The sequence below is a fragment of the Dromiciops gliroides genome, chromosome 5 (genome assembly GCF_019393635.1).
Source record: "Dromiciops gliroides isolate mDroGli1 chromosome 5, mDroGli1.pri, whole genome shotgun sequence".
Lineage (NCBI taxonomy): Eukaryota > Metazoa > Chordata > Mammalia > Microbiotheria > Microbiotheriidae > Dromiciops > Dromiciops gliroides.
Genome location: NC_057865.1, coordinates 93,158,744 through 93,230,832, shown reverse-complemented (window position 1 = coordinate 93,230,832; position 72,089 = coordinate 93,158,744). Strand labels below are relative to the sequence as shown.

General features: G+C 38.9%; 1 protein-coding gene across 1 annotated transcript; it reads right to left on the bottom strand.

Annotated features, from left to right (window-relative positions):
- Positions 1–28,079: 28,079 nt before the first annotated feature.
- Positions 28,080–59,073, bottom strand: LOC122730024 (GTPase IMAP family member 8-like). Its single transcript, XM_043969218.1, has 6 exons — positions 58,956–59,073; positions 48,229–48,327; positions 44,806–45,510; positions 41,169–41,873; positions 32,480–33,136; positions 28,080–29,471 (listed from the first exon to the last, which is right to left on the bottom strand). The coding sequence occupies exons 2-6, from the start codon at positions 48,284–48,286 to the stop codon at positions 28,771–28,773; spliced, it is 2,826 nt and encodes a 941-aa protein (XP_043825153.1). The 5' UTR covers positions 48,287–48,327; positions 58,956–59,073; the 3' UTR covers positions 28,080–28,770.
- Between the last annotated feature and the right edge of the window lie 13,016 nt (positions 59,074–72,089).

The following is a 72,089-nucleotide window of genomic DNA, read 5'->3' as shown; positions in this document are numbered from 1 at the left end:
GAAACATAAAAAGGTAAACAAGAAAGAGTAGTCATAAGGGACTCAATGAAGGCAAACAGTTTACATTTCTATATGTGAAGATAATACATGTAAGACAGGGGGGAGGGAGGGAGGGAGGGAGAGAGAGAGGGAGAGAGAGAGTGGGAGAGAGAGGGAGAGAGGGGGGGAGGGAGGGAGGGAGAGAGGGAGGGGGGAGAGGGAGAGGAGGGAAATGGATATTTAATGAAAAAGAGTAATTTCAAGCAGTCCTGAGTAAGCACCAAAGCTGAATAGAAAATTTGACACTCAGACACAAAATTCACAAGAAACATAAAAAGGTAAACAAGAAAGAGTAGTCATAAGGGACTCAATGAAGGCAAACAGTTTATTTTTCTATATGTGAAGATAATACATGTAAGACAGGGAGGGGGAGGGAGGGAGAGAGGGAGAGAGAGAGAGAGAGAGAGAGAGAGAGAGAGAGAGAGAGAGGGGGGGGCGGGGGGAGAGAAGAGGAAAAAAGGATGGAGGGGGAAAATACACAACTGGAAATCATAATTGTGAATGTGAATTGGAGAAGCTAGCCCATAAAATGAAAACATCAGAATGGATTAGAAACCAGAATCCAACAATATGTTGTCTACAAAAGACACACACAGAGTTGGGGGCTTGAGGCCCATCAGTTACTTTCTACCTGGTTTAGCCCTTCTGCTGAGACAGTTTACCAAGGTATGGCCCCTGTGCATTCTACAGCTTCTTGGATTTACAGTGGACAATTGAGTGTCAGGAAGATATGAGAGGTGGATGAACAGCCCTAAAAAGGGCTTGGCAACTTCTCACAACAAAGATTCTAGTCCTCTTTGAATATCTCATCTACCACATACATAAAGAAGAGCATTCATACTGTTGATTTGTGAGTCATTGCAAAAGACTTAATTCTCTAATAACTCTTATATGCCTTCTAAGTGGTAGCTATGTACAGCACTTCTTGCATTTGCCTTTTTTGTTTAAGTTTCTACTTCCCAGGAGTTTTCTTGCCTCAGTCTCTACCGTTCTGACCAAAGGTATAAATAATATGTACTACTTTCTCTGACCTCCTGATTCTCTCTCTTATTGGTAATTTGTACTAGACAGCCATGGGAGGGTTTCATCTTGAATCAGTGATAAAATCCCAAGTTCTGGGTCACAGCCTTGACGTTCCTGTTTTACTCTAGTGGAACTACCCTTGAGGGTAGAAAAATAGTTCTGTCAGTACATTTATAATTAACCCTTAAGGATATAAGAAGTTGTGCCCTGAGGGAGAGCCTTTGAATCATTCAGCGGTACCACATCCTAATGGTCAAAGTGTATGCCTAGTTAGTGTTTATCAAAAGAGCCCACAATACTCCCAGGAACCAAGAGTCTAGGGTTTGAGATGACACACAGCTGTTTGGGCTCTCTGTCAGGGGCCAACAGTGAATTGTATTCTCTGCTTATGGGTTTTCTGTTTGATCCCTATTCCTATTTCTGTTGGAATTCAACCTCCATTTACTTCGTAATTGTAAGTGATTAATATAAGTGCATCTTACACATCTTAATTCAATGCTAATTGGCTTGTCCATCAGGCAACAGTACCAAAGGTACCATGTTATGGTGAAATAAAAGTATGCATTTTTATATTTCTATTAAATAATTTCCATAGTAAAGAATTGGAAAATGAGGGGATGCTCATCCATTGGGGAATGAATGGCTGAAAAAGTTGTGGCATATGAATGTAATGGAATACTATTGTGCTGTAAGAAATGATGAGCAGGACAGTTTCAGAAGAAAACCTAGACAGATTTCTATGAACTGATGTAAAATGAAGTGAGCAGAACCAAGCAAACATTGTGCACAGTATCAGCAATATTATGTGATGAAAAACTATGAATGACTTAGCTCTTCTGAGCAATAATACAATGATCTAAGAAGACAATTCCAAAGGACTCATGGAAAATGCTGCTTGCATCTAGACAAAGAACTGATGGTGTCTGAATGCAGATCAAAGCATGCTATTTTTTTTTTGCGGGGCAATGGGGGTTAAGTGACTTGCCCAGGGTCACACAGCTAGTAAGTGTCAAGTGTCTCAGGCCGGATTTGAACTCAGGTACTCCTGAATCCAGGGCCGGTGCTTTATCCACTGCGCCACCTAGCCGCCCCCTAAAGCATGCTATTTTAACTTTAGTTTTTATGGTTTGTTTCTTTTGGCCTGTTTCTTCTTTCACAATATGACTAATATGGAAATAGTTGTTACATGATTACACATATACAACCTATATCAAATTGCTTACCATCTTAGGGAAGAAGGAGGTAAGGAAAGGAGGGAGAAAATTAGGAACTCAAAATTTTTTGTAAATGATTGTTAAAAATTGTCTTTACATGTAACTGGAAAAAATACTATTAGAAGTAATTACCATAAGGCTATCAAATTTAAGTTTTTTCAACATTGTTCAGATCTATATTTTCCTTATTATTTTTCTTTTTGTTGGATATAACAAGTCCTAAAAGAGAATGTTAAAATCACCTATAGTGATTATAGTGTCAAGATCTTTCTACATTTTGGTTAGCTTTTCCTTTAAGTACTATCAAAACTCGACATGCTGATGCCATGAATAACTTGGATCCAGTCAAGATTGATGGTCGACACACAATGTTTATTGTCAAGGCAGTTGTAAATGCTTAGAGTCAGGGATGGTGTTGGTCAAGACTTATGGAAGGTGTCTGCCAGAAGCTATCCATTCTTAGAATGAGGTGGGGGATGGAAGCATAAGTAGTAGATTGGCATTGAGAAAAAATTGTTCTGGCCTGGCTGGTCTGATTGTTTGGGTTTTCAGTTCTATAGCATGAAAGGGCCCTCTCCCCTAGTAAGGATGAGCTAAAATATGTAAACCTCTGGGTGGGGAAGGATGCAGTTAGAACCTCTGTAGCATCTTGATATCTGCTCCAAGATATAGCCTAGCCCAAGGACAGAGCTTCTGAGGCATCATGACATTCACAAGACAAAATATTCCACTGAGGTGTCATAGAGGAGGGCCTGAAGAAGGAGGGAAGATCCTTTGAATGATTTTTGTTCATTTACTCTGCCCTATAAAAGCTGGCAGGTTTTGGGTTTTTTTTTTTTGCTTCAGGGAAGTTGAGATCTTAGGATCTCTCCTCCCAGCCACTTGCTCTATTGCAATAAACTAAATCCTACTTTTATCTAAATTATGTATGTGCGAGTTTAATTCTTTAAATGAGGATATCCAAGAGCCAGCTTCCCCATAACATGATGGTGCCAAAATCTGGGACACAGGATATTCCTCTTTATCCTCACCAAAACACCCTGAGGTAAGACTCCTTCTGTGTATTTTCCCCTCACTCCCAACCCCTGTTCCTTACAGATGGCCTCCAGAGGGAAGAGAGGCTCCTGTCATTCAGACCAGAGCATTGGGGGACACTCCAGCTGGTGACTTAACTCTCAGTTTCTATATCTCCTTGGATGCCAGGGAGATATCCAGGTAGCAGCCTTGTCAGCCCTACTCCTCTTAGGCATGGGGCAGGAAGAGAGTATTCCAAGGAATTCCCTTTTGGGATGCATTCTGAACAATTGGGCTAAATTTGACCTTACAGACCTTTTAAAAAGTGCATTATCTTTTATTGTAATACTGCCTGGCCACAATATCAGTTGGAATCCCAAGCCTTTCAGGATTCCACTGATCACTTAGATGATTTATTTTTGTTGTCAGGAAGCCACAGACCTGTAGAGCCCATGGAACTGGCTGGTTTTTCTGTCATCCTCTCTGAAACTCCATCTCCCCTTTCTCTCCTCATTCCCTCTTCTCCTCTTCCCACTCCTCTGTACTCTCCCTGCTGTACCCTGCTTCAGTTTTAAAGGGAAAAAGAGATAATACATCCAGATGATTGGTAAAGGCAAGTAGATAGAATGTAAGAGAAGTGTCAGATCAGAATATGAAAGAAACAAGACTGTGCAGTCTTGCCAAAGAGCTATTGTTATGGGCTTGGGGTACCTCAGAAGTTTTCTGGGGGAAATCAAGGAACATTCTCCTTGAGAAGCTAAACCAAAAGACATACACACCTAAAGAAATAGACCTATTGGGTGTGGCTTCTGCCTTTGTGGCATGAGGGGTACTGAGATGGCTCGAGAGATCAGAGCTGCCTCTTACCCAACTCCCCCAGTCACCACCAGTGGGGGATGGTCCTCCCCTAATAAGGGAACTTTCCACAGTCAGATGATCACCCCATCAGACCACCATCAGTCCTCTATAAAAGTATCTGCCTGTCTCCTGCTCAAGGAGATAGGTATCTCAGAGAACCACACCTCTGTGCCATACCTTCTCCCCATGAGAAGTCCAAGGACTTCTCTTTTGGCTTTGTAATTGGATTTGTGTGCAAGAGAGTGTAATTCCTTAAAGAGGAATTCCTAAGAATCCCTACTCCAAATCCCCACCAATTTCTCCCATAACAGCTATAAAACCATGCATACTCTTTGACCTAGTAATACCACTACTGGGTCTGTATCCAAAAAGAGATTAAAGAACAAAAAGTTAAAGGACCTACATGTACAAAAAAATATTTATGGCCACCCCTTTCTGGTGCCAAGAATTCAAAATTGAGGAGATGCCCATCAATTGGGGAATGGCTGAACAAATTGTGGGATGACATTACAATGGAACACTACTGTGCTATAAGAAATGATGAGCAGGATGCTTGCAGAAAAACTTGTAAAGACTTAAATGAGCTGATGCAAAGTGAAATGTACTTTATAAAAAGTAACAGCAATATTGTAAGATAATCAGCTGTGAATGATTTAGCTATTCTCAGCAATAAAATAATCTAAGACAACTCTGAAGGACTTATGAAAAATGTGATCTATCTCCAGAGAAAGAACTCATGGTGTCTGAATACAGATTGAAGCAAATACTTTTTTAGTTTCTTTTTTTAAGTTTTTTTGTCTGTTTCCATTCACAACCTGACTAATGTGAAAATGTTTTGTATGACTATACATGTATAACTTATATTGAATTGCTTGCATTTGGGGGGGCAGAAGGAAGGATGAAAATTTGGAATACAAAGTTTTAAAAATGGATGTTAAAATTGTTTTTACATGTTATTGGGAAAAAATAAAATTCTAAATAAAAGGAAAAAAACAACAGTGAAAGCAAAAAAAAAGACTATAGAATTGTGGCTCTCCTTGGGGAAAGTCAGGTGGGCTCCTCCATCCCACTAGGAAGTCAGCCTTAGTGACCAAGCTGAGTAGTCTGCTGTAGCCTAGGCTGGCTGATCAGAGGACAAAACTATGGGGTTTTATATACAATTTTTAGACAGTTTTATTTATGTGGAAGGGGAGGGGTTGAAGCTTTACCTGGGGTACACTTACAGCATGAGCTCAGGCAGTGCCTTGGGGCCCTTTAAACTTATCTATATGACATTTATGTCTAAAAGGTGCAAGCAGTGGATGTGACTATGAAACTTATATGCTTCCTTATATTAAGAAAGTTGTTTTGGTAAGGAGGAGGGGAACAGATGCCTTGCAATAACAGCCACATATAATATGTGGGCTTTAGAAATTTCACAGTACTTAGATGCCATACCATTTGGTGCTTAGATATTTAATAATACTATTGCTCCATTAACTATGGTGATTTTAGGCAAAATATTATTTTCCTGTTTTCCTCACTTGAAATTTCTATGTTTATAGTAGTATTATCTGGAATCATAATTATAATGCCAGCTATTTTGGATTCATCAAATGCATAATATATTTTATTCCAGTGCTTCATTAAATTTTTTGTAAATAGCATTTAATTTTTCCAATTACATGTAAAGATAATTTTCAACATTAATTTTTTAATAAAATTTTGAGTTCCAAATTTATTGTCCTTCTCTCCCTCCTTCCCATCCACTCCTGAAAGAAGAAACAGAACAAAAATGGAAAGCCACACCAACAAAAAGTAAAAATAGTATGCTTTGCTCTACATTCAGACTCCATAGTTCTTTCTCTGGATGTGGAGAACATTTTTCATCATGAATCCTTTGGAATTGTCTTGGATTGTCATATTGCTGAGTACAGCTAAGTCAATCATAGTTGGTCTTCACACAAGGTTGCTGTTAGTGTGCTTCATTTCTAACACTATTTGTGGATTTTGTGTGTTAAATGCTTTTCTTGTATCTACCAATATGTGCAGTTCTGCTTTCCTAATACATTCAAACTCACTTTCATGTTATGATGGAGTAGTATATTAATATTCAAGGTCATTAAGTTCTTCTCTCTCCCACCCCATAAAATTTTCTTATGTTAATTTATTTTCCTTCAGTCCAACTCTAGATCCATGAAATGTGTTTTACTTCTACTAAATTTTCCATTCTGTTCATACCAGCCCAAGGCCAGCTTTCCTTTGCTCTTCTTCCACCTCACAGTACATGTCATACAAGTGCATTTCAAAGATTCATTTGTAAGAAAAAAGACAATATATAAATTCATAAATAATACACAGGATAAGGCACTTAGCAGCATGTATACAATAAAACTGACTCTGAGCCTCTAAACCAAGGCAAACAGATCACTCCCCAAAGGGGAAGAGTGGAGAATGCTAGGGCCAGTTCTCTAGAGAATACAAAGGCAAGTTCTTGAGATTTAAATCCTTTACTTCTTAAAAAGGAAGGAAAACCAGAGAAATACAATGGCTATAAAAATTAAAAGAAAGGTTTTATTAAAATCTACTGTATCATAAGCCCAAAGATCCAAGCTTTTGGAACAAAAACTCATTATTTTGCAAAAACTGCTGGGAAAACTGGAAAACAGTATGGCAGAAACTAGGTATAGACCAACATCTCACACCATATTTAAAATAAGGTCAAAACAGGTACATGATTTGCACATAAAGGATGATACCATATGCACATTAAGAGAGAATGGAATCATTTATCTGTCGGATTTATGGGCAGAGGAAGAATTTAGGACCAAAGAAGATATAGAGAGTAAAAGAAAATAGATCATTTTGATTCTATAAAATTAAAAAGGTTTTGCACAAACAAAACCAATGTAAACAAGATTACAAGAGAAGCAGAAAAATGGGAAAGTATTTTTGAAACAAATATCTCTGACAAAAGTCTCATTTCTCAGATATATAAAGAACTGAGTCAAATCTTACAAGTCATTCACCAATTGATAAATGGTCAAAGCATATGAATAGGCAGTTTTCAGACAAAAAAGTCAAAGTTATCCATAATCTTATGAAAAAATGCTCTAGATCACTATTGATCAGAGAAATGCCAATTGAAACAACTCTGAGGTATCACCACACACTTATCAGAGTGGCAAATAAAACAAAAATGGAAAATATTGATTGTTAGAGGGGATGTGGGAAAGAAGTTGTAAAAAGATCCAACAATTCTAGAAAACAATCTGGAACTATGCCCAAAGGGCTATAGAACTGTGCATACCCTTTGATCCAGCAATACCACTGCTAGGTTTATATCCCAAAGACATACCCAAAAAGAGAAAAAGACCTATTGTACAAAAATATTTACAGCAGCTCTTTTTGTGGTGGCTAAGAATTGAAAATCAAAGGAATGGCTAAACAAGCTGTGGTATTTGATGGTGATGGAATATTATTGATATCCAAGACCCACCAAGTTCCAATCACAGTCCTGGGCACCCTGGCTTCTCAGGGCTTCTGGGCTATACTGTCTTACAGTTATATCTGCTCTGGAATCCAACCTCCAAGGTCACCATGACTCAAGTCTGGATCTGATGACTCTACTGCCTGCTGCTTGAAATGAAAAAGGCCAATGAAACAGGCCCATAGCAAGCCTATTTCTCAGGGTCACAGGAAGGAATAGGGGGAGAGGAATGAGGGGAAGACAGTTCTCCTTACCAACCTCACTTCAAAGTTCTTAGATTGTAAATGAAAAGGACCTTCACACCCGTGCTTTTCCCCCAGAAAAAGAGAGAGATTGTCTCAGTCTGGTGGTTTAAAAAGACAATTTGTTCTGGCTACACAGAAGATGCAAGGGCATATTTCCATGAAAGTAACCTAAGCAATCCTACTTCACTGAGTAGGAAGTGTTTGCCAAAATCCACATTTAATGGCCCAATAACTTTCTGAGAACACATTAGTAATACTACTCTGAACTCTAAGTAAATCACAATGAGAAGTAAGACACAGGGGTTGCTAATGACTCTCCAGCTCCCATTTTGTGCCTTTCTCCGAAAAGTGACTACTATTATGCTTTGTAACTCTCCCTGGAGGAGATAAGCCCTACCACTAAGGAGGCCCACAAAATAGGCAGATCTTCCCCCTGGGCCTTGCCCTCCATTCTTCTCTGTTATCCACTTACCCATCATCTGTGCCATAGTCTCGCCTCCAAGCCAGCAGATCATCTCATCAGTTTATCAAATCTAAGGTATTAATGACTGATATTTAATGAGATTCTCCTTTTCAAAAAAATATCCTTTGCATTTTAACCATCTTTAAGTGCTTTAAACTACAGAAATTAATGAAGTGGGAGATATCTTAGGGCCTTTTGACCCCCTTTCATCCTATCCTCCCTTCAAAAAAGGAAATTGTATGATTAAGGCAACTCCTAAATGTACAATAGGATAAGGGGACAAAGGACTCAAAAAAAGGACATGTGTAAAAGGACAGTGCTGGATGTCAGTACATTTAAGTCACTGATTTGTAAACTGTTAAAACTGGAAGGAACATTGGGAATGATTGTGTCCAACCCCTCCAAGAGATGAGGAATGTGAGACCCAGAGAGCAGAAGCATGTGTACAAATAACTGTTGTATGAGGCTCGATATGACAACTTCCAGATGAGTTGTACAAAGTGACCTTGACATCACCCTTCAATGTTCCATGTCTAAGTTCATGAATTCTAAGATTTCCTTATCTCATCACAATTATCTCTCATTCCCCCTCTCCTGCCTTGCAACTCCAAACCCTATTCTTTATCTTCACTGAGATCACCATCAAACCCCAATCCCATACCCTTCAGTTCTCTCCCAGACTATCACCCCTGCACTGGATGCACTCTCCTCCTTTCCCCATCTACAACCATTGGTAAACCAGTTAAATTCTACCCTGTCCCCCTTTTTGGTGCCCTTTTTCCCCTTAGCCTATCATCCATCTTGCCTTCCCAAGCCTCAGCCTTATATTACTACCACCATCTGCTGCTTTTACTCCTGATCTTATACTGTTGAAAGAACCCAGAGAAAACCCAAAACCATTCTGACTGGATCCACTACAAGTTTATACTTTCTATTCTTAACTGATACCTCACTACAAGACAATCCTTCCATACCCTCCTAATAAATTCACCATCCTACTTCCTATAGTGGCTTTTCCAAAACTTTCCATCTTTCCCTAACTCTCCCAAGGCTCCTTCTGCATATTTAAATCTTCATATCCCTTTAAACATGGCTATCCTTCAAGGCTCTCTTCTCTCTGTATACTATTTGCCCTGATCTCATTAGCTTTCAATGCATTCAATAATCACATCTTTGCTGATGATTCCCAGATCACTTATCCTACCTTAATCTCTTTCTTGACCTCCAGTCTGACATCTCCATCTTCCCATTGGAAGTCTTGAACTTGGCATCTCATAGACATTATAAATCTACTATGTCCAAAATTGAACTCATCCTTTTCCCTTAAGCTTTCCTCTCTACCTAATTTTCCTGTTACTGTCCATAGTACTGTCACTTTTCCTGACACCCAGACTTGCACACTAGGTGTCATCCTTGACTCCTTACTCTTTCTCAGTCCCCACCATGAATCTCTTGCCAAGTCCAGTTATTCCTACTTGCATAACATCCTTGGTATCTTTGCTCCCTTCTCTCCTCTGACACTGCCATCACCCTAATGCAAGCCCTCATCACCTCACCCAGGACTATTGAAATAGCTGTCTTGTGAGTCTCCCGGTCTCATGTTTCTCCCTGTTGCAGTCCATCCTCCACTCAGAAGTCAAATTAATCTTTTTCAAATGTAGATCTGACCATGTCATCCCCCATCCAATAAAATCCAATGACTTTCTATCACTTCCAGGATCAAATATATAGGGTGGGCCAAAAGTCATAATGTTTTAATAACTTTTTGAAAATTATTTTTCTTTATATTTAACCATTTGCAATATTTTATGTTTCACACATAATGTAAATTTATTTCATATATATATGAAATGCATTTCATATATATATATGTGATACAAGATACTATGGTATTGTAAGTTAAGATTAAAATAAAGGAGTTATTAAATATTGAAACCCCTTCATGACTTTTGACCAATGCGATGAAATAATGGGATTTAGCAGATACTCAAGGACCCACCTGGAGATTAATCTAGACTGATTGAATCAAGTGAGAGTGATTGACTGCTGATTAGCCTACTTCAAGTTAACTGGATTGTAATCACACCTGGCTAGCCCTTAAAAAGGTATTGTTCTCAGAAGCTAGACTGTGAACTCAACTTGAGAACACCTTCGAAACCAATGGATTTGGATGATGCCAACCAATCAGCTTGAATCAGTGTGTAAGGACCACCTCTGTTCCAGACCTATAAAAAGCTTCCACAATCAGCTTGCTGAGAGTTCCTGATTAAAGCAGGCTCATGGAGGAGGACTTGAGGAAGACTCCAACCAGGCTGGAACTCTAGGCGAGATAGGCTTTTTCTTAACTTTCTGAACTCCTTGTGAATACCTGTATGCTTTAATAAATGTTTAATGCCCAAAGACTGGTGCTGAAGCTTCTAATTTAAGGCAACCACAATATAGATTTTAAACATCACACCCACCCTGTACAATATTCAGTTTATTGTTCAAATCCCTTTATAACCTGGTCCTTTTCCACCTTACCAGTCTTTTTCCAACTTTTTCTCTTCCACATAGTCTGTAATGCAATGATACTTGACTTCCTTTCTGTTCCTCCCACAAGACACCATCTCCAGATTCCAGGTATTTTCACTGCTTGGTTCTCTGTGTGAATTTTTTTCCATCATCATCTCTATCTTCTACTCTTGCTGGCCTCTTTCAGGTTGAAGCTAAAATCCAACATTTTACAAGGAGCCTCTTCCAGTCTATTATAATCTTAGTATTTCCCTGTGATGATTAGCTCCAATCTATGCTGTCTATAGCTTGGCTATACATAGTAGTGGTTGTTGTTATTGTTTTATTTTTATTTATTTTATTTTTTGTTTAGAGAATAAGATAAAAATTTCCATAACATAGTATAATAAAAAGATTGCACATGAAAAGGTAAATCACTATATAATTATGTATAATTTGCTATTCCTTTAAAATATAAAATAAAGTTATCATGTAATTTTTTTCTTTTTTCCATTTTTTTCTTTCTCCTTCCCTTGCCCCCACCACAGAGATGGCTATCATTAAACACAAACATGTATGTGTATGTATGTGTATGTGTGTATGTGTGTGTGTATGTAAAACCATTCTATACATACTTCTATTTATAAGTTCTTTCTCTGGATGCATATAGTGTCTTCCTTCTGTGATGTTTAAAAAATTTAACTGTGATGTCTAAAAAAATCTAATGAGTGGTCACCTTAAATTAGATACTCATAGCACCAATCTTTGGGCATTAAGTATTTATTAAAGTATATTAGGGGTTAGTAAAGAGAACACATGGAGAAAGAAAAGAGCCTAGCTGACTGCACCTCCTGCACCTATGACAACCTCCAACCAAAAAGGTCAATCCCCGCTCTCTCCAGCGGAAGCCCGCTGTGGGCCTGCCCAGGCGCAGTCCCTACACATATAGCTCCAAACTAATTGGCTAGTCTATTGATTGGCATGACTTACAGGCGATCTGTGAATAGACATAACTTCCAGACACCAGGCAGTTTCTGGAGGCTGGTCACATGCTTTCTCCTCAGGGTGGCACTACCCTGGTTCTCACAATGTCTTTCTCAGCAGGGGGGTGGCACTCTGATTTTCACACTTCATACGCCCTTTATAGTAATATTGGGCATCTATAATATTGAAAATTATTTATTCTCTCAAAGTCATTCTTAAAACAAGATTGTTATTACTGTATGCAATGTTCACTTGGTTCTGCTAATTTTCTCTCCATTATTTCATGCAAGTCTATCCATGTTTTTCTAAGATCTTTCTAGTATCTCATCATTTCTTATAGCGCAACAGTATTCCATCACAATCATATACCACAACTTGGTCAGCCATTTCCCAATTGATGATGCCACCACAAAAAGAGCTGCTATAAATATTTCGTAGATGTGGGTCCTTTTCGCCTTTCATGATTTCTTTGGGACACAGACCTAGTAGTGGTATTGCTGTATTGTTGATGGCTTGCTCAATTTCTTTTTCTTCTTCTTTTTTTTTTTGTGGGGCAATGGGAGTTAAGTGACTTGCCCAGGGTCACACAGCTAGTAAGTGTTAAGTGTCTGAGGCCGGATTTGAACTCAAGTACTCCTGAATCCAGGGCCGGTGCTTTATCAACTGTGCCACCTAGCTGCCCCCGATTTCTTTTTCTAAAATGGGATTTTTTGAAAAATTTTATTTCCTCTTCTGTTAATCTGGGCAATTTTTTCTGATATTCTGATTCCCATACAACACATTGAAAACCCCTTAAGTTCCTTGATTGGTTTAAGAAGGAATACTCAGTCCAAAAATTCATTCAAACCAACCCCTTCAGGAAGGTCTAGACAACAATGGTATCTCAGAGGGTAGAGTCAAGGGAGGTGAACTCTGGCAATCAGAACATGTGGCTTTGGTTAGAGATGATTGGGGTCACACTGTACTTGGTTTGGTTTCTAGTGAGGGTCCATTTAATCACTTCTGGACTCTGGGAAGCTAGAGGCTCAGAGTGTTGTTTATTCTCAAGGTAAGCCTAAGAGCCAGGCATCTAGCATTGGTCCCCCAGATCCTACTTTCAGCCTAATCTGCCCCCTGCCCCATGACTGTTGTCTATGGGGCAAAATGAGAGGAAAAAATCATGCATTGATATGCTCAGATTCCATACACAAATGAGCATCAGTCCCTATACATAAATAAGCATGATATTTTACAGACCCACAGGGGTACCAGTGTGGAGAAGGGAAAAAATCTGCAGAAAACCTCATGGTCTGAGGAGAGTTAGGGCCTCAGTGCCATCTACCTTGTTTCACAAAAGAAAATCTCTACAACTTGAATTCAGATGACTGCGTATTCGCAGCATAAAGTGGTTCTGATCCTGCTCCCTGTGGTCCCAGAGCTTCCTTCTTGCTGCTCAACCCTGCCTTCATCATCCACTGAAGTTCCACCCTGAGTCACGTTTTATCACCTTTACTATTGTCACCTCCTGAAACTTTGCCCCCTGCAAATGTCATCCCATGGTGCTCTCCCCGTGCAGCTGTTGTTCACTGAAGGTGCACCCTATTTTTACTCTTCTTCCACAGATGTCTTCTTCTGTTTTTCTGCTGTACTGGTACTGCTACCCATTACATACCCTCCTTTATGCCCTCTCTCTGGCTTCTTAAGGGCTACTCACTGAATCTTAGTCCTAGACCTTCTCAGTGGTGCTGCTGTGAGACAGCTTTGGAAAAGTGTCCTTTGTCCGATTGGACGATCAAAAAGAGAATTCTGTCTTGTGTACGAATTCCTCCATTGTCCTGAACAAACTTTTCTTCTGTAATTTTTTAATCCTTCTGATGTAAGTCTCATGGTCACCGTTGTCGGGATAGCCTTGGCCTCCATGACTCTGGACCAGTTTATCCACCATTTCCAAGAGCTCATTAACCTGCTTTTCCTGGGCTAGACCACTTCCTTTGTTGTTAAAAGCATACAATCTTTCTCCACACCGATTAATTAGCTTCTTAAGAGACTTATTATTTGAAGCCTTGATGTAATTCTCCAGTGTCCCAGTACCTAGATCTTCTTTCCTAGTGAAGAGCACCATCATATACTCAGTGATCTCTTCTCCAAATATGGTTTCTAGTTCCCTAATGCTCTTCTCATCTTCTTGAGTGAACCAGCCCAGCTGAATCACCAGGATGAAGACTTTGACTCCAGGGGAGAGACAAAGGCTACGAAAGGCTTCTTCCGCTGGTTTAGAAAGATCATCTTCACTAGCCAGGTTAAGGTCAAAGGCTGGAGTATCAAGAACTATAATACTCTTCCCTTTCCAGGTCCTGTCCCTGTTCTGGGAGGTCTCAGTGATTGTTTTTGCTGACATTTTGGCTTCAAATTCATGCCGCCCCAGGATGGTGTTCCCAGTTGAGCTCTTCCCAGTCCCACTTTTCCCTACAAGGATGAGGCTCAGGACATCTGTGGGAAGAAACACATGAAACATTAACAACCATGTCCTCATTGGAAATGTTCCTGTCCATGTGTTCCTTATTTCTCCTATGTTGTATTGCTGGTTTTCACCTCATTCCTCCTGGTCCAGTTTACATCTCCTTGAATCTTTTTCCTTCTCTGGATAAAGATATACTCTACTGTTTTAATGTAATGGGGATGTCATATATATATGGCATAGATAGATAGATAGATAATCTGGTGGCAAGCCCATAACTTAGAGCCCTCTGATGCTCAAAGAGTCACTGTACATGATATCTAGCAGGAAGGAAAGAGAATGGGTTTCTCCACTGGGGCCTTTTGCAAACACTCTCACTTCTGACTCAGCAGCCAGCCAAAAGGTCTTTTCCCCCCACATGCCCCCGCTAAGCAATAAGCAAACAGGAAAGAGCCCCAGCATGTAGCTGCACTCCCTCTTAAGTGGAGAGATGGACCCCTCCATTGCACTTTCCACACTTCCAGAAATGGGCTCACCAAATGGTCATGCTCCAAGGACTGGGCCTTCATTGGTCAGTTCCCTGTTATGGGAACAATAGATATTCCTTTTCATTCAGTGTAATTCCAGAACTAGAATGATCTAGACAACTCAACACTGCTATGCCCTACCTAACAAAGTCAGGCAAAGCAGCATTATAGGGGACTTTGAAATAAACAGTTGACACATTTGCCCTTTACATTAGGTTTTTGAGACATTATAGTGAGATTTGGTTATCACCTATTAATTATGTTATTGCAAAATATTTTGTTGAAGTAACAATATACAGGGTGCGCCTACATCTTGGCTACCTGAAAGTGATCATAAATATGCCATCTATTGATTTCCAATTTTCATAAAATTCAAATACACTAAGATATACTTCAATGAAAGCTATGTTAAACATAATTGAAATTTTTTGATGATTCACTTTAAAAACATTAGTAGAAGTCTTTGGCAGTTATCTGCTACCCATATAAACTATGTCTCTCAAACTTTTTATATGTCACACCTGTTTCAGATAAACTCCAAGCAATGCTCAATGATTAAAAACAAATGTATCAAAAGGCAGTGAGCTCTTGAACTCATCACACAATCACTCCAAAAAACATTGAAATAATGCCATAGAACAATGCCTATAGCAGCAAAACCCACAGAAGAATGTGCTGAAATCATCTTCTAACCAAGAACGCCTTGGAAGGTCAGAAGAAGGGAGCTGCTATGCTGAGACAGGAGTGGACCCCAACCCCACAGTCACCCTGACACAGATCAATCCCAGGAAGGCCTCACCAGAGAGGCAGACCCCCAGAGCCTCTGAATCAGCTGAAGCACCAGTGTCATCTAGAACTAAGCTCACAATATGGTAAGAGGACTGAGCCCTTGGCAGGGGGGAGACTACAGGGGTCTATGCTGGTGCTGAGGCAGAACTTGGGTTTCTCACCCCTGCTGGGAACCAGGAGGTAGGCTCGAGTAGCAGTGGCCCAGGTGGGGGAGGGGCACAGCCTCCTCAGAGCTGACAACCACAATACATAAAGCTGGTTGATTAGCAAGTTGGTCTGGGAACAGGCCAGGTGAGTGAAGAGCCTGATCCTCCTTAAATCATACCACCTGGGACTTCTAAAGTTTGAGATACTGCAGCCTAGAAACAGTGCCCCACTTTAAGGAGCTAAAAGTCAAGTAAAAGAAAGGCAAGATGAGCATATAGAGAAAGGTAAGGACCATAGAAAGTTTCTTCAGTGACAAGGAAGACTGAGGTGCACCCCCACAGGATGTCAACATCAGGGCCCCTATATCTAAAGCTTCCAAGAAAAATATTAATTGGTCTCAGTCTATATAGATGCTCAAAAAGGACTTTGAAGATAAAGTTGGAGAGGTAGAGGAAAAATGGAAAGAGAAATAAGGGTGATGCAGGAAAGACATGAGAAAACACAATAAACCAAATCCAAATGAATATAAAAATAGAGGGCAATGTGAAATATCTTCTGGGAAAAACTGCTGACCTGGAAAATAGGTACAGGAGAGATCATTTGAAAATTATTGGTCTACCTGAAAACCATGATCCAGGAAAGTGCTTAGACATCATCTTCCACGAAATTGTCAGGGAAAATTGTCCTGATATTCTAGAAGCAGAAGGTAAAATAGTAATTGAAAGAATTCACCAATCACCTCCAGAAAGAGATCCCAAAAGGAAAACTCCTAGAAATATTATTCCAGAGCTCCCAGGTCAAGGAGAAAATATTGCAAGCTGCCAAAAAGAAAGCATTCAAGTACTGTGAAGCCCCAGTCAGAATACCACAAGATCTGGCAGCTTCTACATTAAAGGACTGGAGGGCATGGAATATGATATTCCAGAGGGCAAAGCAATTGGGATTACAACCAAGAATCACCTACCCAGCAAAACTGAACATAATCTTTCAGAGGAAAAAATGGGCCTTTAATGAAAAAGAGGACTTTCAGGTATTCATGATGAAAAGACCTGAACTGACTGGCAAATTTGACTTTCAAATACAAGACCCTAGAGAACCATAAAAAACTGGAGCTGGGGGACGTACCTGGGGTTGTGCAATGGGTGACTGTCTTGTATCTGAGGCCGGGTTTTGGCTGGGATCCCCCTAGGTCCAGGGTGGATGCTTTGTCCACTGTGTCACCTAGCTGCCCCATGATGACATCTTTAGGGTTAAATTGAGGGGTAAGGGGAATGCACTGAGGGAGGGGAAAGCGCAGAGGTGAAATCCTACATAAAAGAAACAGGAAAGGGCTTATGGAGTGGGGGAAGAGATGGGAGAAGAGCAGGGCAGTAAATTTTACACTCATCAGAAAAGGCTCAAAGACCTTAAACTCATCAGAGTTTCCTCAAGGAGGGACTAACACACACACACCCAACTGGGTGGAGTAATCTATTTAATCTGGGCAGTAAATGAGCCTAATTCTCATCAGAATTGGCTCAAGGAGGGAATAATGTACACACTCAATTGGGTAGAGTAATCTCTCTAACCCTGCAGGAAAATAGGAGGGCAAGGGGATAAATAGAGAGGGGCAAAAGAAGGAAGGGCAGATTGGGGGAGGGGACAGATAGAAACAAATCCCTTTTGAAGAGGGATAGGATGAAAGAAGATGGATAATAGAATAAATATCATGGGGAAGGGAATAGGATGGAAGGGAAACAGTTAACAATAGTAATCGTGAAAAAGAGAAAAGGGGGGGGAAATTGTACAAAAAATATTTATAGCAACTCTTTGTGGAGGCTAAGAATTGAGAATCAAGGGAATGTCCATCAATTGAGGAATGATGGATGAAACCGTGCCATATGATTTTGGTGAAATGGTCTTGTGCTATATGAAATGACAAACAGGATGATCTCAGAAAAATCTGGAAAAGACTAATGAACATAGATGTATAGTGAAGTGAGCAGAGCTGAGAGGACATTGTGCATAGTGACAGCAGTATTGTTCAATGAGCAATTGTGAATGACTTAACTACTCTCAGCAATGCAATGATCCAAGACAATCCCAAGAGACTAATGAGGAAGCTTATTATCCACCCCCATAGAAAGAGCTGATAAAAAGAGCACTTGTGGATTGTACATCTATAACCTGGTTGCTGTCTTGTGGAGGGGGGAGGAAAGGGAGGGAGGGAGGGAAAAAAATTTGGAACTCTAAATTTTATGAAAATGAATATTGAAAACTACCCTTACATGTAACTGTAAAAAATAAAATAAATGTTTGTTGACAAAAAAAATTAGTAGAAATATCAGCTATCATTTTATACTAGAGAGGCTAAAAGAAAATGAAATTGTGTGAGCTACTTGTTGAAATTAAAGATAAAAAGAATTTTCTACACATACATTATTTTGTTTTTCCTTATGCCTATCTACTGGGTAGCATCTGTCTCTCATCCATTAAAGTTCTACTCAAGATACACTAATTTTGTAAAGTTTTCATGAAATCATTATAATTTACCCTGAAGGCAACTAGAGAGATTTTTTTCCCACTGTCTCCTGGTAGGAAACTGTCATGTTACAATGCCCATAGCACTCCCCTTTGGAAAGTGGGTATTATTTCCTTTTTGTTTGGGAATTCCTATAACAGTAGAGAATTACAATTGCAAATACTTTTTTATAATGCCAGATCATAGGGAAATTGGAGACCTCTGTCTCTATGGTAAGGCAATGTGATGTAACAGAAAGAAAGTAAACTTAGCAAAGGACCAAAAGTGAAGGACAGCACCCACCTCTTGCCAGATCAATTTAAAATGCAGAATGAGAAATACATTGTTGGACATGACCAATGTGACAAATGTTTTTGTTGAGCTAGGCATATTTGTAATGAGGATTTTCTTTTTCTTTTTTTAATTGTTCATTTAATTTTTTTTTAATTGGGAAGATCAGTAAAAGGGAAAGAAAATAAATGAAAAATAAAAACAAATTAACTTTTTTTAAAATGCAAGCTATTGGAGCTGGAAATATAGCAAAGGTCTTACCAAGTAAGGTGGTTTCCTTTTGAGGGATTTCATTCCCATTTATACATTTCTGAAAAATAAGGGGAGGAAACAGGCCATGGGAAATGTATAAAAGAAATTACTCTGCATTTGAAGAATGGAAATGGAAGTAAGAAGATTGGTCCAAGATCAGTGTCTGAAGATCCCGAGGAACATGAGGTTATGCTTGGATGCTAAAGATAGCAACAGCCCATCCTCATGGAACCTCATCACCCAAGGCTTTCAGATCCTAAGGAAAGCCCAGCTGGACCTTCATAAATGTTGCTGCTGGCCCCACCAGTGAAGTGAGTGGGAGTAGCAAGAGGTAGGTGCTGTGTTTTATCTTTGGTCCTTTGCTAAGTCTACATTTATTTCTGCAGTTTCTCATTGCCTCACCATAGATGCAGAGGCCTGTGAAGTCTGGCCAAATCCTCCACCCCTATAAGTTGTTTTCTGGAATTTCTTTTATATTGATTGTTCTCTTTTGATTCTCTGTGATGTGCTATCAGCTGTGGGAGGAACTACCAATTACTCCACAAAGGAATATTGAAGTTCTAAAACCTACTGTCCTCCTAAGCTTCAGTATTGTAGGGAGGGTTATCTGGAACCTAAGCATCCCACAGGACAGCCCCCTCATTTTTAAAATATGGAAACTTGAGGCCTCAAAAAGGAAAGTGATTTGATCAATTTCACATCCCCCTTTCAGTGGCAGAGCCAATATGTGCCAACTATCACAACTTCTAGGCCAGTCTAAGATCTATTTAACCACATTAGTACCCCAGAACCTCAAAAAGGTGACATAACAGGGAAATGACAATGAAAGCTCCAAGGCACAATTCTTGGAAAGGATACTGTGCCAGTCAAAAGGTCAGTCTAGTCATCAGGTAAGGTAAGGTAGGGCAAAGAAAAGTAAATCTGGAGCTGAGAAACCTGGTGCTCATCCTAACTCTACCACTTACGGCTTCTATGACTGAGGGGAGCCTTTAACTGTCTTTGATTAAGTTTCTGCATCTGACATAAAAGAAATGTAATTATCACCTTTCAGTTTCCATGGGATCCCTGTGAGGGTAATTGAAATTATGGATATGTAGAGGCAATATAATATCATGGAAGGAGCACTGAATTTAGGTTAGAAAACACTGCTACTTATGACTCTGTGACCTTGGGCAAGTCAGCTAATCTCTCTAGTGAAGGGTAGGGGCAGCTAGGTAGCCCAGTGGATAAAGCACCAGCCCTGGATTCAGGAGGACCTGAGTTCAAATCTGACCTCAGACATGTGACGCTTACTAGCTGTGTGACCCTGGGCAAGTCACTTAACCCTCATTGCCCCACAACAAAATAAAATAAAATAAAATAAAGGGCTAAAATTGATCCTTTTTATATTTTAAATCCCATTCTAAATCCTTTTTGGAGTTGAAAGAATGAGAAATTATTAGGAACAATGCAAATCTTAGATTCAAGTTCTTACCTTTCATTCTTGGGTATCTAGTAGGTTTGGTAACATTCGCTTCAGAATCTAGTATTTTTGACTTACCTCTGTTTACGGCCCATCTCAAGAAACCTCAGGCACGTGGGTGGCATAGTAGATAGAATGATGGGCCTGGAGTCAGGAGGACCTGAGTTCAAATCTGCAACTGTCCCCTTTGTCATTTCTTGTGGCACAGTAGTATTCTATCACAATCATATACTACAACAGTCATTCCCCAATTGAGAGGCATCCCCTCAATTTCCAATTCTTCACTCTCACAAAAATTGCTGCTATAAATATTTTTGCACATATAGATCCTTTTCCTTTTTCTTTAATCTCTTTGGGATACAAACCTAGTAGTGGTAGTGTTCAATCAAAGGGTATGCACTGTTTTATAGCCCTTTGGGCATAATTCCAGATCATTCTCCAGAATGGCTGGATCAGTTCACAGCTCCACCAACAATGCATTAGTGTTCCAATTTTCCCACAGCTTCTCCAACATTCATTATTTTCCTTTTTTCTCATATTAGTCAATCTGATAGGTGTCAGGTGGTATCTCAGAGTTGTTTTAATTTGTTTCTCTCTAATCAATAGTGATTTAGAGCATTTTTCATATGAGAATGAATAGATAGATAGCTTTGATTTCTTCATCAGAAAACTGCCTGTTCATATCCTTTGACCATTTCTCAATTGGGGAATGACTTGGATTCTTATAAATTTGATTTAGTTCCCTATATATTTTAGAAATGAGACCTTTATTAGAAGTACTGGCCATAAAAATTGTTTCCCAGCTTTCTGCATCCCTTATAATTTTGTATGCATTGCTTCCAACAAAACCTTTTTAATTTAATGTAATCAAAATCATCCAGGGGGCAGCTAAATGGTGCAGTGGTTAAAAGCGCTGGCCCTAGATTCAGGAGTACCTGAATTCAAATCCGGCCTCAGACACTTGACACTTACTAGCTGTGTGACCCTGGGCAAGTCACTTAACCCCAATTGCCTCACTAAAAAAAAAAAATCATCCATTTTGCATTTCATAATATTCTCTATCTCTTGTTTGGTCATAAACTCTTCTCCTTTCCAAAGATCTGAAAGGCAGACTATTCCTTTCTCTCCTAAATTACCTACGGTATCACCTCTTATGTCTAAATCATGTATCCATTTTGACCTTATTTTAGTATAAGGTGTAAGATGTTGGTCTATGCCCCATGTCTGCCATACTATCTTTCAGTTTTCCCAGCAGGTTTTGTCAAATACTGAGTTCCTATCCCAGAAGCTGGAGTCTTTGGGGTTATCAAACACTGCATTACTAATGCCATTTACTACTGCGTTTCCTGTGCCTAGCCTATTCCATTGATCCTCCAATCTATTTCTTAGCCAGTACCAGATAGTTTTGATGACTGCCACTTTATAGTAAAGCTCCAGATTTGGTACAGCTAACCCTCCTTCCTGTGCATTTTTTTCATTATTTCCCTTGATATTCTTGACTTTTTGTTTTTCCAGATGAATTTTGTTATTATTTTTTCTAGCTCTATAAAATAAATTTTAGGTAGTCTGATTGGTATGGCGCTGAATAGGTAAATTAATTTAGGTAGAATTGTCATTTTTACTTTATTAGCTCTGCCTATCCATGAGCAATTGATATCTTTCCAATCATTTAGATCTGATTTGATTTGTGTGAAAAGTGTTTGGTTCATAGAGTTCCTGGGTTTGTCTTGGCAAGTAGACTCCTAAGTATTTTATATTATCTACCATTCCTTTAAACGAAATTTCTCTTTCTCTCTCCTGCTGCTAGACTTTGTTGGTCATGTATAGAAATGCTGGTGATTTATGTGGATTTATTTTATATCCTGCTACTTTGCTAAAGTTGTTAATTGTTTCAAGGAGTTTTTGAGTTGATTCTCTAGGATTCTCTAAGTATACCATCATATCATCTGCAAAGAGTGATAGTTTTGTTTCCTCCTTGCCTATTCTGATTCCTTTAATTCCTTTTTCTTCTCTGATTGCTAATGCTAACATTTCTAGTACAATATTGAATAATAGAGGTGATAATGGACATCCCTGTTTCACTCCTGATCTTATTGGGAAGGCTTCTAACTTATCTCCATTACATATAATGCTTGTGGATGGTTTTAGGTAGATACTGTTTACTATTTTAAGGAAAGCTCCACCTATTCCTAAGCTCTCTAGTGTTTTTATTAGGAATGGGTGCTGTATTTTGTCAAAAGCTTTCTCTGCATCTATTGAGATAATCATATGATTTTGGTTAGTTTTCTTATTGATGTGGTTCATTATGTTAATAGTTTTCCTAATGTTGAACCAGCCCTGCATTCCTGGTATAAATCCCACCTGGTCATAGTGTATTATCCTGTAGTGTATTATCACTTGCTGTAATCTCCTTGCTAATATCTTGTTTAAGATTTTAGCAAAAATATTCATATATAATTTTCTTTCTCTGTTTTTGCTCTGCCTGGTTTTGGTATCGCCACCATATTTGTGTCATAAAAGAAATTTGGTAGAACTCCTTCTTCACCTATTTTTCCAAATAATTTGTATAATATTGGAATTAATTGTTCTTTAAATGTTTGGTAGAATTCACCTGTAAACCCATCTGGCCCTGGGGATTTTTTCTTAGGGAGTTCATTAAAGGCTTGTTTAATTTCTTTTTCTAATATGGGCTTATTTAAGGATTTTATTTCCTCTTCAGTTAACCTGGGCAGTTTGTATTTTTGTAAATATTTATCCATTTCATTTAGATTGTCAAATTTATTGGTATACAGTTGGGCAAAATAATTCCTAATTATTGATTTAATTTCCACTTCATTGGTGGTAACATCACCCCTTTCATTTTTGATACTAGTAATTTGGTTTTCTTCTTTCTTTTTTTAAATCAAATTAACCAATATTTGATCTATTTTATTGGTTTTTTCATAAAACCAGCTCTTAGTTTTATTAAGTCTACAGTTTTCTTGCTTTCAATTTTATTAATTTCTCCTTTAATTTTCAGGATTTCTAGTTTAGTATCTAATTGGGGATTTCTAATTTGTTCTCTTTCTAGCTTTTTACGTTGCATGCCCAATTCATTGACCTCCTCTTTCTCTTTTTTATTCATGTAAGCAGTTAGAGCTATAAATTTTCCCCTAAGCACTGCTTTGGCTGCATCCCATAGATTTTGGTATGTTGTCTCATTATTGTCATTCTCTTGGATAAAGTTATTGATTGTTTCTATGATTTGTTGTTTGACCCATTCATTCTTTAGTTTCCAATTGATTTTCAGTCTACTTTTCCATGGCTCTTTCTTACATGTAATTTTTATTGCATCATGATCTGAGAAGGATGCATTTACTATTTCTGCCTTTCTACATTTGACTATGATGTTTTTGTGCCCTAATACATGGTCAATTTTTGAAAATATGCCATGTACTGCTGAGAAGAAGGTATATTCCTTTCTATCCCCATTCAGTTTTCTCCAGACATCTATCATTTCTCTTTTACTGTTGTGATGAGTAAAACTAAATGTGTCCCAAGTGTAGGGAAAGATAGCTAGAGTTTCTTATAAATTAGTTTTAGCACCAGTCCTTGGGCATTAAGTATTTATTAAAGAGTAAAGAGAGAACAAGTGGAGTTCAGAAAGATAGGGAAGCCTATCTACCCTAGAAGGGTTCAGCCTGGCATCCTTCTTCTCCAAAGTGTTCTTCTACCACCAGGTTGTTGGAGCAACAACTGAGAAAGAGGAAACAGCACTTCCTGCATCAACCCCCTGTCCCCAAAGAAGCAGTCCTTACATGCTGCTTTAAGCTGATTTATTAGTGTCACTGAAATCCACTGGTTTGCTGGATTTGAGAGTGGTCTCATGTTGATGTCATAGCCTCTGAGAACACTCCCTCTTGGGAGTCAGCCAGGTGTGGCTTTAATTGAATTGACTTTAAGTGCGTTAATCAGCAAGGTCAATCATTGTCAATCTAATCAGTCCAAATCAATCTGGGGTCTTTGGGTGTTTAGCAAATCCCATTATTTTCTTACACTGATCATGAAAAGTATTTACTTGCATTTATAATTGAAAATAACCTTCCCAAAAATCTAATTGCAAGAGTTATAATTGATCACCTGAAGTGCCTGGAATCAGTTTCAGAAATAGTTCCCTTCAAATTTTGATTCTAAAAACCTAAGTTGGGTTCATAGACCATACTCAATTGTAATAAAAAATGTCAGTCACCTGCCATTAAAAATTCAAGAAGAATTTGCCAAGTTATCAAATGACACATTTAAAACTTGAGTTTCCTTTAAAAAAAAAAAACATTAAGTGAATTTTTCCTTGAGACTAGGACAGAATTTCCAACAATTTCTGAAATGCACCTAAACATAGTTCTGTCACTTTTTACTACATATTTATGCAAATCTGCATTCTCAGCATTGACGATTATAAAATCAAATTATCGATTAACTCTGAAAAACATTTAAGATACTTTACTTCCTGTAGTATCAAATATTCTGCCAAGATTTAATTCTTTATGTAAAAATAAACAAGCACATCCATCCCATTAGTTTGCAGATTTTCTTTCATCTTTAATAAATGATAATATTAATGAATTTAAAATAAATAAAAATAAAAATTAATTTGTATACCAAGAATTGTTTTAAAATAAATTTATGATTTTCTATCACTAAACATTTAATTTGTATGTCTATTTTATATACCTATATACCCAGGGTCATATAAAAATTTCTTGGGTGAAAAGGAGTCACAAGTGGAAAAAGTTTAAGAAGCCCTGCAATTCACTATCAATTGTGCAATCCAGCTGCCTCCCTGAAGTGGCAATCAGAAAACATAGCCTCATAGGAGTTTGATAAGTTACTGTCTTTCTCTCTTTTTGTGAACGGTTTGCAGAATATGGTGAGGTGGGTGTTTCTTCTTTAAATATTTTGTTGAATTGTGTGATGATCAACTGTGATAGACAATGATCCAAGACAATTCAAAGAACTCATGATGGAAAATGTTCTCCACATCCAGAAAAAAGAACTGTGGATTCTGAATGCAGATTGAAACATCCTGTTTCTACTTTTGTTTTTATTTTTTGAGGTTTTTCCCTTTTGTTCTGATTCTTTCACAACATAACAAATGCAGAAATATGTTTAATGTGATTGTACATATATAACCTATATCAGGTTGCTCTCTGTCTTGGGGAGGGGGGAGGGAGAGGAGAGAGGGAGAAAAATTTGGAACTAAAAATCTGATGAAAACAGATGTTGAAAACTATCTTTACATGTAACTGGAAAATAATAAAAATACTTTTATGATTAAAAAGAAAGAAAAATATATTTTGTTGAATTCATTTGTAAATCTATCTGGTCTAGGGTTTGGGGTTTTTTTAGGAATTTAGTTATGGCTTGCTTAAGCACCTTTTCTGAAGTTAAGTTCTATATTTTGTTTTGTTAATCTAGGTATCTTATATTTTTATAAATATTAATTTGATTTTTCAGTTTTGTTGGTATGTGATAAATATACTAATTTCTAAAAACTTCCTTATTTCTTCTTTATTGTAAATTTTCCCCTTGCACTATTTTGTCAATATGTCTCTCTCTCTCATAAATCATGGTTTATCTATTTTACTGGCCTATTTAGCTTTACTAATCACCTAAATAGTCCATTTTCGAATTATGTATACAAGTTAGAGGCTCATAATGTGATTTCTTCTCAGGGCAAGTCTAAGAGCCAGGAGACTAGTATTGGTCCCACAGATCCTTCTTCCAGCCTAAGCCCCATAGCAGTTATCTAGGGAAGCAAAATAAGAAGGAAAAGATCATGCATTGATTTGCTCAGATTCCATACACAAATGACCATTGGTCCCTATAAATAAATAAGCATAACCCACAGGGGTGCCAGTGTGGAGAAGGGGAAACAATCTTCAGGAAAACTCATGGTCTAAGGAGAGTTAGGGCCTCAATGCCATTTACCTTGTTTCACAAAAGAAAATCTCTACAACTAGAGTTCACATGACTCCATATTCCCAGCATCTGATGATGTCTCCCTTTTGGTGCTGATGCTGCTTCCTGTGGTCCCAGAGCATGCTTCTTCTTGCTGTTCAACTCTGCCTTTGTCATGTACTTAAGCTCCCACCCTGGGCCATTGCTTGTCACCTCTACCACTGTCACAGCTTGAAACTTTGCCCCCTGCAGACATCATCTGCTGGAGCTTTCCACCTGCAGCTGTCATTTGCTAAAGCTGCACTCTATTCTTAAATACTCTCTACCTCCACAGCTGTCTTCTTGTGATTCTCCACTCTACTGCTACCGCCATCCACCACATCCCCTCCATTCTGCCCTCTCTCTGGCTTCTTAAGTACCACTCAATGAATCTCAGTCCTAGAGATTCTCAGTGGTCCTGCTGCTATATAGCTTAGGAAAAGTGTCCTTGCTTCCATTGAGTGAGATCACCCAGACAATGTGCCTTGAGGTTGGTCAATACCCTTTCATCTATGTCTTTGCTTTCTTGGATTCACTTTTTCACCTCCAAGGTGATGTTGATCAGGTGGCTGTGATCTATTAATTACTCCTCTAAAGGGAAAGTCCCTAACTTTTTTTTGGCTGATCAGACTGAATTCAATTCATCTTTTCCCTATCCTGGGATATAGGCAGAGTGTCCCCACTACTACACAGAACCTTCTACTGAAGCTAGAGGGATAAGTACATGTCTCTCTTCATTCCCCCTTTTAATTCTTGGCATGCCTCAGCTATGACAATTGTCTTGAAATATTGATGAGTCTCAAAAAGGTACTAGGTAAAGGGATGGGAAAGGTACATGTAGGTGGATTTGGCCAACAAAGCTTTCCCCTCTTATCTGTCACAAAGTGGAATAGATATCGCTAAAGATGTCTCTTTGATTCCTGCCAGGAGAGGAGCAAGAAGTTGGAGCCACAGGCTGGCCACTCCACTCTTCTCAGAAAAATATTAATGGACTAGAACTATATTTATCTCCCCCCAAAAAATATTTTTAGTCTATGGCAATTCATTTTTAGGTTCAAGCTAAGCTCCTTGTTGGTATCATTTAGCATGAAAAGAGTTTTCCAAATCATATATCCAAAAACTTGCCTCATTTCCTACCAAATATACCTGTTCCACAAAGAACACACAAAGATGACTAAGCAAAGAGAAAAACAGAAATCAGAGAAAGTAAATATCTGAGAATGTATAACACACTATTAGAGTAATTGTGCTCTCCCATTGGGAGAGAGAGAATGAGAGAGACAGAGAGAGAATGAATGAATCAATGAATCAATGAATGAATGCATGAGTCAGATTTCACCCAATGGGGAATTCCCCCAAAGTTGCTAGTGTTGCAAACCGGAGGCATAGACACGACAGGAGTTTCCAGATCCTCTACATGTCAGCTTCTTCCCAAGTCTTTCTTTCCCTTCAGAAACCTAAAAAGAGGCTGGAATCTCATGTTTTCTGTCCTTTAGATTGGAAGCCAGAAGGCAGATTCTCTCTTCTGCCAAGCTATCACCAACTCTACCCTTCATGGAGGTGTGGAGCATTGAGTAATCAATTGTCACCAAAAAGGAGAGTCTTATACAAATGGGCTTTGAGTCACAGGTTATGCTATTATAGGTCATAGCCTAACACAAAAGAGGAATCAAAATATCTATTTATGTCAAAACGTTCCTTCCAAAATGTGCTGTTCTTCTTTGTCCACACGCTTGCCACATTGACTCGGGGGCCTGCTAGGTGGTACAGTGGATATAGCACTGGCCCTGAAGTCAAGAGGACCTGAGTTCAAATCTCACCTCAGATACGTACTAGCTGTGTGACCCTGGGGGAGTCACTTTACCCCCAGTTGCTTTAAACATCCGGGGCCATCTCCTGTCATCCTGATATATATCTTTCCACTGGACCCAGATGGCTCTGGAGGAGAGAGTGTGGTTGGTGACCTTGCACAGCCCTCCCTCACTTAGATCCAATTGAGTGCAAGTCATGATATCACCCAGATGTCACAGACCTTTTTGAGGTTGAAGGACAAACAACAACAACAACAACAACAGCCACAATGACTATGTTCCCCATGATCTTCTTGGCCAGCCATGGTGTAATGATTTCCAACCCCCATAGAACAGGTCTCCACTTGAAGAAAAAACATAGCATTTAAAATCAAAGTATTTCTTCATTATGGATCTGTCCCTCTGCTCACTTTCCCTTGCCCTGAAAACCCCTGTCTAGTTCTTCCTTCTTGATTGGCTCCCTGGACTTTGGGTTGCTCCCTCCTTGGTCTGCTTTCTGATGCATGGGTCCTTTTCCAGTGATTACTGCCTTGCCACTTATAATTTCATGTATGTCCAGACTGCAACTCATAACACTGTTTTGACCTTCAGCCTGCTACCTTAAAACTTTTTCTCAATTTCTTGCCCTCTATTTACAATCTGCTTCTAGCCACACCCTGGCACTATAATTAACCAATACATACATCTAAGTGACTGTCCTCAAGAATGTCCTCACCACATGTCCTGAGTCACTCCATACTTTTATGGGTCATCAGGCACAGCCAGATCCAATTGGATTACTGAAAAGGGAAAGCTATCTTGCATCTCCGATCCCTTATTATGCCAAACAAACTTTTCTTCCGGGAATCTTTAATCCTTCTGGTGTAAGTCTCAGAGTCACCGTTGTCAGGATAGCCTTGGCCTCCATGACTCTGGACCAGTTTATCCACCATTTCCAAAAGCTCATTCACCTGCTTTTCCTGGGCCAGACCACTTTCTTTGTTGTTAAAAGCATAAAATCTTTCTCCACACCGATTAATTAGCTTCTTAAGAAATTGACTATCTGAAGCCTTGATGTAATTCTCCAGTGTCCCAGTACCTAGATCTTCTTTCCTGGTGAAGAGTACAATCATATACTTAGTGATCTCTTCTCCAAATATGATTTCTAGTTCCCTAACGCTCTTCTCATCTTCTTGAGTGAATCGGCCCAGCTGAATCACCAGGACGAAAACTTTGACTCCTGGAGAGAGGCGAAGGCTACGAAAGGCTTCTTCCCCTTGTTTAAAAAGATCATCTTCACTAGCCAGGTTAAGGTCAAAGGTTGGAGTATCAACAACTACAATATTCTTCCCTTTCCAGGTCCTGAACCCGTTCTGACAGGTCTCAGTGACTGTTTTTGCTGACAGTTTGGCTTTAAATTCATGCCGCCCCAGGATGGTGTTCCCAGTTGAGCTCTTCCCAGTCCCACTTTTCCCTACAAGGATAAGACTCAGGACATCTGTGGGAAGAAACACAATAAACATTAACAACCATACCCTCATTGGAAATGCTCCTGTCCATGTGTTCCCTATTTCTCCTATGTTGCATTGCTGGTTTTCATCTCCTTCTTCCTGGTCCAGTCTCCTTGAATCTTTTCCTTCTCTGGCTAAAGATTTACTCTCCTGTTTTAATGTAATAGGAATACATGCTCATAAGCAACCAGTACTGGTAGTATACATGTCTGGTGGCAAGCCTGTAACTTAGGGCCCTCTGAAGTTCAGAGAGACATTAAACATGGTATCTAGCAGGAAGGAAAGAGAATGAGTTTCTCTGGCTCAGCAGTCAATCACAAGACCCTCCCCACCCCCCACCAACTAAGCAGTAAACAGACAGGAAAGAGCCCCAGAATATAGCTGCACTTCCTCCATTCCACATTCCACTCTTCCAGAAACAGGCTCACCAAATGTGAATGCTCCAAGGACTGGGCCCTCATTGGTCCGTTCCCTGTTATGTGAACAATAGCAATTCCTTTTCATTCTGTGTATTTCCAGAAATACGGTGATCCTAGAGAATTCAACCCTTCTATGCCCTATCTAATGTAGGCAAGTAATGTTACAAGGGAGTTACAAAGGAACAATTGACACAGTGGCCCTTAACGTTAGGTTTCTGAGACATTAAAGTGGGGTTTGGTTATAATCTATTAATTATGTTACTACAAAATGTTTTGTCGAAGTAACAATATACAGGGTGTGCCTATAGCTTGGTTACATAAAAGTGATCATTAATATGATATCTGTATATTACCAGTTTTTATAAAATTAGAATACACTAAGATATACTGCAATGAAAGCCATGCTAAACACAACTGAAATTATTTGATGATTCACTTTAAAGACCATTAGTAGAAAACACCAGCTATCATTTCATACAATAGAGGACAAAGGAAAATAAAATTGTTTGAGCTCTCTATTTGTTGAAATTACAGATAAAAAATAATTTCCCACACATGCATTCTTTTGATTTTCCTTATGCCTATTTGCTAGGCTGCATTTAGCTCTCATCCATTAAATTTCTCCACAAGATTCTTTAATTTTGTAAAGTCTTCATGAAATCATTATAATTTACTCTGAAGACAACTAGAGATTTCTTCCCACTATCTCCTGGTAGGAAACTGTCATGTTACAATGCCCATAGCACTCCCCTTTGGAAGGTGAGTATTATTTCCTTTTTCTTTGGGAATTCCTATACCAGTAGAGAATTACAATTACAAATACTATTTTATATTGCTGGATTATAGGGAAATTAGAGGCCTTTGTATCTATGGTAAAGCAATGTGCTATCACAGAAAGAAATGTAGACTTAGCAAAGGACCAAAAGTGCAGCACAGTACCTACCTCTTGCCAGATGAATTTAAAATTTAACATATTTTTCATTCAAATTGTTTTAAGTTGGGAGGGGCAATAAGAGGGATAAATAATAAATGAAAAATAAATTAACTTTTTTAAAATGCAAGCTATTGGAGCTGGAAATATAGAGATGGTCTTACCAAGTAAACTGTCTTCCTTTTGAGGGATTTCATTCCCATTTATACATTTCTGAAAAATAAGGGGAGGAAATGGTCCATAGGAATTGCCCAATTCCTCTGCATTTGATGAGTGGAAGTGGAAATAAGAAAATTGGTTCAAGATCAGCGTGTGAAGATCGCAAAGAACATGAGGCTATGCTGGATGTTAGAGCTAGCAACAGCCCATCCTCATGGAACCTCCTCCCCTAAAGCTTCAGATGCCAAGGAAGCCCAACTGGACCTTCTTCATAAATGTCCCTGTTGGCCCCACCAGTGAAGGGAGTGGGAGTGGAAAGAGATAGGTGCTGTGTGGCATCTTTAGTCCTTTGCTAAGTCTACATTTCTTTCTGCAATAACTCATTGCCTTACCATAGATGAAGAGACCTATGAAGGCTCACTAAATCCACCATCCCATGAGATGTTCCCTGGAATTTCTTCTACATTGATTGTTCTCATTTGATTCTCTGCGAGGTGCTATCAGCTGGAGCAGGAGCTCCCAATGACTCCACAAGAGACGGTTGAGGTTCTAAAACCTATTGTCCTCCTGAGCTTCAGTATTGTAGGGAGGGGGATCTGTAGCCTAAGTATCCCTCAGGACAGTCTCCTCATTTTTATAGAAACGATGCCCCAAAAGGGAAGTGACAGTCAATTTCCCATCCACCTTCAGTGATGGAATCAACATGTGCCAACTATCACAACTTCTAGGCCAGTCTAAGATCTATTTAACCACATTAGTACCCCAGAACTTCCAAATTGTGATATTCCAGAGAAAGGACAATGGAAGCTCCAAGGCACAACTCTTGAAAAGGAAATTGTCCCAGTCAAAAGGTCACTCTAGTCATCAGGCACGGCAAGGTGTGGGAAAGAGCAGTGAATCTAGAGCTAAGAAACTTGGTGCTCATCCTTACTCTACCACTTACTGCCTGCATGACTTTGACATAAAAAAAAAAGAAATGAAATCATCACCTTCCAGTCTCCATGGGAGACTGGATATGCTGAGGCAATATCATATAGTGGAAAGAACACTGAATTTAGGTAGAGGACACTGATACTTATGACTCTGTGACCTTGAGCAAGGCAGCTAATCCCTCTAGTGATCAGTTGTTCATCTAAAAAAATAAAGGGCTGAGGCAGCTAGGTGGTGTAGTGGATAAAGAACCTGCCCTGGATTCAGGAGGACCTGAGTTCAAATCCAGCCTCAGACACTTGATGCTTAGTAACTGTGTAACCCATGGCAACTCACTTAACCCTCATTGCCCTGCAAAAAAAAGAGAAGAAAAAAGAAAGGGCTAAAATTTATCCTTTTCTTTAAAAAAAATCCCACTTTAAATTATTTTTGGAGTTAAAAGCATGAGAATTTTTTAGGAACAATGTAATTCTTAGATTCAAGTTCTAACCTTCATTTATTTGATATCTAGTAGGTTTGGTAACATCTGCTTCAGAATCTAGTATTTTTGGCTTACCTCTGTTCACATGAAATTCAGCATAGCCCTGACCTTTCTCCTTCATCAATAGTTCAATCTGTTCAAGGAGACCTTGAATCTGAGTATCCTGTTCTTCCCCACATACTCTGTTGTTGAAAGCACAGTACCGACCCTTACAATTCTGAACCAGTTCCTTGAGGTACTTATTATCAGTTTCTTTAACATATTCTGAAAGTGAGTCATCTCCCAGATCTTCTTTCCTTGTGAAGAGAAGTAACATGTGCCTCGTGGCTTCAGCTCCAAACATCTCCTGAATGCCCTTCACTATCTCTTGATCGTCCACCGTGTGATAGCCAAGAGGGGTCACCAAGAGCAGGATATGGGGGCCAGGGGAACAGAGGGTGATGCAGTGCCTGACCTCTTGTTCCCTGTCCCCAGCAGAGATCTTTGAAGAGAAAAGATCAGGGGTATCAATGACCATGACTTCCCTCTTTCCCACAGTTCCACTTTCTTTCTTGCAAGTTTTGGTTACTGGAAAGTCACTGAATTTGGTCTCAAACACTTGCTTCCCCAGGATGCTGTTTCCTGTTGCGCTCTTCCCTGCACCATGTTTCCCCAAAAGGAGAATTCTCAGTTCTGAGGATCCAGAGTCCAGTTCTGACTCCCTCCCCTGATGCTGGCTCTTGTTAGCTGGCTCTGTTCACACAAAAATAACTCATTAATAATCATTCCCTCTAACCGCCACCAGGTCATCAGTATAACAAGAAAGCATATCCTATTTCCTTACAATTCAATTCCACCCATAAGACACTCAGTAAGCAATCTATTATATGGTCAGATCTATATTAAACATGGTGGGTAGAGAAGGAATAAGGCACATTTTTAATGATTTATCATTATGATAATGAGTGAAGCATTTTGTCATATAACACTTATCATAAACCAGAGTGAAGAACCCTGTGCCATATACTTTGAGAGACACAGAGCTTAGCTAAAATAGTTCTATTCATATAGCATCTCTAGTCTCATAAGATGGAAATCTAAATAACTATAATCAACACAAAAAAAAACCTGGGGGTCAAAACCTGTGAATTCATTGGTTTAAGGAATCCTAGGGAAGAAACCCCTCCACCAATAAAGCACCAGCATTTCAACTTCTAGTTGCTTGGGGTACAGAGAGTTTAAGTGTCAAGGAGCTCAGAAATCCTTTGGGACATCTCCTCAAACTGGTCTATCCTTGAGATCTAGTGGAATAGTCTATGCAGGTCTAAAAGAGACTCCCTTTGCTGTGTTTCCTTCCCCTATTAGAAAAAAATCTCCTTGAGAGTAGGGACTAGCCATCTTTTTCCTTATATTTTTATTCCTAGCACTTAGCACAATGCCTCATATGTTGTAAGTGCTTGATAGATGTTTGTCTCCTTTTTTTCCCTTTCTTCTCTAATAGTAGTCTTAACTAGTTTCTGGGATAATTTTCTGGAATTCTCTTCCTAAGTAAACCATCATGTCATCAAGAATAATGGCAAATTTGTCTTTCTGATCTTTCTACCTTTAGTTTTGTTCCTATATCAAGAATTTCTAAAATGAGAAGATGGGACATCCTGATTTGTTCCATAATTCTTGGGAAAGCTTCAGTGTTTTTCCATTACAAATAAAGTTAGCTCTTGATTAAGAGATATGTGTCTGATTATATTAAAGAAAGGTCAGTGCCAGGAAAGTCATATTCATTCCTTCACTAACTCTCATGTTTCTTCTCCTAATTCTAGACTCCATCATGTCTCAGTATTATTCACATCCCAGAAGAGATCTCCATCCCTGTGGCCCCTCTTCCTATTAGTGAGTTCCTTCCAGAATATCCATTTTGAGAAAGTGCCCTGGTCATCCATGTTCATTCCCTTACTCCTCTCTTGGCTCCTCATCTGATTCTCTGGCCTTCTTTATCTACCATGTCCCCACAAAGGTACTTTACCCTATTGCCTCCCCTTTATTTTTAGCTTCCTTTTATGTGTTATCTTTCCCTATTAGAATGAAAATTAGAATAAAAAACTCAAAAAGGAATAAATTCTAAATCCCCAATTAAATACTAAATTGAAAATCTTAAAAATTAAAGGTGAGATCACTAAAATTGGAAGTTTAAGAAAAATTGAATAAGCAATAAAGCTGGAAGTTGTTTTATGAAAAAATAAAATAAAATAGCCAGACCATTGGTCAATTTGATTTTTTAAAAAGAGAAAAGAAAACTAAATTACTAGTATTGAACATGAAAAGTGTTAATATATCACCAAAGAAGATGAAATTAAAGTTATTATGAGGAGTTATTTTGCCCAATTATATGCCAATAAATTTAAAATTTTAAGTGAAATGGAAGAATATTTACAAAAATATAAATTAAGTAGATGAGAAGAAGAGGAAATATAATATCTAAATAGACCTATAATAGAAAAAGAAATTGAAGAGGCCATTAATGAGCTTCCTAAGATAAAAGCACCAGAACCAGATGGATTTACAAATGAATTGTATCAAACACTTAAAGATCAACTAATTCCAATATTAAATACATTATTTGGGATAGTAGGTAAAGAAGGGATTCTACCAAACTCCATTTATGAAACAAATATGATACTGATAATTAAACCAGTAAGGATAAATACAGAAAAAGAAAATTATAAGGCAATTTCATTAAAATGGATCCAAAAATCCTAAACAAAAGACTAGCTAAAAGATTATACCAATATATTACAAAGAATACACGTTATGATCAAGTGGGATTTATACTAGGAATGCAGGGATGGTTTAACATAAGGAAAACTGTTAACATAGTTGAGTACATCAATGATAAAAAAACATATGATTATATCAATAGATGCAAAAAAAGCTTTTGATAAACTTTAGCATTTGTTTCTATTCAAAACACTAGAAAGTATAGGTATAAATTGATTTTTTTTCTTAAATTGATAAAAAAGTATTTATCTAAAACCATCAGCAAGCATTGTTTGTAAGGGAGATAAACTAGAAGCCTTCCCCGTAAGATCAGGTGTGAAATAAGGATTCCCATTGTTATCAATATTCAATATCATATTGAAAATCCTAGAAATAGCAAAAAGAGAAGAAAAATAAATTGAAGTAATCAGAATAGGGAATGAGGCAATAAAGATATCTCTTTTAACAAATTATATGACGATATTCTTAGAAAATCCTAAAGACAACTAAAAAGTTAGCTGAAAAAATAATTTTAGCAAATTAGGAGGATATAAAGTAAATCCACATAAATCATCACAAACAAAACTCTGCAGGAAAAAGATAATAAAAATACATTTAAAATAACTCTAGACATTATAAAATGCCTTGGAGTATACCTACCAAAACAAATCCAGGACCTATATAAACAAAATTATAAAAAAAAACTTTTTATACAAATAAAATCAGATTTAAATAATTGGAGAAATATTATTCATGGATAAGCAGGGCCAATATAATAAAAATGACAATTTTACCAAAATTAATTTATGTAGTCAATGCCAAGTCAATTAAATTACCAAAAACAGTATTTTACTTAATTTGAAAAAACAATAACAAAATTCATTTGGAAAAACAAGAATCCAGTAGAATCAAAGGAAATAATTTTTAAAGTGCAAAGGAACTTTATAAGACAGTAATTATCAAAACTATTTGGTACTGGCTAAGAAATAGAAAGGTAGATCAATGGAACAGAGTGGACTTATAATTTGCAGCAGCAAATACACATGACAATCTTGCATTTGACACATGTAAAAACTGAAGTTTTTGGAATAAGAATTCATTATTTGGTAAAAAAAAAAAAAAGTTGTTGAGAAAATTGAAAAGCAGTATGGCAGAAACTGCTCATGGACCAATATCTCACACCATTTAAAAGGGGAAGTTAAAAATGGGTGCAGATAAAGATACAAAGAGAGATTTTACCAGAAAATTAGGAAAATATGCAACATATTTCTTATCAGATTTATGCATAGGTGAACAATTTCTGATTAAACAGAAAGCAAAAAATTGGGGGGAAATTTAGAGACAGTTTATCAGATAAAGGTCTCACATCTAAAATATATAAAAAAAACTTTATCAAATCTATAAGAATATGAGTCATTCTCTAATTGAAAAATGGTCAGATAGTAATAGGTAGTTTTCCAATGAATAAATCAAAGTAATTTATAGTCACATAAAAGTACTCTATATCATTTCTGATTAAAGAAATGCAGATTGGGGGTGGAGCCAAGATGGCGGAGAAAAGGCTGTGACTCTCCCAACCTCCTGATAAGTGTGTCCACTCCCTCCAAAATAATTCCATAAGACAACTCCTAGGGGCAGCTGGTTGGCACAGTGGATAGAGTACCGGCCCTGGATTCAGGAGTACCTGAGTTCAAATCTGGCCTCAGACACTTAACACTTACTAGCTATGTGACCCTGGGCAAGTCACTTAACCCCAATTGCCTCACCAAAACAAACAATCAAACAAAAATAAATAAATAGATAGATAGATAAATGAAATATAAACAGTGAAAGAAAGAATGACAATTAAAAAAAAAAGACAACTCCTGGAGCAGCCTAACCCACATAAGAACAGAGTGAGACTATTTTCCAGCCAAAGACAGCAACTGGGATCACCTGCTATGAAGGCTGAGAGAAGAGCTAAGCACACTGCATACCTAGCCCAGAATAGACTATGCCTCCAGGCATAGTGTTTGGAGCCAGCAGCTTCTGCTGAGGCTCAGCTTAGAGACTGGACTGTAATCTCTGCTGGAGATAGGGCAAAGCACCCTGGTTCTGAACCAGTGGGCTGAATCGAGTAGGGGAGGCCCAGTGGGGGAGGGACACAGGCATACCAAGCTTCCAACCACAAAGAATCGGATTTCAATCAGACATCTGCTTCCAGGTTGAGATGAGTAGGAAAAGAAAACAGCAGACAATAGAGCTTCTTGGGGGGCGGGGGGGGGGGCAAGGTAGACCAGAATACACCCTCAGAAGAAGATAATAACGAAGTCAAAGCTCCAACATCCAAAGCTTCCAAGAAAAATATGAATTGGTCTCAGGCCATGGAAGTGCTCAAAAGGGACTTTGAAGAGAAAGTAGGAGAGATAGACAGAAGATTTAGAGAGGTTGAGGAAAGAATAGAAAGAGAAATGAGAGTGATACAGGAGAGTCATGAGAAAAAAGTCAACAGCTTTAAAAGCCAAATGCAAAAGGAGATAAAAAAGGTCTCTGAAGAAAATAATTGCCTAAGAATTAGGATTGAACAAATGAAAGCTAGTGACTTACGAGAAACCAAGACACAGTAAAGCAAATCCAATTGAATAAAAATAATAGAGGGCAATATGAAATATCTCCTTGGAAAAACAGCTGACCTGGAAAATAGATCCAGGAGAGATAATTTGGAAATCATTGGATTACCTGAAAGCAATGATCAAAAAAAAGCCTATACACCATCTTCCAAGAAATTGTCAGGGAAAATTGCCCTGATATTCTAGAAGCAGAAGGTAAAATAGAAATTGAAAGAATCTACCGATCACCTCCAGAAAGAGATCCCAAAAGGAAAAGTCCAGGAATATTATAGCCAAATTCCAGAGATCCCAGGTCAAGGAGAAAATATTACAAGCAGCTAGGAAAAAAGGAATCCAAATACTGTAGAGCTACAGTAAGGATAACACAAAATCTAGTAGTATCTACATTAAAGGACCAGAAGCCTTGGAATGTGATATTCTGGAGGGCAAAGGAATTGGGACTACAGTCAAAAATCACCTACCCAGCAAAACTGAGTATAAAGTTTCAGGGGGGAAATGGGACTTCAATGAAAAAGAGGATTTTCAGGCATTTGTGATGAAAAGACCTGAACTGAATAGAAAATTTGACTTTCAAATGCAAGGCCCTAGAGAAGCACAAAAAGGTAAAAAGGAAAAAGAAATCAATAGGGATATTAAAAGATTAAACTGTTTACATTCCTCCATGGGAAAATAATACTTCTAACTCATAAGATCTTTCTCAGTATTAGGGCAGCTGAAAGGAATATACTTAGACAGAGAGCACAGATGTGAATTGGTTATAAAGGGATGATATCTGTAAAGCATTTTTTTGTTTATCCTTGTTTGTTGGGGGGCAGGCAGGGTGGGTGGTTTATGTGTGCAAACAGATATGGGCTTGGGACCTCCTGGGTCCAGGGCTGGTGCTTTGTCCACTGTGTCACCTAGCTGACCCATGATGACATCTTTAAAATAAAGTTAAAGGTAAGAGGAATACACTGGAAGAAAGGGAAAGGGAGAGGTTCACTGGGGAAAAGTAGCTCGCATAAAAGAAACAAGAAAAATCTTATGGAGTGGAGGGGAATATGGGAAAGGAGTAGGGGAATTAGTGAGCCTTACTTTCCTCAGAATTGGCTCAAAGAGGGAATAACATACACACTCAAGTGGGTATAGTAATATATCTTGTGCTGTGGGAAAGTGGAAGAGGAAGGGGATAAGGGGGATAGGTGAAGGAAGGGAGGACAGATTGGGGTAGGGCACAGTAAAAAGCAAAACTGTTTTTAGAAGGGATAGGGTGAAGGAATATAGAAAATAGAGTAAATATCAAGGGAAGGGAATAAGATGGAGGGTAATACAGTTAGCAATAGTAACTCTGAAAGAAATGATGAGCAGGATGATATCAGAAGGACATATGAAAAATGCAAACCATCATCAGAGGAAGAACTGATGTTAACTGAATACAGATTGAAGTATAATTTTATTTGTTAGCATCTCTTTCTAAAGTTATTTTGTCTGTTTTCTTTTACAACCTAACTAATGAGAAGATGTTTTGCATAACTGCACATGTATGGCTTATATGGAATTGCTTGACTTCATAGGGAGGGTTAAGGAGGTAGGGAAGAAGAAAATTTAGAGCACAAAGTTTTAAAAAATCAACATGAAAAGAAATTATGAGCAGGAGGTGTTCAAAGAACCCTGGAAGAACTTACATGAGCTTATGCTGACTGAGAGGAACAGAACCAGGAGAACATTGTACACAATAACAGCAACAATGTGTGATGAACAATAGTGATGGATTTGATTCTTTTTTAGCAATGCAACAATCCAAAACAATGTCAAAGAACTTCATGATAGAAAATGTTCTCAACATCCAGAAAAAAGAACTTTAGAGTATGAATACAGATTGAACCATACTGTTTCTACTTTGGGGCTGATTTTTTTTTCTTTCTTTTTTGAGGTTTTTCCCTTGTGCTCTGATTCTTCTTTCACAATATGATTAATGCAGAAATATGTTTAATGTGATTGCACACATATAACTTATATTAGAGTGCTTTCCATCTTGAGAAGGAAAGAAGGAAAGAGAGGGTGGGGAAAAAAGTGGAACTGAAAACTATCCTTATATGTAACTGGAAATAATAAAATACTTTTATTAAGAAAAAAGAAAAAAGAAATGTAGATTAAAACAAACTTCAGATAAAATTTTATACTTACCTGATTGGTGAAAATGATAGAAGGGGAAAATGACAAATGTTGGAGAGGATGTGGAACATTAATTCATTGTTGGTGGAATTCTTAAACCATTTTGAAGAGCAATGTGGAATTATGTCCAAAGAGTTATTAAACTGTTTATACACTTTGACCCAACAATACCATTACATGGTCTATTTCCAAAAATAATTAGGGAAAAAGAAAAGAATGTATATATTCTAAAATGTTTATAGAAGCTTTCTTTGTGGTGGCAAAGAACTGATGCCCATCAATTGGAGAATGGCTGAACAAGTTGGGGTTATGACAGTGATGGAATACCTCTGTGCTATAAGAAATAATGAGCTCAGTGATTTTAGAAAACCATGGAAAGACACGCAAAATAATGAAAAAGTGAAATTAACAGAACAAAAAGAACATTTTATATAGTAACAGCAATATTGTTTTAAGAATGACTTTGATGAGGCAGCTAGGTGGCCTAATGGATAGAGTACCAGCCCTGGAGTCAGGAGGACCTGAGTTCAAATCCAGCCTTGGACACTTGACACTCACTAGCTGTGTGACCCTGGGCAAATTACTTAACCCTCATTGCCCCACAAAAAAAAATAAAAATAAAAAAAGAATGACTTTGAGCTAATAAGTTATTTTCTCTATTATAAATACCCAAATTAACTATAAAGGACATGTCAAGAAAAATGTTATTTGCATCCAGAGAAAAAACTAATAAATAGAAGTATAGTATAACTTTACATATATGCGTATTTGTGTCTAATGGTAGCTATCTCTAGGGCAGGGTGGGACAAGGGAGGTAAGAGGGGAAAAAAGAAATTTACATGATAATTTTGTTGTATATTTGAAAGGAATAGCAACTTGCCCATATTGTATGTGCAGTTTCAAGTACAATCATCTTTTTTATTGTACTATGTTATGGAAATGCTTGTTTTATTCCATAAATTAAAACCTTTTAAAAATAAATGAGTGGCAGCTAGGTGGTGCAGTGGATAGAGCACTGGCCCTGGATTCAGGAGGACCTGAGTTCAAATCCAGCCTCAGATACTTGACACTTACTAGCTGTGTGACCCTGGGCAAGTCACTTAACCCTCATTGCCCTGGGGAAAAAAAAATAAATGAGATTGATCTACATAAAATGACTAAAAAATAATAGAGGACAGGACATAAAGACAGATTATAAGAGAATGATGGTAGGGAAAAGATTGGTGAAAAGTTATAGGAAAAAGAAAGATTTCATTTGGAAAGATTACCTTCCAATGTGCTCATTCTTTCTAGTCTTCCTTCTTCCCTAGAGTTTCTAAATTTTATTTTCCTACCAGGTCCAATAGCAGCTTTCCTAATGATACAATGTTGACCTCCATTGTTGTGCACCATTTCATTGATCTTCTCCAGAAGCCCATTCACTTGGAGTTGTTCCTCCTCTCCTATAAGTCGGTAATTGAAAGCATAGTACTGAAATCCATAGCCCCAAATGAGGTTCTGAAGAGGTTTCTTTGTGCTCTTTATGAACTCCATCAGGTCCCTGCCTGCCAAGTCTTCTTTCCTGGTGAACAGAATGATCACATGTTTCCTCAGAGCTTCTTCTCCAAAAACCTTCTTGATGTTCTTCACCACTGCCTCATCTTCCCCTGTATAAGAGCCCAGTGGGATCACTAGAAGGAGGGCATGTGGGCCTGGAGAGCATAGAGAGGAGAGATGGCAGAGCTCTTCCTGGGAGTCCATTCGGGAAAAGATATCTGGGGTGTCAATGAGCACAAGTTTTCTTCGTCCCCAGATCCGCTGCTCTGTCCTGCACACTTGGGTCACTGGCTGCTCACTGAGTCTGGACACAAACACACACCTGCCCAGGATACTGTTTCCTGCAGCACTTTTCCCTGAACCATGTTTCCCCACCAGAAGAATCCTCAATTCATCTATCTTGTCATCCTGCTTGGGCTCTATCATGTGACCAGAACCTGTTTGGGGGGGGAGGGAATGACAGGTTAATTAATAACCTTTTCCTACAAATGGCATCCATGTTCAGCACAACCTACACAGGACTTGGGACTTGACCAATGGGCCTCACTTCATCAGAACCCATGGGAGTAGTTGAATCCTAGAATCACAGTGTCAGAAAGATCTCAAAAGTGTCACAAGAGATTTTCTTTTTGTTTTGGATTGAGTATGGCCATTTTATTTTTAAAGAAAATCATGTAACCTGTTGAAGCTTTTTGGAATTTAACTGAGACTTGGTGGGGAGAAAGATGGAAAGAGAAAGAGAGAGATTGTTTCTCTTTCTATATATATGAGTCCATGTATATACAGTATATGCATTTCTTTTTATATGTTCATACATGTACATATATGAATCATATATATGGTTTCATACACATATGTATGTATTTTATATCAATGTATTCCAGGGTGTGCTAGAACCAATTTGAATCAAACTGATCCAACTGTTAAATTTCCAGTGTGAATAATACATTTTAGATGGAAGTGTTAAGGGATCCATACATTTGGGAAAGTTAACTGGAATTATACAAAGTGAATACAATTCCAAAATCCTTTGAACTAGAGATTCCATTACTTGGTTTATACCCCAAGGAAGCTATCAATAAGAAGAAACTCCCCATGTGTTTATAGCAGCACTTATTGTGATAGCAAAGAATTGTAAACAGAAGAGATGCCCATCAATTTGGGAATGGCTAAATCAATCATGGTACATAAATGAAATGGAATATTACTGTCATATAAGAATAGAACTGTGATGAATACAGAGAAGAATGGAAAGATTTCTATGAAAGATGCAGAGTGAAGTAAGCAGAACCAAGAAAACAATGTGATTGGTCCTTTCTATGTATTCCTAATAAGACTTGAAATTGATGTTTCCTGCTATTGCACCTTTCTCTTCTTCTACATATTATTTTCTCCATCTGGGTATATTTTATCTCTCCCAACAGAGACCTTTAGACCTGGAACTATGTTTTATATTACCTTTGTGCTCTTATGATACCACCCTTGCATTGCACATGTGATAAGTGTACAATAAATTATGTTGGAAATTGTCCAGAGTCTTGAGTCACTTAGAAGGAATTAGCCCTGCTCTAGAACAAGGGTACAGAAATAGCAGAGATTGTGATGGGTAGTAGAGCTTAACTGGTCACAAGCAAAACTGAGGTCAGTAAAATATTCAATGTGGGTGAAGTATGGATTCTAGTCCACTGAAAAGTGTTGAAGAAAAGGAAGACCTTGCCATTTCTCTCTAGAACAGAAGTTGTTAACCTGGGATCTGTGAACCTTTTAAAAAAATATCTTGAGAGCTATATGTCAATCTAGTTGGTTTTCTGGTTAATCCTGTGTGTTTTATTATATACATTAAAAACATAATTATGTGAAAGAGTCACTAGGTACCATCAGACTACCAAAGAGGTTTATGACATAAAGAAAAGTTAAGATCTTCTGCCCCAAAGTGCACGTTCTTTCTCATCATCTATTCTTCCCTGTGGGGTTTATCGCCCTTCTCTAGCATCTCTGGATTTTTTCCACCCATTCCAAAGATAGACTTTTTGAAGGTAAACTGCTGACCTCTCTACAGTCTTCTTCCTGTTCCTGGAGAACACCTAGAGTCCAACACTATGCCCAGCCAATGACTTTAGCCAAAGGTTGCTGGAGTCAGAGACTCTTTAAAGTCCTTCTGCCTCTTTCTTCTCAAGCCTATCCCAGAGTCAGAAGCTCCAACCAATTTACAAAAGAGATGGGGAAGCTGGAAAAGAAACTGGGTAAAAGAGAAATGGAAGAGCTTAGAGGAATAGATGAGAAAAGGATTTAGATCACAAGAATCAGCCAGTCAGAATTTATTGAGAATATATTATTAGAGGGGCAGCTAGGTGGCCTAATGGATAGAGTACCAGCCCTGGAGTCAGGAGGACCTGAGTTCAAATCCAGCCTTGGACACTTGACACTCACTAGCTGTGTGACCCTGGGCAAGTCACTTAACTCTCATTGCCCTGGGGAAAAAAAATAAATGAGATTGATCTACATAAAATGACTAAAAAATAATAGAGGACAGGACATAAAGACAGATTATAAGAGAATGATGGTAGGGAAAAGATTGGTGAAAAGTTATAGGAAAAAGAAAGATTTCATTTGGAAAGATTACCTTCCAATGTGCTCATTCTTTCTAGTCTTGGACACTTGACACTCACTAGCTGTGTGACCCTGGGCAAATTACTTAACCCTCATTGCCCCACAAAAAAAAATAAAAATAAAAAAAGAATGACTTTGAGCTAATAAATTATTTTCTCTATTATAAATACCCAAATTAACTATAAAGGACATGTCAAGAAAAATGTTATTTGCATCCAGAGAAAAAATAGAAGTATAGTATAACTTTACATATATGCGTATTTGTGTCTAATGGTAGCTATCTCTAGGGCAGGGTGGGACAAGGGAGATAAGAGGGGAAAAAAGAAATTTACATGATAATTTTGTTGTATATTTGAAAGGAATAGCACTTGCCCATATTGTATGTGCAGTTTCAAGTACAATCATCTTTTTTATTGTACTATGTTATGGAAATGCTTGTTTTATTCCATAAATTAAAACCTTTTAAAAATAAATGAGTGGCAGCTAGGTGGTGCAGTGGATAGAACACTGGCCCTGGATTCAGGAGGACCTGAGTTCAAATCCAGCCTCAGATACTTGACACTTACTAGCTGTGTGACCCTGGGCAAGTCACTTAACTCTCATTGCCCTGGGGAAAAAAAATAAATGAGATTGATCTACATAAAATGACTAAAAAATAATAGAGGACAGGACATAAAGACAGATTATAAGAGAATGATGGTAGGGAAAAGATTGGTGAAAAGTTATAGGAAAAAGAAAGATTTCATTTGGAAAGATTACCTTCCAATGTGCTCATTCTTTCTAGTCTTCCTTCTTCCCTAGAGTTTCTAAATTTTATTTTCCTACCAGGTCCAATAGCAGCTTTCCTAATGATACAATGTTGACCTCCATTGTTGTGCACCATTTCATTGATCTTCTCCAGAAGCCCATTCACTTGGAGTTGTTCCTCCTCTCCTATAAGTCGGTAATTGAAAGCATAGTACTGAAATCCATAGCCCCAAATGAGGTTCTGAAGAGGTTTCTTTGTGCTCTTTATGAACTCCATCAGGTCCCTGCCTGCCAAGTCTTCTTTCCTGGTGAACAGAATGATCACATGTTTCCTCAGAGCTTCTTCTCCAAAAACCTTCTTGATGTTCTTCACCACTGCCTCATCTTCCCCTGTATAAGAGCCCAGTGGGATCACTAGAAGGAGGGCATGTGGGCCTGGAGAGCATAGAGAGGAGAGATGGCAGAGCTCTTCCTGGGAGTCCATTCGGGAAAAGATATCTGGGGTGTCAATGAGCACAAGTTTTCTTCGTCCCCAGATCCGCTGCTCTGTCCTGCACACTTGGGTCACTGGCTGCTCACTGAGTCTGGACACAAACACACACCTGCCCAGGATACTGTTTCCTGCAGCACTTTTCCCTGAACCATGTTTCCCCACCAGAAGAATCCTCAATTCATCTATCTTGTCATCCTGCTTGGGCTCTATCATGTGACCAGAACCTGTTTGGGGGGGGAGGGAATGACAGGTTAATTAATAACCTTTTCCTACAAATGGCATCCATGTTCAGCACAACCTACACAGGACTTGGGACTTGACCAATGGGCCTCACTTCATCAGAACCCATGGGAGTAGTTGAATCCTAGAATCACAGTGTCAGAAAGGATCTCAAAAGTGTCATAAGAGATTGTGATAGAAATCTGTGAATAAGAGAAACTGAGGCACAAAGTTCTGAGCATGATAAAATTTCTAGGAAAGCTAGGAATGGCTTATAAATGAGCTCAATGACTCTTCAGCAGTCCAAGACAAACTGGGAGTTTACAGAGATTATTTTTAAGTCATAAAATAGCCATAGAAAAATTGCAGGGTCATTAAGAAGCTTGTTTTGATTGTATTTTCTTTTCTTTTTTTTATTTTTTTATTTTGGTGAGGCAATTGGGGTTAAGTGACTTGCAGCTAGTAAGTGTCACGTGTTTGAGGCCGGATTTGAACTCAAGTACTCCTGACTCCAGGGCCAGTGCTCTATCCACTGCACCACCTAGCTGCCCCTTGATTGTATTTTCATTGGATGAGACATGACAAAAAAAAATAACCCTGCATTTAGGCTCAGTATATCCTGGACCATTCTGAGCAAGAATCTATTGTTGAATTTGGAAGGTGGTAGGAATCAGAATAAAAATCTGCACTGCCTAACTGCACAGAAGCTCAGATCTGCAAAAAATGAGAAACTCTATGTAATCTACTCCAGTGAATACACACATGCACACATCTATTTTTCTTATCCTAACTGACTTATAAAAACTAAATTTAATCAGTGGGATAACCAATATCGCCTTTACTCAGGATTATTGATCAGTTCTTTTACTCCTTGAGGGCAAGGATCATAATTTATACTCCTCTCAATGCTCCACAATAGCTAGCAGAGAATGGGAAACTGGCAATGTGTCACTGGAACTCAAAGGAGAGAATAGGGTTAGAGATAAAGGTCAAGGAGTCACCAGCATAGAAACAGCAATCTAAATGCTGGGAACTGATTAAGTTACTAAGTAAGGGGATGACCAGGTCAGAGTGTTATGTTATACCCTCAGTTAGAAGGCATGTTAAGGATTATGATCTACCAAAAGTTTCTGAGATGGATTGCTTAAGCAAGTTAGCATAGAACCAGGAGAGATTAGTGTTGCAAAAACTCAGAGAGGAAAGAATACCAGAAGAGCATGGTCAATAGTGTCAAATGCTGTCGAGAGGATAAAAGTAATAAGAACTGATTAAAGGTCTTTGAATTAGGCAACAATATTATTGTTAATGTTGAAGGAAGAGAATATTAATGTTTAGGTATTGGGGTAACAAAGGACAAAAGTGAAACAGTCCTAAATGACCTTATATTCTAACCATTGGAGGTAACTTGTGTGTGTATGTACACTATACTAATATACTAATAATACTAATATATACTACTACCAATAATAAATTATCATTTCTATAGCACAATAAGTTTTACAAAATGCTTTACAAATCTCTCATCTTATTCTCACAACAACCCTGTCTGGAAGGGAGGTTTCATTTGAGTAATGAGGTCAGATGACAGATTGAAAGCATTTTAAGAAAAACAGTGAGAGGAGAAAAAGAGAAGGCAGCAAGTATAGGCTTATTTTTCAAGAAGTTTGAGAAAAGGAGTAGAAGTTGACAATGTTAGCCTGAAGGGATAGGAAGGTCTAATGAACTATAAGGGATATAAGAGATGTATGCATATTTAGAGATAACAGGGAAGGAAGCATTAATTGGGAGAGATTTATTCTGACAGAGATAAAGGGAGGTGATAAATCAATGCTATCCACTTGAATAGATGGAGGGGATAGGATTAAAGACACAGGTAGAGGGGATTGGCTTTGGTGAGGAAAGGTGCTACATCATCAGAAATAGGAGTAATGAATAAGATAGCGGGAGATCATGTCAAGGAGTTGTGAGATGTGAAGAAGTGGAAAAGAGACCACCTAGTGAATGATCTCCATTTTCTCAAAAAAGTATGAGATAAAGTCCTCAGCTGAGAGAGGGGAGCGATGTGGGAGAGAAGGCAAAGTCTGGAACAGTTTCTTTGGGGATTGGGTGAGATAGGAAGTCAAATGGAAGAAAATAAAATATTGAATCCCTGTAAGGAGGGCCCAGTAGGGAATATATAACATGAATTTTTACTGGACCCAGTCAACACTGTTCCTGGACTTGTATTTACTCCATTCAGTGGATAGAAGTACAAGAAAAGGAGACAGATTGTAGGAGTAATCTAGAATTGGGTTGTGACAAGTGGGAGAAAAGGACTTAACAGAAAGAATAGGTCATGGTGTTAACAAAAGGATCCCAGTTAAGAATGGCAAAAATAATAGCAAAAGCAGAGGTGATGGCATGGGGAAGTCGAGCTCCCTAAGTTTACAGTCAAGGAAAATGAGGCCCAAAGAAATTAAATGATTACTCAGGTGGTCACTCGGGTAACAGAACTTATATTCAAACTTAGATTTCATCAGTTCAAATTTATCAGTTTTCCCACTGGACTGTTGTGACACATCTATCACTACCTGTTACCTGTTACCTGTTATTCCTGTTGGAGGTCAGGAATAGTCACTAAAAGGGACAATTTTCCTCCAAAAGCACGGACACCATAAGACTGCCATTACAGAGACAGTTTGTAGTGTGGGGGAAAGAACCCTTCCCCACTAATCTTTCCTTACCTAGTTGTTGGTCTTGGAGTCTTCCTACAAGAGCCATGTCTGCAGCTTGCTGAAGCATCTGGGGGAAATTCCGAATTTTGAAAGTGTCCTCAGATTATTCTAACAAGAAACACAAGTGACAGAGCAATTCACAAGGATCCTTTTGTAACGATTGGAATGACGCCACCTGCTGGAGACTTACTGTAGAAGAGTTCCGCCCATGAAGCGAAGGTCTTTGAGGGCAAGACCAGGAGTCTTTTCTTTGGCGTCAGGAAGTGACGCGGACTAGTGGGAGGAGGAAGGAAGAGACTGGCGCTCGGTCTGACTCTCTTCCTGAGGACGCTGGTGGAGAGGGGAGCTAGAAATGTGCTCTCCCTTTAATAGATAGGAATCTAGGCCTTTTCTTCTCTCTTTACCAAACTCTTATTCTCCTTAATAAATGCTTAAAAGTCTAACTCTTGCTAAAGCTTATAATTTATTGGCGACCACTCATTAGATATTTTAGACAGTTTAGCTAGAATTTTAGCCCTTAACACTTTTTATGTGTCCCAGGCCTCTTATCCCCAAAACATAAAACTTTTAATCACTATGGAACATTTTGTTATATTTTAATATTAAAGATTTAGCATCATTTTAGTTCAATAGGAACCAATTAATCATTTATATGTATATGTATACATATATATGTGTATATATATATACATATTCCAAACATATTTTAATATTGCATTGAGTTTCAAGTGCAACCATTAAAGAAAGATATTGATGAGTCTGAGAGTGACCAGAGGAGGTGGAGGGTTTGAATACATGAAGTTGAAGGAAAGGAGATGTTTAATCTGCAGAAGTGAATGCTCAAGAGGAATCTGTAGAAACATATTTTTAAAACCTCCTTTTTCATTGCCCTAGAAATATTAAGAAATAATATTTCTCTATGTTTAATGCGATTATATACATATAACCTATATCAGATTGTTTTGTGTCTTGGGGAGGGAAGAGGGAAGAGAGGCAGGGAGAAAAATTTGGAACTTCAAAGCTTAGAAAAACAAATGTTGAAAACTCTCTTTGCATACAACTGTAAAATAATAAAATAATTTTAAGATTTAAAAAAAGAAATAACATTTCTCTCTAAAGCCCTTTCCACATTTCTAGGGAAAACCCATTGGGAAGTGGGGTGATAAGTAGAGGATGAAAAAGCATTCTTTTTTTTTAAGTGAGGCAATTGGGGTTAAGCGACTTGCCCAGGGTCACACAGCTAGTAAGTGTTAAGTGTCTGAGGCCGGATTTGAACTCAGGTACTCCTGACTCCAGGGCCAGTGCTCTATCCACTGCACCACCTAGCTGCCCCTGAAAAAGCATTCTTAATGAAATAGGCTGTGGATAATAAATACTCTTCACTCTTTTCAAGTCAACAAGCATTTATCAAGCACCTACTATGTGTGAGTGCCTGTACTAAGGTCTCAAGATACATAGAGGCCAAAAAATAACAACAATACTCTCTACTCTCCAGAACTGGGGGATTATGCAGATAACTATGTACAAACAAGATATTATACATGAATAATTGGAAGTATTCACAGAGGGAAGGCATTACAATTATGGAGGACTGGGAAAGGCTTCTTAAAGAAAGTGAGATTTTAGCATAGGTTTGAGGAAAGCCCAAGAAGCCAGGATGATGATATAAAAAGAGAGATAGTTCCAGGCTATCCAGGGGAAATGTTCATTCAGGAAAGGTAATGTCATATGATATGCACAGCAAGAAGACTAGTGCCAGTGGATAACAAAGTATATGGAAGGGAATAAAATATAAGAAAAATGAAAAGGTAGGAATGTGCCAAGTTATGTAGAGTTTTGGATACCAAGCAGAGGATTTTATATTTGATCCTGGCAGCAAGAGGGAACCAATGGAGTTTATTGATTAGGGAGGCAACATGGTCAGATCTGAGCTTTAGGGTGGTCAATTTGACAGCTAAGTGTAAGATGTACTGTAATAAGGGACAGATGAGGTAGGGAGACTGATCAGAAGGTTATTAAAGTAGTGATGCTTCAGGTGATAAGGACCCAAACCAGACTGATGGTAGAATCAAAAATGAGAAGGGACATTTATGAGAGATATTTAGAAAATAAATTGACAGGACTGGGCAACAGATTTTGTGTGGAGAGTGAGAAAGAATGAAGAGTGAAAAATGATGCCAAGGTTGTAAACCTGGAAAAGTGGGAGGGTATCTTTGACAATAACAGGGAAGACAGGACAAGGGGAGGGTCTAGAAAGAAAGACAGTTCAGTTTTGAACGTAGTGAATTTAAAATGTCAATGAAACGTCCAATTCAAGATGTCCAACAAGCAAATTTTAAAACAGCCTCTTAGATTTGGCAAGTAAGAGATCATTAATAACTTTGGAGACAGAGTTTCAAATGAATGATTGAAGAGAGTTAAAAAGGCAATGAGAGAAAAGTAAGCAGAAGCACCAGTTGTAGATAGCTTTCTCGAGGAGTTTAGACATAAAAGGAATGACAGATACTGGATGATAGCTAGTGAGGACGTCTGGATCAAATGAGGATTTTTTGAGAATGGGGAAGACATCGGAATCTTGTAGGGAGTAGGGAAGCAGTCCGTAAACAGGGAGAAATTGAAGATTAGTGAGAGAGTATAGACGAGAGGAGAATCTGTTGGGGGAGACAGGATGGAATGGGATCACTTGAGGAGAGGGGTTTGCATTGACAAGATGAAGGGATACCTCTTCATGGGAAAGAGGGGTGAAGGAGTAGAATAAAGTATCTGAGTGATATGGGATGGGGAGCAGAGGGTAGTCTCAGTTAATGACCTCATTTTTTCAATGAAATATGAGGTTCTCACCTGAGAGTGTGAAAAGGACGAACCATAGGAGATTTGGAAAAGCTGGTATGGTGAGTGGGATAGTAAGTCAAATGGAGATATAAAAGGATTGCTTCACTTCCATGAGACCCAGCTGAAATTATGTAAGATAGATTTCTAGTCAATTCAGCACAGTTTTGTGAGCATCTCCATCTTCATTCAATTGCATGTGAGTAGGAGTGAATGGTGCAGATACAGCCCCAGGCAGGCCGAGCCTCCAGAGCCTCAGAATCTTAAGAAACTTCTTCTGAAAGTTGGCTCATGGACCAGTGAGGGGGTTCAGCAGTTGGGAGGAATTGCTGCAATCTCTGCTGGAACTGGGGCAAAGCACCCATATTCTGAACCAGTAAGCAAACTTGAGCGGCAGTAGCCCAGTGGGGGAGGAGCATAGGCATGCCAAGCTTCTGACCATACAGAATCAAATTTCAATCAGACATCTGCTTCTGGATCAAAGAGAAAGCAGGCTGTGGTTACTTATATGCCTCGTAGGCTGAGAATGAGCCTAATCACCCCCTGGGACCTACTGTAGTTTGGGACAGTGAGTCTTGGAAGCAGAGCTACATGTCAAGGAGTTAAAAGCCAAGAAATAGGCAATTAAGATGAGTAGTCAGAGAAAGCAGCAGACCATTAAAAGCTTCTTTGAGGGCAAGGTAGACCAGAATACACCCTCAGACAAAGATAATAACAAAGTCAAAGCTCCAACATCCAAAGCTTCCAAGAAAAATATGAATTGGTCTCAGGCCATAGAAGTGCTCAAAAAGGACTTTAAAGAGAAAGTAAGAGAGATAGAAGGAAGATTTAGAGAGGGGGGAAATGGAAAGAGAAATGATAGTGATGCAGGAAAGTCATGAGAAAAAAGTAAACAGTTTGAAAAGCCAAGTGGAAAAAGAGATACAAAAGCCCTCTGAAGAAAATAGTTGCCTAAGAATTAGGATTGAACAAATGGAAGCTAGTGACTTTATGAGAAACCAAGACACAATAAAGTAAATCCAATTGAATAAAAAATAAAGGGCAACATGAAATATCTCTTTGGAAAACAGCTGACCTAGAGAATTGATCCAGGAGAGATAATTTGAAAATCATTGGACTTCCTGAAAAACATGATCAAAATAAGAGTTTAGACATCATCTTCCAAGAAATTGTCAGGGAAAATTGCCCTGATATGCTAGAAGCAGAAAGTAAAATAGAAATTAGAAAAATACACCGATCACCTCCAAAAAGAGATCCCAAAAGGAGAGAAGGGAACAGATTGGAGGAGTAATCCTAGGCTGAAATTTGGCATGGAACAGTCAATATTAGGACAAGGAGACTCAAGAGAAGAAGACAGTGTAGAGTTGAACTGGTTTACCAAGGGTTCAGATCAGAGAAGGGGAAAGATTGTAGCCAGTGAAGGGGCAACAGTCTGGGAAAGAACTCATGGATGGAGGAATTGGAGGTGCCAATGACAATGAAAAACAATGTTTAGGGTAGTAACGCAGAGGGAAAGATTGAAGGACAACAGATTGGGATCAAATAAGGGCATTTCAGTTCATATACATGAGAGTGATACATTTCCATGTGATGGCAATATAAAGGGATAATATACAGAGCTGAGTTAGAGTGGTGGAATAGGTCATGGGAAATGAGCAAGGTAAACAACTGGCAGTATCAATATTTTGGTTGAAATCCTCTAGCATGCTGGTAAGAAGACTGGGAGACAGTCACTGAATTCCTCAATAAAGGAAGGAGAGTATCCTAGAAATTGGTAGACAATGGCCACCAGAAGCTTGATTGGGTGATAAACATGGATTGAAAGAACCTCCAAGGAAGAGAAGTTACAGCCACGGTGGTAGAGAAAGAATCTGGAGGTGGCAAGGTGTAGCAAAGAATATTTGGTCTCCCTGACTACTACCTTAGTCTGGCATTATGAGTTAAAGTGCATAAACCACTAGAAAGGGTGACTAGGGAAGCTGTATCACTACAAAGGAGCCAGGTCAGACTTCCAGGGTGGAGCCAAGATGGTGGAGGAAAGGCAGTGAGCTCTCAAACTCATGACACAATCACGCCAAAAAACATCCAAATAACACCATAGGAAATTGCCTGGAGCAGCAAAACACACAGAAGAATGTGCTGAAATCATCTTCTAACCAAGAACGCCTTGGAAGGTCAGAAGGAGGGAGCTGCTATGCTGAGACAGGAGTGGAGCCCAACCCCACAGTCACCCTGACACAGATCAATCCCAGGAAGGCCTCACCAGAGAGGCAGACCCCCAGAGCCTCTGAATCAGCTGAAGCACCAGTGTCATCTAGAACTAAGCTTACAATATGGTAAGAGGACTGAGCCCTGGGCAGGAGGGAGACTACAGGGGTCTATGTTGGTGCTGAGGCAGAACTTGAGTTTTTCACCCCTGCTAGAAACCAGGAGGTAGGCTCGAGTAGCAGTGGCCCAGGTGGGGGAGGGGCACAGCCTCCTCAGAGCTGACAACCACAACACACAAAGCTGGTTGATTAGCAAGTTGGTTTGGGGTCATGTAAGGACAGGGGAACAGGCCAGGCAAGTGAAGAACCTGATCTTCCTTAAATCATACCACCTGGGACTTCTAAAGCTTGGAATACTGCAGCCTGGAAACAGTGCCCCACTTTAAGGAGCTAAAAGTCAAGTAAAAGAAAGGCAAGATGAGCAGACAGAGAAAGTTGAGGACCACAGAAAGTTTCTTCAGTAACAAGGAAGACCAAGGTGCACCCTCAGAGGAAGATGTCAACATCAGGCCCCTATATCTAAAGCTTCCAAGAAAAATATGAATTGGTCTCAGGCCATAGAGGCATTCAAAAAGGACTTTGAAGATAAAGTTAGAGAGGTAGAGGAAAAAATGGAAAGAGAAATGAGAGTGATGGAGGAAAGACATGAAGAAAAAGTCAACAGCTGGAAAAGCTCTCTGATGAAAATAATTGCCAGGGGCAGCTAGATGGCACAGTAGATAGAGCACCAGCCCTGGAGTCAGGAGTACCTGAGTTCAAATCCGGCCTCAGACACTTAACACTTACTAGCTGTGTGACCCTGGGCAAGTCACTTAACCCCAATTGCCTCACTAAAAAAAATAATAATAATAATTGCCTAAGAATGAGGATGGAACAAATGGAAGCCAGTGATTTTATGACAAACCAAGACACAATAAACCAAATCCAAATGAATAAAAAAATAGAGGGCAATGTGAAATATCTTCTGGGAAAAATTGCCGACCTGGAAAATAGGCCCAGGAGAGATAATTTGAAAATTATTGGTCTACCTGAAAACTGTGATCAAGAAAAGAGCTTAGACATCATCTTCCAAGATATTCTCAGGGAAAATTGCCCTGAAATTCTAGAAGCAGAAGCTAAAATAGAAATTGAAAGAATTCACCAATCACCTCCAGAAAGAGATCCCAAAAGGAAAATTCCTAGGAATATTATAGCCAAATTCCAGAGCTCTCAGGTCAAGGAGAAAATATTGCCAGCTGACAAAAAGAAAGAATTCAAGTACTGTGGAGCCTCAGTCAGGATAGCACAAGATTTAGCAGCTTCTACATTAAAGCATTGGAGGGCATGGAATATGATATTCCAGAGGGCAAAGCAATTGGGATTAAACCAAGAATAACCTACCCAGCAAAACTCATCATAATCTTTCAGAGGAAAAAATGGGACTTTAATGAAAAAGAGGACTTTCAGGTATTCATGATGAAAAGACCTGAACTGAATGGCAAATTTGACTTTCAAATACAAGACCTATACAAATACAAGAACTATAAAAAATTGGAGTTGAGGTCATACAGTGGGTGACTGTCTTATGTCTGAGGCCAGGTTTGGGCTGGGATCCCCCTAGGTCCAGGGTGCATGCTTTGTCCACTGTGTCACCTAGCTGCCCCATGATGACATCCTTAGGGTTAAACTGAGGGACGAGGGGAATGCACTGAGGGAGGGGAAAGTGCAGAGGTGAAATCTTACATGAAAGAAACAGGAAAAGGCTTATAGAGTGGGGGAAGAGATGGGAGAAGAGCAGGGCAGTAAATGAATTTTACACTCATCAGAAAAGGCTCAAAGACCTTAAACTCATCAGAGTTTACTCAAGGAGGGATTAACACACACACACCCAATTGGGTGGAGTAATCTATTTAATCTGGGGAGTAATTGAGCCTAATTCTCATCAGAATTGGCTCAAGGAGGGAATAATGTACACACTCAATTGGGTAGAGTAATCTCTCTAACCCTGCAGGAAAATAGGAGGGCAAGGGGATAAAGAGAGAGGGGCAAAAGAAGGAAGGGCAGAGTGGGGGAGGGGACAGACAGAAGCAAATGCCTTTTGAAGAGGGATAGGATGAAAGAAAATGGATAATAGAATAAATATCATGGGGAAGGGAATAGGATGGAAGGGAAACAGTTAATAGTAATCATGAAAAAGAGAAAAGGGGGGGGGGAAATTGTACAAAAAATATTTATAGCAACTCTTTGTGGAGGCTAAGAATTGAGAATCAAGGGAATGTCCATCAACTGAGGAATGATGGAAGAAACTGTGCTATATGATTTTGGTGAAATGGTTTTGTGCTATAGGAAATGACAAACAGGATGATCCCAGAAAAATCTGGAAAAGACTAATGAACATAGATGTATAGTGAAGTGAGCAGAGCTGAGAGGACATTGTGCATAGTGACAGCAGTATTGTTCAATGAGCAATTGTGAATGACTTAACTACTCTCAGCAATGCAATGATCCAAGACAATCCCAAGGGACTAATGAGGCAGCTTACTATCCACCCCCATAGAAAGAGCTTATAAAAAGAGCATTTGTGGATTGTACATATATAACCTGGTTACAATCTTGTGGAGGGGGCAGGAAGGGAGGGAGGGAAAAAAATTTGGAACTCTGAAATCTTATGAAAATGAATGTTAAAAACTACTCTTATATGTAACCGGAAAAAATAAAATAAATGTTGCTAAAATTTTTTTTTTAAAAATGCTATCCAACTCCAGAGAAAGAATTGCTGGAGTCTGAATGCAGATTGAAGCATACTTTAAAAAATAATAATAAATAAATAAAGTCTGTTACAATCTGAAAAAAAAAACTAAAAGGAAAAAAAAAAGGAGCCAGGTCTAGTGAGTGCAAGATGGAAGGACCAGGAAAGGAAAATATTAAAGATTTTATATTTATATATGTGTTTATTTGTGTCTGTGTATGTGTGAATGAACTCTCCTAAATATATATATATATATACATGTATATAATATAATTTTATATGTAGATAGATGATAGATAGATAGATAAATAGATAGAAACAGACCTACACAGCAGGCATTCAAGAGTGCACAGAGGAGGAGTTATATAGCTTTAAAGCCACAGGTGAAGAAAGAGGGATCGAGGAAGATGGGAACAAGGAAGTAGTCACTAAGGAACAGATAACAAGATTTTAACACTAGCAACCATGGGTTCAGACTGAGGTGAGAAGGGAATGACAGAGTGGGAGGTTTGAGGAAGGAGGGTGTAGGTTATCATTTACCATAGGGATTCGGTCTCAGGTCCCAGGACCTCAGACAGCTCTGGATAGCTGAAAGGAGGTTAGGGGGTGGGGACAGGTGCCCCAGAGGGAGCAACGCAAGTGCTATGGAGTTTATAAGTTTGCTTGGAGTTTTAAGAGGCCATAGAAGATCCCTGAGCACAGCAGAATGGTTGTTCAGGGAGATTAAGGAAACAACAAAACTCTATGTAGTTGTGAGAGGCCTCAGATAGTGCATGGAGTGGTATGGTTGCCATCCCTCCAAGAGAAGTGATTTGGTTCTCTACCCATCTAAGGGCTGTTTCTTCTTTACCTGGCCACCTGCAGTGATTGGTGTGCTAAGACACAACCATCTCATTAGAGAAAAGATCAAGATATCAATGACAGGGGGAAAATAACTTTGTTTTAGCTCTTGGAGTGTGGGGAATGGTCCAAGAGGGAATAGGATGGCAACTTGGGTACTCAACAAATCTGGAATATTAACCCAGACTGTATTTTAAGACATTTTTTCCTTGTTCAAGATTCCTATAAATGTTACCTAAAATTATCTTAAGGCAGAAAGTCAGGTTAGATGACATGGGGGTTGGTCAGTTTCTCTCTCTCTCTCTTATCTCTTAATCTGAATTTCATTAATGATATGTTAAATAAAATATTTTCTGCCATTCTTGAGCTAAAATCTCTATTAGTATTTTTTTTCTTCAACAGATATCATAGCTATATTCAAGTATTTCAAGGCTGTTGTACATAAGAGGAATGGATTTGGTTCTGTTTGGCCTCAGAGTGAAGATCTAAAAGAAGTTGCAGAAACAAGCTGAGGCGTAATGTCAGAAAAGAATTCTTAACAATGAGGGCTTTCCTGAAGAATAATGCATTCCCTCAAGAGGTGAGGTCTTCCTCTCCTTGGACCTTTTTCAGCAGAGGAGAGCTCCAGCTTGTTCTGTAGTTATCCAAATATAGGGCTCCTTCCTGAAATTTTCACATATGGGCTCCAGGGCCCCAGACTTCACCTCTTTCCACTGGGGCAGCATGTACTTTTTGGTTGCATTTAAACCCCCATGAAATAACATCCAGAATATAAGAACCACAAACTTTACAGCTGGGAGGGACCTTTGAGATAATCTAGTCCAACCCTGTCAGTATTCTGAGAAGCAACTTGAGCTCCTTCTCTGAAGTGCAATGAGTTATCCAAGGTCACACAGTTAATCATAAGATAGAGAGGGAAACCCACCACAGCAGCAAGGATTGAAGTAGGACAGAAGACTATGTTAGAGACAATTTTTAGGTGGGAGAATACACCAACAGGGAAGCTGTTCCTCTTCTCACACCAACAATTAAAGGTTATGTATACCTGTTTATATACCTATAGACCTGTGGTCTTGTAAAAATTTCTGAGGCCTAAAGGGGTCACAAGTAGGAAAGGTTTAAGCCCTGCTTAAGAGGGTCCCCTAGAAACAAAAGACCCTCTCCTCCTTCCCCACCCTGCCAACTTTGAGCAAGCTTCCGGGCTGATATAGTGCTGAAAGCTGACACCATAGTCCATGTGTTGTTCCATACTGAGCACAGCATTGAACTTTGTCTGTTGAAAGAAGCAAGTCTTTAGCTCCTGGTCACAAGTGACCAGGTCAGCTGGTCAGAATGGTGCCCAAAGGAGATGCCAGCTGGAGGGCTTTCTCAGTCATCCTTTAGTTTCCTCCCTGCCTATCACACCCCACACCTCAAGATCTCCAGAAAGGGCCTCAGAGAAGTTTGTATTTAAATAACTGCAGCTTACAAGGTGCTCTCCTTTCTTATTCTCAGAGACACACATTCTGCATATGTGGGCACACACACCACACACACACACACACACACACACACATCTTCTCCTTTCAAAACTAAGTGTCTAACCTCTAGCCTTCCACAGAACCATAACCTGCTCTCAGGGAAGTCTCAGATAGCCATTCATACTTCAGGACAAACTGAGACCCCAACTTCTCTCTTTGAGAAAGATTTGATTTTAAACTTTCTCTGTAGAATGAAAGGTTTCTCACCCATTTGGGGAATTCTAGATAGCCTATGTATGCATGGGGAGAGATATTGATCCTTCTCAAAGTGCCTGACAAGATAGGCAGCCATCTTCCCAATCTGCATTTGACTGCCCTGATCTTGAATTATTTCTGAAAGAATTGTCATTTTTAAATCCATTCATGTTTCAAACACACATGTGCACTTGCACACATAGATATACGGTAGCTCAGAGGAGTCCATTTGACTCTGGACACTCCCAAGTTCTCCACTTTCAATCTGATCCCACCCTGCTTCTCCTTACTCTCCTGGGAAGGTCAAATGCCCTCTAATGACTGCCAGGCACTCAGTTTTCCTCCCAATGCACTTACCATATAATTGGCCAGAAGGAAGAGACTCGTCGGGGAGAGGGGATTAGGAAAGGCCAGCTATTCTCTGCTTGTCTTTCCTGGATCAGCAGCCTTCTTTTTTCTCTCTCAGGGACTGCTGCTTAATACTCTGTTATAAAAAGAAATCTTGTGACTGAGGAGAAAACGAAAGCTACTCTGTGCCAAAAGTGAACCAGGCTGAGAGAGGAGCCTCCCCCCTCAGAAGGGAAGAGACAGTTGGCAGGGGTTGTTGTGAAAGGGAAAAGAAACAGTCCTAAACTCTAATGGTACAAAGCAGAATAAGTGGATGGACTAGTAGAAATGAGAGAATGGGGGCCAGGGGACAACAGCAGCCCCCACCATGAGATTCTGAACTGTCCCAAGTAATTATGAATAGAAGACTAACTGTTTCCAGACTACTAACACTCAGACCCCTGACATGGGGCTTAGGATAAATCAGAAAATGTTTCTTCTGTGAGAAGCAAAATCAAAGATGACCAGATAACAGGACAGACGTATGAAGGAATCAAGGGACTATTAAAGTTTAGATTGGCCAACTATATATCAGGACAGACACACCTAAGAAGGAAGGGGAGATAAAATTCTATAGCAGGAAAGTCACTTAGGTATGGCTACTACCTGACCCAAGCTAGAAGACAGAGATAACTCCAGAAGTCAGAACCATCATTTCAAAAAGAAATTCCCCTCCACTCTCAGGAATATGACAAGCATCCAAGCTTTCCCCACCCCAAAAGGGAATTTTCCGGTTTTCAAGTAGACATCCCATCTATCCTCTATAGAAGCTTTTGCCTTTCTTCTGATCTAGGAGGAGAATGTTTGTAAGCCCTCCTCCCCAAGAGGTGAAGTCTTTGACTTCCCACTCCATCACTTTTCCTAGCGCCAAATAAAAGACCACTTGAATTCTAATTGGACTGTGTATGAGAGTGTAATTCCTTATTAAGAATTGCCTAAAAACCACCACCTCTCCCCAATGACACCCCCTTCCCAAGTTTTAGAGGATATGACACACTGCAAAAAAAAAAAAAATTATAAGACTGTGAAGGAGTCTTGAATTCTAATCCTGACTTTGTCAATGACTTTTAGTAGGTCATTTAACTTTGTTGGATTGGAGTGAGGAGAGACTTGAGGCAGGCAGACCCACTATCAGTCCCATGGTCCATCAACTCATTTGACAAAGAGGCCTCAATCCCCCAGAGATGAAGGCAATAAGCCCCAGCTTCTCTTGGAGCACCTCAGGCACAGAAAAGCTGAGTTATCTTGGACAAGTCATTTGACCTCTGTAAACCTCATTTCCCTTACCTGTAAAATGAAAGTATTGGACTAGATGGTCTCTAAATCCCCTTGTCTCACTAAATCTATGATCTCTTCCCAACCAGTTCTCAATAAATCCAAACTTGCTGCTTTATTGCCAATTGTAATCTTAAGGAGCATTTGGAGTATTAGTAATGCTGCCCTGCCCTCTAGAGGTGTAAGAAAATAGCAATTATAAAGTAGGGGCAGCTAGGTGGCACAGTGGATAGAGCACCGGCCCTGGAGTCAGGAGGACCTGAGTTCAAATCCGGCCTCAGACACTTAACACTTACTAGCTGTGTGACCCTGGGCAAGTCACTTAACCCCAATTGCCTTACTAAAAAAAAATAAAAAATAAAAATAAAAAAAATAAAGTATCAGTGGCTTTGGGAAGCTGGGAAGAGAGAGCAGAGAAAATGCCTGTCCGTACTGTCCTGGAGACAGTAATGTTTTACTGTTGCCTAATTTTTCATGACCCCAACATTCAGTTATGCAATGGGACATGACCCAGTCTATATAGTCCCTGGAAAGTATTTTGTCTCTCAAAGAAAAGTATGGAATGTCTAACCCTTTCCACTCTGGTTTTCAAGACTTCTGCATATCCCATCTAGTCCTATTTCCCAGTATTTCTTAACGTGCATGCTCCACTTCAATCAAGGTAGTCTCCTTACTTCACCCTGGGAACTGCCATACTCATTCCCAGCACCACACCTTTGTTCATGTGGTGCCCTGCCCCTATAATGTCCTTCCCTCTATTAAAATCCTTCCCCTTTTTTTTCAGGACTCAAGTCTGTACTCCCCCATGAATCCTTCTCTAATTATTCTAGGTAATGGGCTTCTCTTACATACATAGTCTTACAGCACCTATTGCTGGGCACTTAGCATGTAGTAGGATTACTTGCCTATTTCCTGTGCATCCTAGCTCTTCCTTTCTTTCTAATACTGTAAAATAACTGAGGACAGGAATCATAGGAATAGATACATAGTGAGTGGTTAAATTTTTTTAAGTATTTGAGAAATTAAATTGAGACTCTTCCCTACTGTTGCTTTGGTCTTGGAAAAATTCCACTTTTTCTTTTCTTTTCCCCTTCTCATAGTTATTCAAATGGGGTAGCTAGATGGCATAGGGCAGAGCACTGGCCTTGAAGTTGGAAGGACCTGAGTTCAAATCTCGATTCAGACACTTACTAGCTATGTGACCCTGGACAAGTCATTTAACCCCAATTGCCTTAAACATCCAGGGTCATCTCCTGTCATCCTGATATACATCTTGCCGCTGGACCCAGATTGCTCTGGATAAGAGAATGATGCTGGTGACTTTGCACAGCCCTGTCTCACTTAAATCCAATTCACTGCAAGTAATGACATCACCTCCTCATGTCATGGTCCTCTGAGAGAATGAAGGTCAAACAACAACAACAACAACAATAGCTACTCAAATAGGTAACAGGGCAAATGCTCAGGTGAACTGACTCAAATCTCTATGCCCGTGTTCTTCCATTATTAATTTCTATTTGAGGAGAAAGCTGGGAAAATGCTCCAGGTGAACACAAATCATCACCTGAACCATCCCAAGGAGAAAGCTATCAAGTACTATTCCTTGATTTATTTAGAGTTATTTACTTTACTGTAACTTAATAAAACATGTTGCTGATTTTTTTAATCCATTTGTCTGGGTCTTCTTATGAATGAGGTCAGTCAAGCAAGAGCAGATTTCCCCAATATGCAATGGTATGAACCAAATTAAGATTTCTATTATTTTCATATTTCAGTATAATAGTCCAGGAATATGCCATTGACTGCACAAGCCTGGGCTGGTAGAAATAAGATTAGTCTAAAAGTTTATAGTCAAATGCCTTAGTGAGCAATGAGGATACTGCAGCCACTGGAGTTCCTTTCCCCTTACTCCCATTACTGCCCCACCCCCTCCAGAGGCCATCTCCACTCATCCTGATCTATATCTTGCCACTGGAACCAAATGGCTCTAGAGCAAAGTTTCTTTAACTGTAGGCCACACCCCATTGCATAACTGAATATGGGAGTCATGAAAAACCAGCAACAGTAAAATATTATCTATATCTATTTTATATCTATATACCTAAAAGCAGGGCTTCTTAAATTTTTCCACTTCCATTTTCCCATTTCACCAGAGAAATTTTTACTTGACCCTGGGTATATAAGTATATAAAACAAGTATACAAAATAAGCATTTATTGCCAAATTTTTGCAACCCCCCCACCCCAACAATAGGGTTGTAACCCACAATTTAAGAAGCTTTGCTCTAGAGGAAAGAGTGAGGCTGGTGACTTTTCACAGCCCTGTCTCACTTAAATCCATTTCCCTTTCAAGTCAGGACATCACTTCCTGATGTCGTTGGTCTTTTTTGAGAACTAAAGACAAACAACAATTTCTCTCTCTCTCTCACACACACACACACACACACACACACACACTATCCCTTGTTGTTGGTTGGTCTTGTTGTTGCTGTTGTTATCTTTTATTCTAGAAGAAGATCATGACAACTGGAGATAGCCCCAGATGTTTGAGACACTTGGGGTTAAGTGACTTGCCCAGGGTCACACAGCTAGTAAGTGACAAGTGTCTGAGACTGGATTCAAATTTGCATCCTCTTGACTCCAGGGCCAATCCCATGTGCATTATAGACTCTTGGACAAAACCAGCAAGCTGGTGGCTTATGATATACTACATCACCTAACTAAATTCATTTTCTGTAGGTTCCAGAAAGCAAGGCAAACAAGCCTGACATGAATATCTGTTACTATGGTAACACAATAAGTGTTACCTAGGACACCCTCCAAACTCAAACTTACATCACACCCATAATCACAAGTACATTTAAGCACACAGTGTTTAAAGGGGATACTAACAGTCCCTGCCTGCCCTTGAAGAGCTTACATTCTAAGGGGGGGGGGATGAATGAATGAATGAAAAAGCATTTATCAAGTGCTTACAACATGCCAAAAAATACTAAGGATTCAAATAAAAATCAGAGACAGTTGCTAGTAATTCTCTAGTGATTCACCTTCTAATGGCAAAACAGTTGGTAAAGCATTTTCTTTAATATCATTTCCACTGATAAAAAGCCCTGTCCTCCTCTTCTGTTAAACTATCTGACAGTGCCAAGGGTTGTGTTGGCAAGTTCTTTTCTGAGCCTTCTGCACCCGTGGCTCTTGAGCAAGCCCCTGCAGCATCTACAGAAGAGTTGTCAGGTAGCAGCTCCACAGAGGTTGCTCCCCTCACTGACAGCTGCAAGGGCAGAGCTAGAAGATTGCTGATGGTCTGAAGGGCACTGCTATTCCCAGGGCTCTTGGGCTCAGGACAACATGTAATTATCTAGATACATACAAAATACAACTCGCTCCCAAGGTGAGTGGTATGGCTCTCTGAAGAGCAGCCCTGTGACCCTGTGTCCTATATACACAGATTAAGACTCAACATTAGTCTGGCTAAAAGTCCTCTTCATAAATGTGGAAAAGCTGTTAAAGGAACCAGGGAAGTGTTTGAAAGACATGGGCATGAGGCAGCATCTTTCAAACTTTCAATGAAAGCTCCTTGAGCTACAGACACACAGGCAATGGTAGAGAGGTAAGTGTTTAACAACCAGCTCTATCAGGGAAAAAATGGGCACATGACAAACTTTTAGGTATGCCCAACACTTATGACAGCACCTGGCACATATTTGGCACTTAATAAATATTTAACAATTGAATGGTTACATTTAAACTGTGTTATTAATATTTAGTCCATTGCTTTCTTAAGACAATTAGCAAAACAATAAATCAAGGCTTGATTTGTTAACTGATTGACTTTAGAGCTAATTTGAGCTGGCCACAGCACACTCTAGGGTGCTGGTCTCACATAATATCCCTATATTTCTACCTTCTACAACTCAGATACTGATAAAAAGCAAACTTTTCTGGTGAGACCATTCTCTTCTTGATTGAGCTTAGATTCTTGCCCTCAAATTGAAGAACTCATCCCCTCATATATCCTATCACCTACCCGAATGTGTATAATTTCCTCATTTTTCATATTATTTGACTTTCTTTTGTGGTGGCAAAGAACTGAAAATTGAGGGGATGTCCATCAATTGGGGAATGTCTGAACAAATTGTGGTACATGATTATGATAGAATACTATTGTACTATGAGAAATGATGAGCAGAATAATTTCAGAAAAACTTGAAAAGACTTACATGAACTGATGCAAAGTAAAGTGAGCAGAACCAGAAAAACATTGTACATAATAACAGCAGTACTGTAAGATGATCAACTGTGAATGACTTAGCTATTCTTATCATGAAGAAAAATGCTATCCATCTCCAGTGAAAGAACTGATGGAGTCTGAATGGAGAGCAATGCATGCTATTTTTAACTTTCTTTATTTTGCATGTATGCATTTTGTCTGTGTTTTCTACCACAATATGACTACTATGAAAATACAGTTTTCATGATTGCAAATGTATAAGCTATGGCCAACTGTATAGTGTCTCAAGGAGGAGGGATGGGAGTGTGGTAAGAAATTTACTTGGAACTCAAAACAAAACAAAAAACAAATGTTAAAAAATGTTTTTACACACAATTGAGGGGGGAATGTTATTTTTTAATTTTTTCTTATTTATTTAAAATCTTATTTTCCCCAATTTCATGTAAAAACATTTTTTTGGTGAGGCAATTGGGGTTAAGTGGCTTGTCCAGGGTCACACAACTAGTAAGTGTTAAGTATCTGAGGCTGGATTTGAACTCAGGTCCTCCTGAATCCAAGGCCAGTGCTCTATCCACTGCGCCACCTAGCTGCCCCTGTAAAAACAATTTTAACATCATTTTTTTTTTAAACTTTGGGCTTCAAATTCTCTTTCTTCCTCCCTCCCCACTACCCCATTAAGAAGGCAAGCAATTCAATATAAGTTATACATGTGTATACAAAACATTTCCATATTAAGTTATGAAAGAAAACAGACAAAAAACTCAAGAAAAATAAAGAAAAATATGCTTTAATCTGTATTCAGACACTACCAGTTCTTTCTCTGGGGGTGGATAGAATTTTTCATCGTGTCTTTCAGAGTTGTCTTGGATCATTGTATTGCTGAGAATAGCCAAATCATTCACAGCTAATCATCTTACAATATTGCTATTACTTTATACACAGTACATTTCACTTTTCACCAGCTCATGTATTTCCAGGTTTTTCTGAGAGCATCCTGCTCATCATTTCTTACAGCACAATAGCATTCCAACATAATCACATACCACAATTTGTTCAGCCATTCCCCAATTGATGGGCATCCCTTCCATTTCAAAATTTTTGCCACCAGAAAAGAACTACTATAAATATTTTTTGTACATATAGGTCCTCTAACTTTTTGGTTTTATCTCTTTCTGGACAGCAACCTAGTAGTGGTATTTCTGGGTCAAAGAGTATGCATGGTTTTATGGCCTTTTGGCCATAGTTCCAAATTGCTCTATATAAGGGTTAAATCCATATACAACTTCACCAACAATGCATTAATGTCTCATTTTCCCCATATCCCCAACAACATTTGTCATTTTCCTCTGCTGTCCTGTTATTCAATTCAATAGGTTTAAGGTAGCACCACAGAATTGTTTTTACTTGCATCTTTCTAATCAATAGTGAGTTAGAGCATTTTATATGACTATAGATAGTTTTATTTCATCTGAAAATTGTTCATATATTTTGATCATTTATCTATTGGGGAATGGCTCTTATTTCAATAAATTTGACTTGGTTCTCTATATGTTTGAGAAATGAGACCTTTATCAGACAAATTTGCTCCAAAAATTTTTCACAGTTACTATGTATTTCCCTCAATCCTATTTCCTCCCTTCACCATTTACTCTATTTTCTATGTCCTTTCACCCTGTCCCTCCTCAAAAGTATTTTGCTTCTGACTGCCTCCTCCCTCAATCTGCTCTTCCTTCTATCACCCCCCCCATTCACTTCCTCTCCTACTTTCCTGCAGGGTAAGATAGATTTCTATACCCAATTGATTGTGTATGCTATTCCCTCTTGAGCCAATTTTGATGAGAGTAAGGTTCACTCACTTACCCACAACTCCTCCATCTTCCCCTCTACTGTATAAGCTTTTTCTTGCTTCTTTTATGTGAGATAATTTACCCCATTCCACCTCTCTCCTCTTTCTCCCAATGCATTCCTCTCTCATCCCTTCATTTTATTTTTTAAAGATATCATCTCCTCATATTCACCTGTGTCTTCTGTCTAAACGTACTCCATCCAAATACCCTAATAATGAGAAAGTTCTTATGAGTTACAAGCATCATCTTCCCATGTAGGAATGTTAACAGTTTAACCTTTTAATATCCCTTATGATTTCTTTTTCCTGTTTACCCTTTTATGTTTCTCTTGAATCTTTTATTTGAAAGTCAAATTTTTTATTCACCTCAGGTCTTTTCATCACAAATACCTTAAAGCCCTCTTTTTCATTGAAGTCCCATTTTTCCCCTGAAGGATTATACTTAGTTTTGCTGGACAGGTGGTTCTTGGTTGTAATCCCAGTTACTTTGCCCTCCAGAATATCATATTTCAAGTCCTCCAATCCTTTAATGTAGAAGCTGCTAAATCTTGTGTTACTCTGACTATGGCTCCACAATACTTGAGCTGTTTCTTTCTGGCTGCTTGCAATATTTTCTCCTTTACTTGGAAGTTTTGGAATATAGCTATAATTTTCCTCTGAGTTTTCATTTTGGGATTTCTTTCAGGAGGTGATAAGTGGCTTCTTTCAATTTCTATTTTACCCTCTGGTTCCAGAATATCAGGGAAGTTTTCCCTGATGATTTCTTAGCAGATGATGTCTAGGCTCTTTTTCTGATCATGACTTTCAGGTAATCCAATAATTTTCAAATTATCTCTCCTAGAGCTATTTTCCAGGTCAGTTGTTTTTCCAGTGAGACATTTCACATTGCCTTCTATTTTTTCATTCTTTTGTTTTTGTTTTATTGTTTCTTGAATTCTCATAAAGTCATTAAATTCCATTTGTTCAATCCTAATTTTTCAGAAGTTATTTTCCCCAGTGAGTTTTTGTACCTCTTTTTCCATTTGGCCAATTTTATTTTTCAAAGCATTATTTCCCTCATTGGCTTTTTGTACCTCTTTTACCATTTGGCCTAGTCTGTTTTTTATTTTATTTATTTTATTTTTTATTTTTTGAAGGGCAATGAGGGTTAAGTGACTTGCCCAGGGTCACACAACTAGTAAGTGTCAAGTGTCTGAGTCCAGATTTGAACTAAGGTCCTCCTCAATCCAGAGTCGGTGCTTTATCCACTGCACCACCTAGCTGCCCCCTAGTCTATTTTTTAAGGTGTTATTTTCTTCAGTATTTTTTATGGCCCCTTTACCAAAGCATGGACTTTTTTCATGATTTTCTTACATCACTCTCCTTTCTCTTTCTATTTTTTCATCCACCTCTCTTACTTTATTTTCAAAGTCCTTTTTGAGAGCTTCTATGGCCTGAGACTAATTCATATTTTTCTTGGAAGCTTTGGATGTAGGAGCTTTGACTTTGTTATCTTCTCCTGAAGGTGTATTTTGATCTTCCCTGTCACCATCGTAACTTTCTATGGTCAGAATTTTTTCTGCTTGCCCATCTTCCCAGCATATTTATTGACTTTTAATTCTTCTTTAAAGTGGAACATTGCTTTGAGGGTGGAGGGTCCACTGTCCCAATCTTCAGGAGAGCTTGTGCAGCTATTTTCAGAGATGCTTGTAGGGAATTTGTAAATTTTCAGTTCTTCCAAGGTGGTATGATTTAAGAAGAGGTAGGTTTACTACTCTCCTGGCCTGTGCTCTGGTCTGCAAGCAACCACAAGCCTGCTTTTCTTTTCTGCCCTGGAACCATGAGGACCATCCAGCTCCACTGTGGTTGCAAGCTCTGGTGTGCTAGTGCTCCTCCACAGCCTGGGACCTCCACCCAAGATTCTGACCTGGATCCGAGTATGGGCAAAACAACAGAGTCCTGCCTCAGCACTAGCAAAAAGATCCTTGTAATCTTCTGGCCAATTGTTTGACCCCCTTACCCTCTGGATTGAGTTCCAGAAGCAGTTGCTGCTGATGACATCATGATGATGAAGATGGTGATGATGATGATGATGCAGCAGCAGCAGTGGCTCCCAAGGCCTGCTCCTAGTTTGCTGGGACTGGGTCTGTGCTAGCGAGGCATGCCTTGGACTGCACTCCACTCTCACCCTGGTGTGATAGACCTTTCCTACAGACCTTCTAAGTTGTCTTTGGCTAGAAAATTATTTCACCCTATCCTTTTGTGGGTTCTGCTGCTCCAGGAATTGTCTTATGGCATTATTTGAAGGTATTTGGAGGGATCTTAGGGAGAGCTCAGGCAAGTCACTGTCTTTCCTCTGCCATCTTGGCTCCACCCCCAAATATAATCAGGAATTGTTATTTTTTTTCATTATTTTCCTTGATAAATATGTTGCTTACCATTTGTGATAGCCTTGTTTTGTAAAACTAAGCTGGCCAAGTGTAAGTTAAGTGTTATCTTTCCCTTTAGAAAACTAGGAAAAGTAGCTTTGATATGAACCCCTAAAAAGAGCATTATAACCCTAGACTACCAATATTTGAGGTAAGAGAAAATTCTAGCCCTCTTAGAGATAGGAGAGAAAAATTCGTTCTCTCCCAGTCTCAGCTATCCTGGATTCTATCTGTACCTTCCTCTGCTCAGCTACTGAAAATGCAGCTTTGGCTCTCCTCCTACTCTCTCAAAGGTAAAAATGGGCAGCTAGGTGGTGCAATGGATAGGGCATTGGCCCTGGAGTGAGGAAGACCCAAGTTCAAATCTCACATCAGATGCTTACCAGTTGTGTGACCCTGGACAAGTCACTTTACCTCAATGGCCTTAAACATCCAGGGCCATCTCCAGCCATCCTGATGTATATCTTGCCACTGGACCCAGATGGCTTTGGAGGAGAGCGTGAGGCTGGCGACCCTTGCACAGCCCTCCCTTGCTTAAATCCAATTCATTGCAAGTAATGACATCATGGTCCTCTTGGAGAACAAAGGACAAACAACAACAACAAAGGTAAAAATCATAGTCCTCCTGAAGACAAAGTGAGTCAGACCTAAAATTCATATACATCTGCGCTACACCTGGGCCGGTTGGTCTATATTAGACAGCCCATCCATCTATATTACATGTGGAATAGATTGAAAATAGTGTGAGAGGTGAAGGCACTACTGGGAAGGGGGATCAAAAAAGACTTTCTGCAGAAGGTTTGAGCTGACTTTGAAAGAAGTCACAGAAATTAAGTTGGAAATCAGGGAGCAGGGCATTCTAGGCATGGGAGACAGCCAGTGCAAAGATAAAACTCAGCATAGGACTGGACACTGCCTCCCTTTCTTCCTACATCTTGCCTCAAAATGCAGGGACTTTCTTCAAATGTACCCCCTCTCACCTTGGTGTATTAAGTTAGACAGCTAGGTGTTACACTAGATAGAGCACTAGACTTGGGGTGAGGAAAACCTCATTTACTCGCTATGTGACTCTGGGAACATCATTTAATTTCCAGCTCAACTTCCTCACCTGTAAAATGAGGATAATAAATGTACCTAACTCAAAGAAGTGTTGTAAGATAATCAATATAAAGTTCTTTGTAAACGCTAAAGTGCTATATTGGTTCAGGGGATAGAACAAGTGTCTGAAGTAAGAAAGACTTGAGTTCAAATTCAACATCAGATACTATCTGTGTAAATGTTGGCAAGTCACTCAACCTCTGTTTGCCTGTTTTCTCATCTGTAAAATAGAAATAATCATAGTACCTACCTCCCAGGGTTGTTGTGAGGATTAAATGAGATAATAATTGTAAAGTTCTTAGCACAGTGCCTAGCATGTAGTAAACACTAAATAAATGTTAGCTCTTATTTATTATTATTGTTGTTGGTTTTGTTATTGTCATATTCTCCAAGGCCATCCCAGCCTTACAATCCCTTTTTCTTTCTGGTACCTAAGAGATGTGGATAAAAAAGTCCAAAACATTATCCTGTATACACAATACAGTTAAATATTTAGCAAATGTTTATTGAATGAATGAATGAACAAAAGAAAAATTTGGGAAGCCAGGTATCCAAGGACAAGATTGAACAGGCAGAAGGATCACTAAATATATGTTAAAAGTTAGAAGTCAAAAAGAAAACTGTAGTATTTTGGTTTGTTTGTTTGTTTGTTTGTTTAAATGAAAGCTAAGGACCAGGAAAGCCAGACTTGGGGGGTGGGGGGTTGGTGTTAATATTCCTGATATTGGTCAGGAAATCGATTGAACCAGATAGGAGGATCTATTTCTTTAATGATCAGGAAACCTCAGAGAAAGAGCATTGTAGATTAGGATAGAGATAGAAATAAGGGGAATTAAGAGGGGAAAATAGTTTAATAAAAGGAGAAATAGCTGGCTATAAAAAATTTTAATTCAAGAATTTTTTCTTATAGGTTTTCCTCGCTTTGTTCCCTGCCCCCTCTTTACAGAGAAGGTGGAAGGAGAGAAACATGCTCAGTACACTATGGTTGATTGAATCAACTTCTACTCCCTTTTCTCTCTTCTCTTCCCTTCTTCAAGACCCCAATCACAGGTTCTTAGCCTTTCTTTCCTTTTAAGCTCCTATTCATAATACCCCCAAATGTAGAGTTTGTTTCGCTTATGACTAACCCCAATCTGAATCTACCCTTCCTCTAATTCCCCCCTCATCCTTCTCTCCTATTTCCCTGGTGAGTTGAATATGTTCCTACCCCAAACTGTACATGTTCTCCCCTCCCTTGACCAATTCAGATGAAAATAAAGTTTAAGTAGTAAGTACTTTCCCCCATCCCTTGCACAATGTTTCTTCACCCATCTTCCTCTTTTCTTCCCTAGGAAAATCCTCTCCTTTCTTTCTCCTTTCTTCTTTTAAGATTATCAGAATATAACAAAACTATTCTCAAGCCCTGTCTGATTTAATTCCCTTTATAATCTTTTATGATATTAAGATGCTGAGGGAACACGTGTCATCCCTTCTCACTATAATGTAGACATTATCCTCATATAATCCCTTACACTTGCTTTCTTTATTTACCCTTTTCTTTTTCTTTCACTTCCTGTTTTTGAATTGAAGTTTCTACTGAGCTCTGATGTTTTCAATAGGCATACTTGGAAGTCTTCTATTTCAATAAAGGTCTCTTCAATATAATCCCCAGCAGGGGTATACTCAGTTTTGCTGGGTAAATTATTATAGATTGTTAGCCTATATCTTTTGTCTTTTGACATTTCATATGCTCTCCTTTCCTTTAGCTGCTAAAATTTTTTTTTGGATAACCCTCAAACTTCTTGCAGCAGTCTTCCTTTGACCTGGAAGCTCTGGATTTTTTGGCTATAATATTCCAGGAATTTTCACTTTGGAGTTTCTTTCAGGAAGTGAGTGGTGGATTCTAATTTCACTTTGCCCTTTTCTTCTAATAGATCTAGATAGCTTTCTTTCAAGATTTCTGAGATATGGCATACAAGATCTTTGGGGGGGGGTCATAACTTACAGAGGATTTTAAAATTCTTTCTCCTTAACCTGTTTTCAAAATCATCTCTTTTTATAACAGATGCCTTTCTTCAATCTTTTGGCTTTATTTTAATATTCCTTGTTGTTTAGTGAAGTCACTGACTTCCATTTGGCTCATTCTAATTTTGAATGATTCTGTTGCTATGCTCAGATTTTGTACCTCTTATAGTAAGTTGTTGCTTCTCCTTCCCAGTCCTTCCTCCAAAGCTTTCATTTCGTTTCCATTTTTTTCTTCTAATGCTT

Excerpts from the sequence above, each read along its gene's own strand:
- LOC122730024 (XM_043969218.1), bottom strand. The coding sequence starts at position 48,286 with ATGCTTCAGCAAGCTGCAGACATGGCTCTTGTAGGAAGACTCCAAGAC. Across the intron at positions 41,874-44,805 it reads AAGAATGAGCACATTGGAAG|GTTCTGGTCACATGATAGAG; the intron begins GTAATCTTTCCA and ends CCCCCCAAACAG. Across the intron at positions 33,137-41,168 it reads AAGAATGAGCACATTGGAAG|AGCCAGCTAACAAGAGCCAG; the intron begins GTAATCTTTCCA and ends TTGTGTGAACAG.